Source organism: Lithobates pipiens, unplaced genomic scaffold, assembly GCF_037356315.1.
Source record: "Lithobates pipiens isolate NorthernLeopardFrog02 unplaced genomic scaffold, aLitPip1_a1.2 Scaffold_1, whole genome shotgun sequence".
In the NCBI taxonomy this organism is placed as follows: domain Eukaryota; kingdom Metazoa; phylum Chordata; class Amphibia; order Anura; family Ranidae; genus Lithobates; species Lithobates pipiens.
This window is the reverse complement of record NW_027507685.1, coordinates 68,166,358-68,238,446: the sequence shown is the minus strand read 5'-3', so window position 1 is coordinate 68,238,446 and position 72,089 is coordinate 68,166,358. Positions and strand designations below refer to the sequence as shown.

Below are 72,089 nucleotides of genomic sequence, written 5' to 3'. Positions count from 1 at the left end.
TTATATTTTTAGAGTGCTGGTTGCTCACATGCATTTTTTTAAACTTTATATTTTTTAGTTTTTTTTTTTGATTTTTTGAGTGCTGCTTAAGCTGGAACGAACCTATTTCTTTGGATTTTTTTTGCTTTCTCCTTAATAGCACATATCATATTATTGTATATTCGATGAAATGAAAATGTATTTTGAAAGCCAATTATCCTCCAGATATTAAGCAATCCTCTGTTTTCACATGACTTATGGTTCTTATCTAGGTTTCCTCATCAAGTCTGTGTACTCCTCTTGATGGATTTTGAATCATCATGTTGGCTTTTCAAATAGCAGAATATATAGCCCTCCAACTATGGAAATGCACACAAGATCAAGCTTGCAATGATCTAACTCCACATACTGGACTCCATATAAATTATACTTTAACCAATGCTGTCATTTCACACATCTTAGCTTGGATATCCAGCATGAAAAGCATGCATCAATCCCTCTCCTCGTTCTGGGTTCATAACACGCTGCATATCACTATTCATACCATGGCAATGTCTTGTTACATGACCCAATTTATTACATCTAAAACATCACATAGGGAAGATTTTAAATTACAAGCCACTTGCTTCCACAATTTCAGAAACATCAACAACAATGAGACTCCATCTGTTTCCTCTCTAAGGCTGCATTCACACCTGAGCGTAGCGTGTTTGAACGTTTTTACCGGCGTTTTGTCGCGCGACAATGAGCGTTTTGTCACACTACAACGCGCGACAACGAGCGTTTTTTAACTTCAGCGTTTTTTTTTCAGCCAATAGGAAAAATAGTTTTCATCTGCTTATTTTTTATTGAGCAGTTACAGCGTCAAAACGCCCGTAGAAACGCTCGTTGTTGCGCTAAACGCTCGAATCGAGCGTTTCCATTCGTTTCTATGGGAATGAAAACGCCCAAATCAGCCCAATTCGCGCGACAAGAAAGGGTCTGGAACTTGTTTGAGCTTCAGGCGTAGGGCTTCAGGCGACATGGAGTGGAGATGTGAACCATCTACATTGAGAATAATGGATTTTTTCCCCTCCAGCGTTTTGTAGCTTCAGGCGTAGGGCTACAAAACGTTCAGGTGTGAACGGGCTGTAAGAGCCCCATCTTACATAAGCTCATCTGTATCTGATTTCTGGAGGCCACTGGCCTACTTTTCTCTTTTTTATTACCTGATTTAACCTGAACTTCAACACTTGAGTTCATATTTATTCCTTTATAGCTTATGTAGGCATAAGATATGCCCCCATGCAAACCATAAAGAGTTAAAAAAATAATAATTGAGTGAATAAAATAAAATGATTAGTTAAATCCACAAGTGGAAATTTATTTTCCACTGATTTTCCTTTATACTGATTTCAAGAGTAAGGCTCCTTTCACACTACCGATCCGTTCAGGCCCGCCTGTCAGTTTTTCAGGCGGACATGGACGGATGCTCCATAGAGGTCTATGGAGTGTTGGATGTCAGCGGTGGCATGTCCGCTGACATCCGACCCGCTCCGATCCGAAAAAGTGTGATGGAGGAAAAAGCTATTTTTCCATCCGTCATCGTCCGTCGTCACCCGATCTCCCATAGGGGAAAGCGGCGCTGTGACAGGTCCATCCCTGCGCAGTGTGCAGAGACGGACCTGTCATCTTCCTGCTCAGCGGAGATCCCTGCTGAGCAGGCGGATATCCACGGGGCGGATCAGCACTGATCCGCCCCGCGTGAAAGGACCCTAATACATGCAATAATGTAGAAGCTAGATAAAAGATTTTGTGGTGCACTTGATAGTTTTGAAAGATGAATAATGGAATTTTATAGACATCTATATATAAATCAGACCAAAAAAGAGGGACAAATGTGGATGAACAAGGGGAGGAGGGATTTGGTGCCAAATGGGAAAGTCCCTTTAAATGTCATATCTCCAGGATCTCATTTACATGAAACGGCAATGTCATGTATCCTGTGTGTATTTGCAGGAGTACAGCCTCTTTTTAAGGACATTAGCTTTTTAGCCATGAGGACTGCACACCGCTCATCCAAATTTCCAGCCTACTCCCAAAGTCCCAGTATGCAAGATCTTTAGTGGTTTAATTTGCACTTCCAAATTTCTTGTTTTGCTGGAAGTGTCTCATACACACTACGATAGACACCCTAAAACCACTGCAAAACGACTCCTTTTTCCTCCTTTGAGTCTCAGTATGGAGGACATAAAGAAATGACTATAATTATGTTATTATCTGGAATTCAACGTAAAGGGGATGGTAAACCCTTGTTTTTTTGTTGTTGTTTTTTTTTTAAATAACAAACATATACTTACTTCCTCTGTGCAGTCAGTTTTGCACAGAGTGGCCCCAATCCTCATCTTCTGGGGTCCCCCAATGGCACTCGTGGCTCCTCCCCGCATCAGAAAAGGAGAAGCACTCTCCCTGGGGGTTATCTTGCGGGCGTGCTCCCGAATCCAGCATTTGCTTCCATAGACACAGAATGCCAGACTCGGCCCTGCCCCCCTATAATTGTATTTGATTGACAGCGGTGGGAGCCAATGGCTGCACTGCTATCAATCCAATCTATCCAATCAAGAGCTGAGACCCGCGGCCAGAGAGAGTTTGAGCATCTCCAGCAGGGAAACGAAGGAGCTCGGGTGAGTAAAATAGGGAGCTGGGGTCAGTGACAGAAGTTTTCACCTTAATGCATAGGGTGCAATAAAGTGAAAAACCAGAGGGTTTACAATCCCTTTAAAAGTGTATTTCCACTTTTGCAGCCAAATTTAAGCGGAGGGCTGTTTAAAAAAAAAAAAAAAAAAAAGTCAGCAGCTGCAAACACTGCAGCTGCTGACTTAATCAGCCCACTTACCTGTCCAGGGCGCCCGCGATGTCGGCCGCCCGAGGCCGACCCGTCCCTCTGCTCACGGGTCCCGGCGCCGCCATTCCTTGTAAGGGAAACAGGCAGGGGAGCCTTATGGCTTCACTGCCCGTTTCCTACTGCGCATGCGCGAGTCACGCAGCGCTTTGTGAATGGGACGCGCTGTGTTCTGGAACACACAGTTCCCAGAACACAGCGCGACCCATTACCCAGAAGATGCCGCACGGAGGAGAGAAGAAAGAAGATCTCCGCGGAGGAGGAAGAGGAAGATTAGGATTATGTGCCTAGCAACAGGCACTTCTGGTAAGTAAAAAAAAATAATTTTTTCATTTTTTTTTTTAGATTTTTTTGTAATTTTTAATATTTTTTTTTTTCAGGGTGGCCCTCCACTTTAAGATATCACCTATTGTATATCTGTTACGTATCCCCATTTACATAGCATAACCAAAAAAAAAAGATTAAAAAAAATGCATATTACTTTTTTTTAATGCTCTTTTCTGAAACTTACAGGAACGAAAAATCTTACTTAGTTCTCTTTGTTATGAGGGTGATGGGGAGCTGTGTCTTCTATAATGAATCCTGTCTTTATTGTGTAGGCAGAATTAATCTCGTCAGTTGTATTAGATTTAAGCACTATCTGTCCTAACAAATGGTTAAATGCAGTGGCGACTGGTGCTCAATCTCTTAGGGGGGGCGGCCCGCTGCCCCCCCAGCCAGCCAAGCACATACTCATACCCCCGATGCTCGCTCAATCGCCGTTCTCCCTGTCGCTCGATCAATCATCGCTCCCCCGATCGATCGACCGACAGCCCCCGCGCGTACCCAATCCAGGTGTCGTCTTCCACCCTCCCCCCTGTCTCCTCCTGAGTCTGGGCAGTCGCTTCTCCTTCCGGCCAATCGGGAGTTAGGACTCGCGACCAATCAGGTCTTAGGATGTCTGGCCAATTGGGACTCAGGACCCACTTCCAGATTGGCTGGGAGGAGAAACAGAAAGACATTAGCAAATATTATTTGCTAATGTCATACAACTGTGAGGGCTTGGATGCAGTGCTCTGCGCCACAAGCCCACCCTTTTTGACGCCAGTTAGAGCCTCCGGCCGTAATCATGTGCTTATAAAAAAAAAAACTGTGGAATCCAGTGCCCTGCATGTAGATTAGAGCTGGACGCATTCATGGGGGGGGGGCACCCTGCCCCTAATGGACGGGCCGCCACTGGTTAAACGTTTAGAAACAAAATTTCTCCATTGTATGTTAACGAGTACTGGATAAAGTCAGTCATCAGCCTTTCTATTTGGACATCAAACTGAACTAGTTTATTGCAGTCAGCCATGACACCTTCTCCTCAGAAACTTCTTAAAGATAAGAAATATATACAGTATATATATATATATATATATATTTTTTTTGGTATACTGTGTAAATAGGAACACATCAAACATATTGTGAGGTTAAATTTGACTGCAAAAGTGTAAATGTTCTTTAAAGGGGTTGTAAATGTGAAAGTTTTTTGCATTAAGGTGAAAAAACATCCGACAGTGCCGGCCCCCCATCCCCCTCGTGTTACTTACCTGACCCCTTGAAATTCCTGCGCTAGCCCCCGACATCCTCTTCTCCACTCACCCAGGCCGTTGATTGGCTAGAGTGGATGGATTGAAAGCAGCGCAGCCACTGGCTCATGCTGCTGTCAATCACATCCAATGACACGGCGTACCGGGGGGTGGGGCCAAGTGATACGGTGAGCGGCTATAGCCGCCGGCTGTATCACGGGAGCACGCCCCCAAGCACTCCACATCATGCGAGAGAGCTCGCATGAAGTTGTGGAGTCCTTGCGGGAGGGAGCCGAGACAGCCACTGAGGGACCCCAGAAGACCAGGTTCGGGGCCACTCTGTGCAAAACAAGCTGCACAGTGGAGGTAAGTATAGCATGTTTGTTATTTAAAAAAAAAAAAAAAAAATCCTTTAGTGACCCTTTAAGTTTTGTCCATGATGGATGCAGCTTGTGAGATGTGTGTATATTGTCAAACAGTTTGTAGGAAGCAGAAAGATGAACTTCACTATCTAATGCCAGTGGTGGTCAACTTTAAAATAACAGACAGCCTCTAGTGGAGTCTCCAGCATTTCTAGAGGACCACACAAAAGCAGTGTGCTTTTGTGTATTGAGGCATTACATCAAGCTAAGTAGTCCACACAAAATAGATGCAGTGTAATGCAACTCAACACCCTAAAATTTCAGTCCTGCTGTATTTTTTGCAGTAGACCACAACGCACACTGAAAAGAAAGGTAGAGTAAGAATCATTAGTGTCGGTGGCCATTGTCAAAACTCATAGTGTTGTTGTAAGTGGCTACTAATACAACACCCAGCATTGGAGTCAGCAGCTACAATAATAACTTTTAGCACTGGTGTCAGTAGCTACAATACTAACCCCTAGCATTGGTGTCAGAGGCCACAATAATAACTTACATCATTGGTGTCAGAGTTCACATTAATAATAACCCCAATGGTGTCACTAGGGTTGGTGTCACCTAGTGTGAAAAAACATATTGTCACCCCCCTTCCACCAACTATAGTCCCCCCTCCATTAGGTACAGACACTCCTCTATCAGTATTGACCCCCCCCCCCCACTAAGTACAGACCCACTTTCGGCAGTATAGCTTCTCCTCTTTCAGTACAGACCCCCCTACTACCTCCTCCTCCTTCCTCAGTATAGACCCCCCTCTAAGTACAGACTCCCTTTCGCAGTATAGACCCCTCTCCCTCAGTATAGACAGTACATTATCTAACAAAAGTGAGTACACCCCTCACATTTTGGTAAATATTTTATTATATCTTTTCATGGACAATACTGAAGAAATTACACTTTGCTACAATGTAAAGTAGTGAGCGTACAGCTTATACAACAGTGTAAATGTTCTGTCCCCTCGAAATAACTCAACACACAGCCATTAATGTCTAAACCGCTGGCAACAAAAGTGAGTACACCCCTAAATGAAAATGTCCAAATTGGGCCCAAAGTGTCAATATTTTGTGTGGCCACCATTATTTTCCAGCACTGTCTTAACTCTCTTGGGCATGGAGTTCACCAGAGCTTCACAGGTTGCCACTGGAGTCCTCTTCTATTCCTCCATGGTGACATCACGGAGCTGGTGGATGTTAGAGACTTTGCGCTCATCCACCTTCCATTTGATGATGCCCCACAGATGCTCAATAGGGTTTCGGTCTGGAGACATGCTTGGCCAGTCCATCAGCTTTACTCTCAGCTTCTTTAGCAAGGCAGTGGTCGTCTTGGAGGTGTGTTTTATCATGTTGTAATACTGCCCTGCGGCCCAGTCTCCTAAAAGGAGGGGATCATGCTCTGCTTCAGTATGTCACAGTACATGTTGGCATTCATGGTTCCCTCAATAAAACGGTAACTCCCCAGTGCCGGCAGCACTCATGTAACCCCACCATAACACTCCCACCACCATGCTTGACTGTAGGCAAGACACACTTAGTTTTGTACTCCTCACCTGGTTGCCACCACACACACACTTGACACCATCTGAACCAAATAAGTTTATCTTGGTCTCATCAGACCACAGGACATGGTTCCAGTAATCCATCTCCTTAGGCTGCTTGTCTTCAGCAAACAGTTTGCGGGCTTTCTTGTGCATCATCAAATTGGGCTTTCTTTGCTGTCGTCCCAGAAGGAAGAGGCTTCCTTCTGGGACGAAAGCCATGCAGACCAATTTGATGCAGAGTATAGTCTGAGCCCTGACAGGCTGACATCCCACCCCTTCAACCTCTGCAGCAACGTCTATTTCCTGAGATATGATGCTGAGAATGTTCACTCAACTTCTTTGGTCGACCATGGCGAGGCCTGTTCTGAGTGGAACCTGTCTTGTTAAACCGCTGTATGGGCTTGGCCACTCTGCTGCAGCTCAGTTTCAGGGTCTTGGCAATCTTCTTATAGCCTAGGACATCTTTATGTAGAGCAGCAATTCTTTTTTTCAGATCCTCAGAGAGTTCTTTGCCATGAGGTGCCATGTTGAACTTCCAGTGACCAGTATGAGAGAGTGAGAGCGTTAACACCAAATTTAACATACCTGCTCCCCATTCACATCTGAGACCTACACTAATGAGTCACATTACACCGGGAGGGAAAATGGCTAAATGGGCCTAATTTGGATATTTTCACTTAGGGGTGTACTCACTTTTGTTGCCAGTGGTTTAGACATTAATGGCTGTGTGTTGAGTTATTTTGAGGGAACAGCAAATGTACACTGTTATACAAACTGTACACTCACTAGTTTACATTGAAGCAAAGTGTAATTTCTTCAGTGTTGTCACATGAAAAGATATAATAAATATTTACAAAAATGTGAGGGGTGTACTCACTTTTGTGAGATACTGTATATCCAAGTGCAGTCCAGATATCCTTAGGACCTTCAAGAAGGAGTGCCCGGCTAAATTGTGGCAGATGGTGCCACCATATACAGTAGACTTAAAATGGAAGTAAACCCTTCCAAACAACTTTGACCTACAGGTAAGCCTAGATTAAGGCTTACCTGTAGGTCCAAGTAATATCTCCTAAACCTATATGGTTTAGGAGATATTTGCCCGAAAATGGGCACCGCTGTCTACGGCGCATGCGCCGTAGACAGCGGCGCGCAGGCGCACTAAATGCGGCAAGTCCAAGAATGGATTTGCCAAATTTGTCTACTCCCGTGCGCATGCGCGGGAGTGACGTCATCGCGGCTCCGGCGAATGGCAGCGTCGGAGCTCCGAGACGCGACTCCCGTGCGCATGCGCGGGAGTGACGTCATCGCGGCTTCTCCGCTGTCATTCGTCGGAGCTGCGAGAGACGCCACAACCAAGATGGATGCGGCGGACTACAGGTGACAGCGGCGACTTCGCTGGCTCCTGTGTCAGGTAAGTGACACATAATGAGCTACTATGCGATGCATAGTAGTCCATTATGCTTTACCTTTGCAGGGAAAAAAAGAGGAAGTAAACCCATCAGGGTTTACTTCCTCTTTAAATAAATATGCTCATCAGCATTAGAAAATGTGAGGTTTCTGAGCTTTGCATTACTCCTTTGTCAGCCAGCTGTTGCCTTATAAATGAGTCCTGTGAGGTTTAGAAGCTTTGCTTATTCTACATGTGAGCATTAAAGTGGTTGTAAACCCTTACAAACCACTTTGACCTACAGGTAAGCCTAGATTAAGGCTTACCTGTAGGTCCAAGAAATATCTCCTAAACCTACACGGTTTAGGAGATATTTGCCAAAACACAGGCACCGCTGTCTACGGCACATGCGGCGTAGACAGTGGCGCACAGGCGCACCGAGCGCGCCGCTGTCAACGGCGATATGCCGCGAGTGGTGGCTCCCGTGCGCATGCGCGGGAGTGACGTCATCGTAGCTTCGCCCAAATGACAGCGCCGGAGCACGGGACCCACCGAGAAGATGGAAGCTCCGTACACAAGGGGACAGCGGTGACTTCGCTGGCTCCTGTGTCAGGTAAGTGACACATAATGGACTACTATGCGATGCATAGTAGTCCATTATGCTTTACCTTTACAGGGAATCAAAGAGGAAGTAAACCCACCAGGGTTTACTTCCTCTTTAATGTTGCTTTTTGCAAATCAAGTTTTAGTATAAAACTTGTTTGATGTCAAACACAAATTAAATGCAGGAAAACACCCTTCTACTCTCCTTATTTATCTCTCACCTAGATATCTTTCCCATTACAACACCCTTCTACACAAGGCCTGCTCCATTTGTGGATGTAAGGTGTATGACATACACCCTAAAAAAACTTCATATAAGCACTCAGGTTGTAAGAAGTACGCCCTGCTCCTCTCCTCCTGCTCAGGTCCTTGGCCAGAAGTACCCCCAATGACAAAATGGCAGCGAGGACTTCCTCTATATCAGTTGTGTAATATGGCATCTGCAGTGTCTAAAAGAATTCTGATGTAGCAACTTTATTGTTTGTTATTCAAAAAATTATGTCTATGTATCATCCTTTACATTGGCTTAGGCCCTCATTGTACTCACATCCCTACTAGTCCCGCAAACATCTCTTTATTTAAACACATGGGACTTTTCCCTTAAAGACATGGAAAAAGGTACACCGTTTTCAATTCAATTTATTTTTTATCATAAAAAAATCATACCCCATATAAAAATGTAACAATGTTACATGGCTACAAATTTCACAATTCACCACGTTTGAGTAAATAGCATTTTCAAATATTACATAGCTCTTTCCTACAAGTGTAGGAACACTCTACGCATTTCATTAACAACGTTCTCTTGAACAATATCAGTTTATGCTATGTATATGTACAGAGCACCTTATACGTCAAAACATTACATTTGGATTATTGAGTGCTGGCCCAGACAGCTGAATAGAAGTCATATAGGATAATATTCAATGTAGATAGTCTAATGGATCTTGATCTGTTTAACTTAATAGCACCCTGGTATCGTTACTTATCTTCTGTGTGTCAGTTTCTTATTCATTGCCATAGATCTAAAACTGGGTATGTGGGCCTTATGCCGCGTACACACGAGCGGACTGTATGGCGTACTTAGTCCGTCGAAACACATTTCAGCGGACAATCCGCTCGTGTGTGGGCTTCAGTTGACTTTTTCAGCGTGCAGTCCGGCGTACTAAGAATTTCGGATTTTTCGAAATTCTGTCCGTCGTACTTTGGTTTCAGCGGACAATCCGCTGGTCAGTATGCTAGTTCGACGGACTAAGAATGGCGCATGCCCAGAAAGGATTTACACAGCGGAAGGGTGCTTTGCTGTGTCTTGGACTTCCTATTTCTAGTCCCGTCGTACGTGCTGTACACGTCATCGCGCAAGCTTTCGACGGACTGTTTGTGCATCCGTGTGTGGTCAAGTCCGTTCAGTCGAAAGTACGACGGACTGTCCGTCGGATTGTATGACGAACTAAGTACGCCATACAGTCCGCTCGTGTGTACGCGGCATTATGTGTATCTAGTCTTAACTAGAGGCCTATGAAGAAGGGGGTTCAGAGAACCTCAAATTTCAACGAAAGCAGCAGCCATCACCCCAAAGGCACCTCTCACTGATAATAAGTAATGTCCCTTGTGCTGATTTTTGTGTGGGTTTTTACCAATCTTGAAATAGAATTCCAGCATAACACTAACTAGTCTTTAAAAGGTTCCCTCCTGCCTATTGCCTAACCCAATGTTCCTCAATTCCAGCACTCAAGGCACACCAACAGGTCATGTTTTCAGGCTTTCCATTATTTTACACAGGCAGGTGATTTGATCAGTTTCATGTGAGGGAAATCCTGAAAACCTGACCCATTGGTGCACCTTGAGGACTGGAATTGAGAAACATTGGCCTGATTTGTGTGCAAAGGATTTGTATACTTATCTTGTTATTAGTCCCCTCCAGTTCGGTCATGTAATTCCGTGTTAGTGAACAGTGGCTATAGGGGAGAGGAGGAAGCACTCCACAATGGCTTAGAATTCCAGGAGCCGTGACATCATTTATAGGCTCCTATAGCCTAGCTGTTCTTGCCACTCCCTCTTCTCCCCTGCAACCGCCGCTGACTGACATAGGGGAAGCGGGCTAACAGATCATGTCAATAGGTAAGTATAGACATCATTTTACACAGGTTAGGCAGCTTACGTAGTGGGGGGGGGGGGGGGGGGTGTTGGTGGGAACATTTTTAAGGTTAGTTAGTGTTAGACTGGAATTCTACTTTAATCGCCTAATGACCGCCCGCTTGCATTGTGCTGTGCTGACGAATGGTCGTTGTAGGCAAAGTGATGTATTGTTACGTCGTTGCCTATTTCCAGGTTTAAGGGGCGCATAGGTGCCCCCCTCGGCTGGCTCCCACTGTGATTATTAACAGTGGGAGTCTGTCAGCAAGTCCCAGCCAATGATTTATGGCCGGGAGATGCTGATTGGCTGTGTTCAATCACAGCCGAGAGCTCTGTGTTGAAATTCAACACAGCGCTCTGTACACAAGGAACGATCTGTCAGTTTTAGAGATCATTAGTAAAAAGCAGCACACTTTAGACACAGTAAACATTGTTAGGCACATTATGGAATATGTGGTCTAGACTACCACCAAAAAAATAGGCACTTCATACCCTGTACATATTTGATTTGTAGAAAAGAAGAGAGGAGGATTTTTGCGATGCTTAGTATAGAATAGAATACATGAAAAAGTACTATATAAAATGTATTCATTTATTGAAAAACAGTTAAAAAGTTGTACATAGTACAATCACAAAGGAAATATACATAAACAGATGGAGGGGTCCTAAAGACAAGGCATAGGGTACTTGCAGCACTTTATCCCAACATGTTTCGCATTGGACCCCTCCATCAGTTTATGTATATTTCCTTTGTGATTGTACTATGTGCAACTTTTTAACTGTTTTTCAATAAATGAATACATTTTATATAGTACTTTTTCATGTAATCTATTCTATACTAAGCACCGCAAAAATCCCCCTCTCTTCCTTTCATTGTTAGGCACATAATTAAGCCCTTGTTCGCCCTAAATGTTCCTAGCCAGTGTCATTAGTACAGTGACAGTGTAAAGTATTATCACTGATCACTGTATTGTCACTGGTGATGTCAGTGATAGTTAGTCAGTTCCCCCAGTGTCAGTTTGTGTCAGATTGTCCACTGCAATATCACAGTCCCATTATAAGTAGTTGAATACATTTTGGCCAAAATTTATAAAAAATATAGATTTTATTAAAAATAATTATTGGATATGTTTTATAGCAGAAAGTAAAAAATATATTGTTTTTTTTTAAAAAGACTTCTTTGCTTTATATCGCAAAAAATGAAAAAAAAAACAAGTGAGGAACAAATACCACCAAAAGAAACCTCTATTTGTGTGAAAAAAATTATATAAATTTAATTTGGGTACAGTTTTGCATGACCGAGCAATCGGCAGTAAAAGTAGTGCCGTGCCGAATAGCTAAAAAATGGCCTGGTCACGAAGGAGATAAAATCTTCTGAAGCTGAAGTGGTTAAGCTGGCCAAACACATATTTCACCATCCACACAAGCAAGGTCGATGGAGGAATTCCCCTTTCCGTGACATTGTATTCTGACGGCTGCACCCACTGCTGTAAGAATACACAGATCAGTGGCTGCAGCTCATTGGCTACAGCCACTGATCGAGAGAAGTTTTCCAACATGCCCCTTCAAATACGGCCAGCCCCTGCTGAACCAGCCACATTTCCATCAGTAAATGAACAGCTTTTGGTCTTAAGCCCTGTCGTGGGGATGAGAACACACAGCATTTTTGAGAGGTTTTTTTTTTTTTTTGCTAAGCCACTTAAGGCTGGGTTCACACTATTGCAAATTGGATGCAGGTTTAGTCCATGGGGTTTAATATATAGTTGCAAAGGGTGGGCCAATTCAATAACAGCTTCAACTCTTCTGGGAAGGCTGTCCACAAGGTTTAGTAGTGTGTCTATGGGAATGTTTAACCATTCTTCAAGAAGGACATTTGTGAGGTCAGGCACTGATCTTGGATGAGAGGGCCTGGCTTGCAATATCTGCTCTAATTCATCCCAAAGGTATTTTATCAGGTTCAGGTCAGGAATCTGTGCAGGCCAGTCAAATTCCTCCACCCAAACTTGCTCATCCATGTCTTGCTTTGTGAACTGGTGCGCAGTCATGTTGGAACAGGATGGGACCATCCCCAAACTGTTCCCAAAAAGTTGGGAACATTAAATTATCCAAAATGTCTTGGTATGCTGACAGCCTGACACCTTAAGTGTTCCCTTCATTGGAACTAAGGGGCTAAGCCCAACCCCTGAAAAACAACCGCACACACCATAATCCCCCCTCCACCAAATGATTTGGATCAGTGCACAAAGCAAAGTCCATAAAGACATGGATGAGCGAGTTTTGGAGTGGAGGAACGTGACTGGCATGCACCTCAATCCAATAGAACACCTTTGGGATGAATTGGAGCAAAGACTGCGAGCCAGGCCTTCCTGTCCAATATCACTGGAAGAATTGTAAAACATTCCCATAGACACACTCCTATACCTTGTGGACAGCCTTCCCTGATGGGTTGAAGTTGTTATAGCTGCAAAGGGTGGGCCGACTCAATATTGAACCCAACGGACTAAAACTGCCATTAAAGTTCATGTGCGTGTAAAGGCAGGTGTCCCAATACTTTTCTCAATATAGTATATACAGCTGTGCTTCCTGATCACTGGTGCAGCCTTAGAGCAATGGTACCCCATGCGGACGGAACCCGTCCTGATGCGGGGGCCTCAGGAGATAGGGACTCATCAATAAAAGCCTTTAAAAAAGCAACATACCACAAAGTGAGTTCTCCTTTCTGGGTGGAGTGAAGCATGCTTAGATCCCAGAAGGAGCAATCCCCCCACAGTGCAGCTGCAACAGGATGATAACTAATCTGAAAGAGAGTCCACAAAAGGGCACAAAGGTTTCTCCTGTATTAAGTAATCATGTCTGGTAACATAAATAGCTCAACTGAAAAGCCAAGCTCTTCTTACAAGGATTTGAGAGAGTAGACCGCTGTCATCCAGTCCCACTCCACCCAATCAAGAGAAAAATACTGTTGATGGAGTGGCTCTTTATTCCCCCTGCTGATTTCTTAGAAGAAATTTCCAGGCTCAGAACGTCTGTCATCTTGTTGAGACATGAGTTGCAAGGTAACACGGTGTTGGATGCATCAGACCTCCTATCTCCCCTCTTAGAACACCAGCTACTCGTTTCCGTAGGTGTTTGGATAGCATGGGGTTGGCGGGATGGACCTCTAGGATATGTAGTGTGTAAGTGTCAGCACTGGAGGATGTAAAGCCACATTCCTCACATACGTAGATCTTGGAACGGCGCTGGCGGTAGGCATAACTCTGTAGCACCCCATGGATCTTGCGCAGATGAGATTCCAGCGAGCAGCGCTGAGTAAAGGACTTATCACAGGCTGGACACTTGTATGGTCTGATACCTGTATAGGGGAAGAAGCTGTCAGTTCTGAATACAAGAACTGTAGAAGTTCAGGCAGCCTGTGCATCGGATCCCACCATCAATAGCTTACCTGTGTGAGTCCTCATGTGACGTTTCAGATCAAATGTATCGTTAAACCCTTTAGCACAGCATGGGCAGCGGTGCCTCTTCTGCATGCTGTGACACTTCAGGTGACGGGTCAACATACGTTGCAGTGGAAAAGTCTTCCTACAAGCCCGGCAAGAATATGGGCCCTGGGGGAAAGAAGACGAATGATAGCAAAGAAGGTTTTTTTTTTTTTTTTAAATAGCCAAAGTTTTGCACATTCAAGTTTGACATTTGTTATTTCAAGCAGCCAGCTGTATTAGGGCCAGTGTACATGGGTGTTTTGTATTTGCAATGCATCCACATTGACTTGTTTGGAAGCACAGCCCAAGCTGCTTTTAAACTGCTTTTGATATTCAACACCAACTTTGCGTAGCTTTCTGGCGAGCATGCAATACACATTGAAATGCGCGGCCAGACACTGTGTGCATCGGTTTTCAGGTTGTGTCCATTTAAAGCTTATGGGCCTCCAACATGCATCCATGCAACAAACCAAACACGTGACCCTCTACGTAACATAACGCATGCACCCTTAAACACCTGCAGTACATGTGAAAAATGTTGTATGTTTCTGATGCATGGATGTGCATTGAGTACACATTGAAAATGCATAATCACGTGAAGCACTGCATGGTCTGCAATAGATGTGGAGGTATCAAGAAAGTCAGTACAACATTTGCTGCAATTCACATGCGTAGATATGAATGGAACTGTAAGGTGGACTTCTCATTGAAAAAGCTGTTTTCCTCCTCAAAATTGCAAAAAAAAAAATCACATGTAGCGGGATAAAGTTTAGTAAGAATATTCACCATTCCCCCAACTTCTGCCCTTGGGGGGGCAATGGTGATGTCACCCCCCCCCCCTTCAGGCAAGATAAGGGAAATGTAAAGTAGTTTAAACCTTATTGAGATAATGTGCTTCTCCATCTTATTGTGAGATTTGGGGCACTCGGCATTCCCCAGGATTTTGTTTAAGGATTATGATGCCACCCCCTGCACCACAGAAGCTGGGACAAGGGTGGGCAAGGTCCACTGTGCACCTTGAAGCCCATGAGCTGCCATTGCTGACCTATATTAAAGTCAGTGGCAGCTGGTGCAAACAAACTGAAAAATTCTGAAAAAATACCCATCAATTGCAGCCTCATTGTACCATCAATTGCCGCCACTGTGCCCATCAATTTTCGCCACTGTGCCCATCAAACGTAGCCACTGTGCCCATCAAACGTAGCCACTGTGCCCATCAAACGCAGCCACTGTGCCCATCAAACGCAGCCACTGCGACCCATCAATTGCTCCCAGTGTGCCCCATCAAATGCAGCCACAGTGCCATATCAAATGCTGCCAGTGTGCCCCCCGCCGGCCCCACCATCTGCACTTACCTGTCTCAGTGGGACAGCTCCCCGATGTCTTCTCCCATTCTCTGCTATGATTGGATGCCTGGCGTCCAATCACAGCGCCTGTTGTTTCAGCCAATCAGGTGCCAGCTAACAGATCTGAGCACCTGATTGGTGGAGAGGCGGTTTAGTGTTAGGAAAGTGAATATTCATTCGCTTTTCTAACACAGCTGAGTGACCTGCAAGCGCTCAGCATGGCGCTCCCAGGTCACCTTTTTTGATGCCTTTTAGAGGCTATGGCTCTAATCAGGTGCTTCAAACCTCACCCCCCCCCCCCCGCCACTGTAATTCAGACACCCTGTGCCCAAAAAGGGGCAGAGGTGCCTGAATATGGGGTGGCAGCGGAGGCCATAGATAGATTCATGCAATGCATGAATCTATCTAATGGTGCTAAAGGGGTGGCGCCCATGCACCCTTATGGATGCACTGCCACTGATTAAAGTGGTTCTAAAGCCTTGCATTAAGGTAAAAAATGTTTAAGTAGCATTATGCTCCCTTACCCCACTGTATACTTACCTTTGCCCATCTTTAGAGACGCTCTCCCTTCTCCCTGCTATCACAGACTTGCCTGAGACCAATGGGAGCCAATGGATCTCACTGCTGTCAGTGGAATCCTGTGATAAGGGAGCAGGGCTGAGCTGTCTATGGACACAGGCAGGGCAGCTTAGGATTGAGCCCACAGATGTGCCTGTGGAAGCACGGAGCAGGTAAATATAAACCTGTTTGTTATTTAGAAAATAAATTAAAGCTAGCAATTACAATCACTTTATGAGGGCACATTATTTTACAGGTTTGTTCCAGTGGCAATGAAAGATCTGTTCAATGGGCATTGGCGAGTGGAGCCTATTTCATTACGGTGTGCATCCCAGATCACAAACACACATGCGTGTATATGAGCAAAGCAGTGGATGGTGTCAGTAGAGCAGAGATTGGTGTCAGTAGGGCAATGGATGGTGTTAGTATTTTTTTTATTATTTTCTACAATTTGTTTAGGAGCCCTGTAGACGGTCTTTGGTGAAATATCAAGGGTCTAAACCAGTGATGGAGGACCTTGGCACCCCAGATGCTTTGGAACTACATTTCCCAAGATGCTGATGCACGCTGCAGTGTAGTGGAGCATCATGGGAAATGTAGTTCCAAAACATCTGGGGTATCAAGGTTCGCCATCACTGCCCTATAGAAAACCATAAGGGGAACTACTGACTTTCCAAATCAAAGACAATCTCACTATTAAAACTGTTACATCTGGGGTGCCAAAGTTCGCCATCACTAGTCTAAACAGACCCCTGATGTCTCCCTTTTGAGACAGAGAAAGGGACTGAAGATATTGATTCGCTAGCCCCTTTCTCTGCAGCCACAGCTACACTGGAGAGTGAATGAATGAGAAATGCTCTGTGCTGAGAGGCTTCCTGTTCTTTCAGAACCTTCAGCTAAGAATGATTGCTCGCTGTGTTCATTCAAAAATGGAAGAGGCCAGGAAATGAAATATTTACTAGCCCCTTCCCCTGTTCTCCATCCTGAAAAATCCCCCGCAGCAGCCGGCGGGAGAAGAGGGAAGCTGGCAGCACTGCAGGGGGAAAGGGAGGCTCCAGGAAGCAGGGGGAATCGTTCTAGCACAAGGTGATTATGGTGTGCACAGGAACACCTGGCACACCCTGTGCACATGCCTATGTCAGTGGGGTTCAGAACGCAATCAGTCATTTCAATTCTCACCTCAGCAGCTGTTGGAGCCTGTGTTCGACCTTCTGGTAAATAAGGCCAAAGTATGAAATCTGTTGAAATAAAAGGATAAATAAAAGAATAAAAAAAATATACATACTAAAGGAAATTTATCAAGCAAATTATATACAATTTTATACACATCTACTGCAAATCAGACTCTCATTTAGCAAACTATGCAACATGTTATTCTTTACTTGCAGCCCCTGCACCTGGAATCCTTGGCAGATGGCAGGGAAGGGTTTGCAAAGGTCAATGACAGATTGTTAGGCTGGATTCACACCTATGCATTTTTTATTGCTTTTTGCATTTTGCAGATTTGCACTATAGAACATGTTCCATAGGAAACCATGTTATATTGACTGTAGTGCAAATCTGCAAAAAGCACTAAAAATGCCTAGGTGTGAATCCAGCCTAAGGCTTGATTCACACCCATGCATTTTTTGTGCTTTTTGCATTTTGCAGATTTGCACTACGGAACGTTTTCCATTGAAAACCATGTTAAATGGACTGTAGTGCAAATCTGCAAAATGCAAAAAGTACAAAAAATGCATAGGTGTGAATCAAGCCTTACTCAGGACATACACAATTTCTCTGTCTTTAGAAAGGAATTAATGAATAAACCTGACATCTTATAAATCTATGTCATGAACACCATCAGCAACTTAACTGCTAAAAAACAACATTTCATACAGAACAGATTCTAAATATCATTTCCATAATGTCACTGACAACCCCTTCCGATTCATTTAAATGATTGTACCCTGTCCAATAAATCTAATAAATACAGCAGGCTCCCATTGTATTTATCTTACATTTGCATGGCTGAGCTAACCTGGTGGGTGGGGGGCACACCCGGCATGAAATCAGAACAGTGAGAGGTGGAAGGCAGACACAGATTGTCAATCTAAGTAAACATAAAATAATTGTGTGAATACATTGAATAGGTGCCTCTTTTGTTAAACAGTCCCCCAGCTGCAGAAAACAAACAGAGCCGTGCATGTATTGTACATGTGAATAGCTGGGATTTCAGCACATTTGGCTATAAATGATCCATGACTGTTCTGCAATGAATTCATAAAAGTTTTCTGAAAGACACATTGAAAAAACAGAAGCGGTTCACATTTATTCACCCGCAGTTAGTGTAATAAAATACAATGGATGGCTGACCATTATGGGTTGCATTCCCCAAAGCTGTGTTGTACAAGGGTAGAAAAAAAACTTGAAAATTTCATAAAGACCTAATATATATATATGTATATATATATATATATATATATATATATATATATATATATATATATATATATATATATATATTTTTTTTTTTTTTTTTTTTTTTTTTTTTTTAAATCTATAAGATGTACTATTTTGTAAAAAAAAAGTAACCTCTTCACCCCCGGAAGGATTTACCCCGTAATGGTAATGACCAGGCCATTTTTGCGATGCTGCACTTCATTGCCTTACATGACAATTGCGTTGTCGTGCAACATTGTACACAAACAAAATTGTGCTTTTTCCCCCCACAAATAGAGCTTTCTTTTGGTGGTATTTGATCACCTCTGTGGTTTTTATTTTGTGGGCTATAAACAAAAAAAGCATACATTTTGAAAAAAAAAACAATAATTGATACCTTTTGCTATAATAAATATCCAAACAAAAAAAAAGAATTTCTTCCTCAGTTTAGGCCAATATGTATTCTTATACATATTTTTGGTAAAATAATTTAAAAAAAAAATCTCGCAATAAGCTTATGTTGATTGGTTTGCGTAAAAGTTACGGCATCTACAAAGTAGGGGATATATTTATGGCATTTTTATTCTTAATTTCTTTGTTTTTACTAGTAATGGTGATCAGCGATTTTTAGCAGGACTTTGACATTGTGGCTGACAGATTGAACACTTTTAAACAAATTTGGGGACCATTGACATTTAGTCAGCGATCAGTGCTATAAATAGCCACTGATTACTGTATAAATGTCACTGGCAGGGAAGGGGGGTTAACACTAGGGGCAACTAGGGCTAAGTGTTCCCTAGGGATGGGGGGAGTGGACTGATAGGTAGTAGATAGAGATTGCTGTTCTGATCACTAGGAACAGCAGATCTCTCTCTACTTCCCTGACAGAATGAGATCTGTCTGTTTACATTGACCGATCCCCATTCTGGCTCTCTAAGGAGTGATTGCGGGTCGATGGCGGACATTGCGGCTACCGGCCATGCGCATCAGCTCCGGCATCGCGCCGCAGGCACATGCCCAACCCCCCCCCCCCCCATAGCTCTTAAAATGGCCGACATACACCTTCAGTGGTTTGCGCAGCCATGCCAGCCTGTCACAGTATAATGACGTAGGGCTAAAAAAATAAAGAGTAGCCATCTTTCTTTTATGCACACAGTAACTATGGGCAATCTACAGCACATTAGGTTAATGAGGAACTCTCAAAACCTTGCATGCCCTTCTAGCAACTGAAACAGAAGTTTCTGACACATTAGTAAAGGAAAGCTAGTCATTGATGATAGGACCTTGGCCACGGTGATAGTTAAATCTGACAGTCACAGGGAATCCCAGAAAGTCCTGATTTCATACAGTACACCATAGGCGTGCTCAGGTGGTGTTCCAGGTGGTGCTGATTCCCCCCAGTGCCCGGGATTTCACCCATGTTGCCCCCCCCCATAACGCCCCAGGCCTGCAGTGCTACTGGCTTCCCTTCTCTCCTCCCAGCAGCTGCAGGGGATGTTTCAATTTGATGAGCAGGGAAGGGACTAGTAAATATGTAATTTACTGGCCCCTTCCTTTTCTAAATGAACACAGTGAACGCACTTACTGTGCTTCCGTTTCATAACTGAAACATAGTGAACTGTGTTTACTATGCTTTTGTTTGTGAATGAACAGAAAGCTGCTTAGCACAGAGCACTTCCCATTCATTCACTGTCCTGTGCAGCTAAGGTTGCAAAGAAAGGCATGTGTGTTTGAGCTTTGGGATGCACGCCCTAATGCAATAGGCTGCGCACACCTATGCGCTACACTGATGCATTCCTCAAGGAATCTTACCAGTCATACTATCTGAATATCTGAGTGGATATTTATTGTAGCTCACACTAAGAAATGTAAGCCTGCAAACAATCTGCACATGCATAGCACTCTGCTGAATTTAGGACACAAAAATGTTCACATAATGATATTTCTCAATAGCTACAAAGAATATAAATGCATTGCGTGAGTACCAAATGCCTTTGCAAACCCAGATTATTCCTTGTAAAAGTAGCACAGACATCATCACTGTGCTGACCCTAGCCTGTGCAGAGTACAGAGCTGTGGGTGACCAGGGTGAGAGTCAACAGGTCCTCCAATTACAGCTTGCCTGTACAAAACTACAGGAAGGGGCAGACACAAGACCAGTCACTCTGCGCGAGGGGAGAGAACAGCAGTGACCAGTCTTATTGCAGGAAGCTCTTGCACAGAGCTGGAAGAAATACACACTCACATCAAGATTCAAGTTAAAATACACATGCCCTTACACATCAAGTATGAATACAGTGCATCCAGAAAGTATTCACAGAGCTTCACCTTTTCCACATTTTGTTATGTTACAGCCTTATTCTAAAATGAATTGAATTCATTATTTCTCCTCAAAATTCTACAAACAAAACCCCATAATGACAATGTGAAAGAAGTTGTTTGAAATCTTTGCAAAAGTATTAAAAGTAGAAAACAAAAAAAAATCCCATGTACATAAGTATTCATGGCCTTTGCTCAATATTTTTTTTTTTTTTAATACAAACTTTAATTGAGAGAGGTAAAAAAAATAGAACAGATCTGTTACAAAATGTATAAAAGAATCAATCTCTTAACACAATCTAATGTCCTTACATTCAAATTAGATTAATTAAGGCAGATCACAATGCTAGCTTGCCGTAAGGTGATATCATAGACAGATAGCAGCTCAATCCTTACACTAATATGGATCTCAAGAGAAGGATCTCAGGTAGAAAAAGACTGGAAACAACAGGAGTTATTTGTGTCCTATCGTGCTGCTCCGTGATCCTTAGGCTATCCCTGCTTATTTTAGAGAATATTTAGTCTGTGTATAAGTAAAGTAACAGAAAAAATAAAGACAAATAAGAATTCAACAACTAAAGAGTAGAACCAGACTGGTTACGGGATACAAGACAAAGATATGCTGTAGTTAGAGCTGCTCCCTATGGGATTCGGTATCTGCAGGCCTCATGGGTATGGAGGAAAATTAAGGGAGTCCACGACTTCCACTTCAGGTCGTATATGTGCATGGTATCCATGATAGTATGGAATATTTTCTCCTGCTCAATACTTTTTTGAAGCACCTTTGACACCAATTACAGCCTCAAGTCTTTGTTTGAGTATGATGCTACAAGCTTGGCACACCTATTTTTGGGCAATTTCTCCCATTCTTCTTTGTAGGACCTTTCAAGCTCCATCAGGTTGGATGGGGAGCATCAGTGCACAGCCATTTTTAGATCTCTCCAGAGATGTTCAAGTCTGGGCTGTGGCTGGGCCACTTAAGGACATTCCCATAGTTGTCCCGTAGCCACTCCTTTGTTATCTTGGCTGTGTGCTTAGGATCATTGTCCTGTTGGAAGATGAACCTTAACCCTAGTCTGAGGTCCAGAGTGCTCTGGAGCAGTAATGTTTGTCTGCCAGCTTACCTCTCCATGTGTTCAGCTTAAGAGGCCAGCCACTCTCACCTGGCTGCTTAAGTAATCTTTCCTCAAAGCATGGCTCTACCCCAGCCCCTATCTATATTAACCTGTGCACTGCGAGCCAGCTCTGCTGATGAACATTGTGCATTTGGCTTCCGTGTGCTCATTGCTCTGTGTCTGTGTTTTCCGACCTTGGCTTGTCCTTGACTATCCCTGTCTGCTTGTTGCCCCGACCTTTTGGCTCATCCCCTGTCTATCCTTTGTTGTCACAGTCTGCTGCTTCCTTCTCTACCTTCTCGTACTCTACTGTGAGCATGAGCTGGGAGACCCTGGAGGTTGTGACCTGGAGCCAGACTGCAGCGAAGGCCATCCCCACCATCAGGGGCCCTGGTGAACACTCGTTGGTTCTTAGATTCCACACCCTGGGAAATCTCCAGTGTTGGTGCTCCAAAGTGCCTGCTTTCCTGAACCATCCAGGGCTCCATCCACAGCAGTCAGCCGTAGGGTCCACTCCAGACCCCAACGGGGTGCATCTGTCACCTGGACTCAGGTGACCTGACAGCAAGTTTTCATCAAGGATGTCTCTGTACATTGCTGCATTCATCTTTACCTTGATCTTGATTAATCTCCCATCCCCACATGTGCTGTCACCACCATGCTTCAAGGTAGGGATGGTATTGGGTAGTGTGCTTTGTTTTCTCCAGACATGACACTTGCCATTCAGGCCAAAGAGTTCAATCTTTGTTTAATCAGACCAGAGAATTGTGTTTCTCATGGTCTGAGAATCCTTCAGGTGCCTTTTGGCAAACTCCAGGCAGGCTGTCATGTGCCTTTTACAGGGAAGTAGCTTCAGTCTGACCACTTTACCATACAGGCTTAATTGGCAGAGTGCTGCAGAGATGGTTGTTCCTCTGGAAGGTTCTCCTCTCTCCACAGAGAAACGCTGGAGCTCTGTCAGAGTGACCATTGGGTTATTGGTCATCTCTCTGACCAAGGCCCTTCTCCCCCGATCACTTAGTTTTGCCGGGCATCCCGCTCTAGGAAAAGTTCTGGTGGTTCCAAACTTCTTCCATTTATGGATGATGGAGGCAACTGTGCTCGTTGAGACCTTCAATGCTGCAGAAATTTTTCTGTACCCTTCCCCAGATCTGTGCCTCGATATAATCCTGTCTCGGAGGTCTACAGACAATTCCTTGGACTTCATATCTTGGTTTGTGCTCTGACATACACGGTTAACTGTGGGACCTTATATAGACAGGTATGTGCCTTTCCAAATCATGTCCAATCAACTAAATTTACCACAGGTGGACTCCAATCAAGTTGTAGAAACATCTCAAGAATGATCAGTGGAAACAGGATACACCTGAGCTCAATTTTGAGTGTCATGGCAGAGGCTGTGAATACTTATGTACATATGTAATTTTTTCAATTTTTTATTTTTAATAAATTTGCAAAGATTTCAAACTTCTTTCACGTTGTCATTATGGGGTATTGTTTTTAGAATTGTGAGGAAAATAATGAATTTAATACATTTTGGAATAAAGCTGTAACATAACAAAATATATAAAAAGTGAAGTGCTGTGAATACTTTCCAGATGCACTGTAGATGTCCACTTTAGACAATATTTGCTTATCCAGGAGTTGATTTAATTACGTATATTCATCTTACCTGGAATGTACAAGTCTCCTCGTTCTGCATCCACAAGATGCCCCCATCCAGTCACTCCCACAGCAGAGCGGTTTCTCCTTACCAAGAATGAGCGAGGCATAGCCCTGGTGTCAGTAATTATCAAGTGATGAAGTTTTGCAGAAATTTAACAAAAATAAATTAAATCCTAACTTTCCTTGTTCTCAATCTGGCCTGTGATAAACTTCAACAGATCTGTCAATTTACGATGATGAAAGAACTGCACAGATACATTCATCTTATGTAGATGCCAATCAACATTATGCAAATAACAACATGCATAAAGCCATATACACCTACCCATATGACAGTCATATAGTTTTTTTTACTTCATGTTAAGTATAAGCAGATTTGTCAGCCTCAAGCATTGGCAAAGTACATTTCTCTGAAAATATTAATCTATGGACACCTTTATGGCTTAGACAGACAGGTGCTGAACAGAGGCATTTGGCACTCAGTTCCAATGCCTACCAAGTGTCCCCCAAATGAATAGTCTGAAACAGGGGTCTCCAAACTTTGGCCCAAGAGCCAGAAGTGGCCCTTTGCTAGCCTTTATCAGGCCCTTGGGGCACAATTCCTTACACTGACACCAACAATGGAGCACTATATCTTCCACTGATACCAATGATAGGGTACTATTCCTCCTACTAATAGGAGAAATACTTCTCCTCCTATTGACCACCAATCCTGTGGCCATATTTATTTACATTGACACTGGCCCATAACATTTTCTGCCCCTGCTGGCCACAAATTACGGCCCTCTTTAAGTCTGAAGAACAATAAAGTGGCCCTTTGTTTGAAAAGTATTGAAACCCCTGGTCTGAAGCATCATGCTTAGCACACATGCCCATATTCATTCTGAGACCTGGTCATTGAAGTACATTGCTTTTCATAGCAGAAGGAGATGAAGTTGAGAGCTTGCAGAATGGCCCTGGCCCAGCTAACAGAAGTCCTGAAAGCTCTTCCGCTGTTGCAAATCAGAACAGGATGTGTGCATTTGAAGGAAAAATACATGATATTTTATATGCTACATGGATCATAAGCTGGAAGGAACACCTCTTATCTGTATAATGCTTGCTAAGTTTGTGTAGCTCTGAAAAGTCCAGCATATCTGAATATAGCAGCTCCTATACTGGTACCTGTAATTTGTTAGCAGCTAGTGAGTCACAGTATTGTAAGTTTGAAGGACGACTCAAAAACATATGCTTCCATAGATTGTTTCTAAATTGGACAGAGGACAATTGTTGCAGAAAATGAAAGACTTGAGCAGAACTGTATGGCTTCATTCACACTTGTATGACTCCAAAGTTTTTCAAATTTGACTTAACCTTGAATGGGTGCGACTTGAATGTGACTTGTTTTTCCCTCTGCAAAGTCAGACCCACTGTTGCACGTAAAATATTCAGGTATGATTTTCATGCAACTTTTTAGGGTTAACAAGTCTATGGCCCTCAAATTGCATGAAGGTCAGACTAAAGTAGTGCATGAACTACTTTGATGTTTTACTTACTACTTTTAGCCGCATATATATATATATATATATATATATATATATATATGGTTTTCACTGGAAAACATGGGGTACGACTTGTCATGCTACTTTGATGTCCAAAAGTTGTATGGCAAGTTGCACAAGTGTGACTAGCGTGTAAGAGTATATATAGGGGTACATAGGGTAGATAACAGATACCTTAGGAGCCCAGCTCCAAACACTTTAAAGTATTGAAATAAACACTGAGACCCTATATAGAAAACCATCAGGGGAACTACTGACTTTCCAAATCAAAGACAATCTCACAATTAAAACTGTTATCACAAAATAGTTAATAGTTTTCACAGAAGATACTGAACTGAAAATACATCTTTTTTTCACTGTGTAAATATTTGTGAAGATGGGATATATCACAATGCAGGTACACTGTGAATCCTCTGCAATGAGGGGCACCATAGAAGCAAAAATATATAGCTGTAGTTTTTCTGCTGCTTTGGGATATCCTGGCATTGTGAAAATATGTAATTTGTTCGCAGTTTTCACAGGCTAGAAGGGCATGTCTTTGGTTAATAGGTCCTGACATGTAGATGTGAAACTGATAATTGGATCCCAAACTTTTGTCTGAGACCACTATTAAATCACACATAGAGAGATTTACTAAAACTGGTGCAGCAGTGCATAGTAAACAATCAGATTCTTGGTTGTCAAAGCTTTAGTGAACAAACTGAAGTTATGCCTGAGTCACACCTATGCATTTTTAGTGCATTTTGCAGATTTGCACTACAGAACATGTTCCATAGGAAACCATGTTACATGGGCTGTAGTGCAAATCTGCAAAATGCACTAAAATGCATAGGTGTGACTCAGGCCTTAGAAGGCGATTGGTTACTATGCACAGCTGCACCAGATTCTGTATGCACCCGTTTTAGTAAATCTCCCCCATGCATCCTCCAAACTTCTGCAGCATTCATCATTTTCTGAACGTTTTGCCTTTACCTTAAAAAATTGCAGTATTATTCTTTAAATATTTCAGTCTTTTCCAGACAATTTTAAACATGCAAAATGTATACAGAAGCTTTCTAGCATGTTGGTATATACCTAGAACAGACTTCCTTAAACACACTGATACCCTTTCATTATCTATACATACAGTAGACTAGAATAAATGATTATAAGCAATATATTTATAGCACCTGTCAGTAATCTATAAGCAGTATAACTTACCTGGCTGAGTGGAATCAGTGTAGAGATGCTCTTAAGAATAGAGCCTATATACAGGGCGATGACAAAGTATTCAGGGTCCTTTATTTGTTCCGAATAATTTGAATGTCCCAACATTTTGCATATGAAGCTGAGCTCCTCTTCTCACATACAGAGAGAAAACGGCTCTTCCTCCCCATGCAAAACTAGCAGACGGACATACAAGAGGGTGAGAGGGGCGTTGTGATGGCACAGTTCATTCTGAAAAGCTGTTGGTTTTACTACATTGATAAGTCCCCCTTGACATGACTGTACCCAATTAGTTTTTTTTTTTCAAATTGAGAATGAGGGACATTAGCTGGTTGTGTACATACAGTCTTTGCATGTATTGTGTTCAACTCAATGCTGGAATTAACGGGATGTCATTAGTTGCTGCTCTGGATTCATTTGACTGTCCCGTTGGCCCTATGACTTATTTGATTAACAAATGTTGTTAGCTGAGATTTGCAGTGTGTTAACCTGTTATGGCTAGAAGCCTGTTATGCTGGCTATATACATGAACCCTTTTTACAAATCCAACAGATTTTGGTATTATTGGCCTTCTTGAATATAAATAAAAGGAGATGCAATAAAAGCCAGTTGTGCCGTGTAAAGAAAGCCAAAAGCTGAAAAAAGTCTTCTGCAATTACATAAAATCCTAATGGAAAATAATATTTAGACTAGAAATTAGATGAGTTGAATTAGGATTCCCATTTACATCATCAACTTTATACAAATATTATCAAATCCAGACATATAACTTATAATATATCCAACAATAAAACAATGAGGTTGATTTACTAAAGGCAAATCCACTTTGCACTACAAGTGCACTTGAAAGTTCATTTGGAAGTGCAGTCGCTGTAGATCTGAGGGGGAAATGCAAGGAAAATAAAAAACTGCATTTTTGCTTGTACATGATTAGATGATAAAATCAGCAGAGCTTCCCCTCATTTCAGATCTTCCTCTCAGATTTACAGCGACTGCACTTCCAAGTGCACTTCTGTCTGTGGTATTGAGAAAACATTTGTGTAATACATGGGGGGTATAATACCACCTTGTCAGAATTTTATAGTTGGTCTCCTGAATTTTTGTACAGATAGACAACTTCAATGAGAATCTAAAGCCTCATACACACGATAGGACTTTGTACAAACTTTCCCTTGGATTTTTGTACAAAGGGCGTTGGCTCTGAACTTGTATTGCATACACACAGCAGGACTTTTTCAGCCAACTTTCACCAAATCACGTGGTTTTTCTGCTCTTTACTGCCACCTTTGGTCAACTTCTGTATTGTTGTCTGATCTTTTGCATTGGTTCTGAGCATGCCTGTTTGTACTTTGTACAAAAGTCCTATGGTTTTCTGTACACACGATCAGACTTTGCTCCATCGGACTTTTGTTGCCAGAAAGTTTGTCCGTTCGCACAGCCAACAAAAGTCCGATGAAAACCAAAAAAGTTTGTCCGATGGAGCGTACACACGGTCGGATGTTGCTCCAAAACAGCTAATTTGCATGTTTGTTGTCAAAAAGTCTGATCGTGTGTATGGGCTTTTAGAATGTGTTGTTGGGTTGGTGAATGAACGATTTAACTCAGTTTCCCCTTTTTGCATAAATGGTAGGTGTGGTTGTTCAGAAGGAGTATTTAACAAAGTATGATGCCGCGTACACACGACCGTTTTTTCCGTTACAATAAACTCTGCCGGTCTTTCTGATGGAGTTCCGCTGAAATGGACTTGCCTACACATGATCACATCAAAGTCCGTTCGTTTAGAAAGCAATGGTGTACGACGGGACTAGAAAAAGGAAGTTCAATAGCTAGTAGCCAATAGCTGTCCTTGCGCCGTTTTTGGTCGGAATAGCATACAGACAAACGGTTTTCCCGATAGGAATTGCTTCTGTCGGAAAAATATAAAACATGTTGTATTTCTAGGCCATCAGAATTTTTGAAAAAAAAAGTTTGATGAAGCCCACACATGATTGGAATATCCGATGAAATGATTCCGTCTGATCTTTTCTGCCGGAAAATCCGAGCGTGTGTACACGGCGTAAGTCTTAGACAGTACTTGAGTCAAGGTCCCGTCATCTGAGCAATATTCTTCAAAGGATGTCAAACTATGGTTAAATCGCTGGGGGTTTGGAATGGAGTGGAGAAAATGGTGTAATTGTAGAGCATTACAAAAAGGAAGCTTAAAGGGGCCAGTGGCACTCATCAACGCCGTTATGCTCGATCCCAACCCAATTGGAGTAAGGTCTTAAATTCCGGGGATCCAAAACCAGGGGAGAATGTTGGGTTTTCTTAAAATTTGGAATGGGGGGGAGGCACAGGTAGAGAGGCAGCTGAAAAGATGGTTCTCAGACATATATACGGAGCGTGGCACCTAGCAAGGGGTGTGCTTTCAACACTGGTGGCAGATTATCAAAACACCACAGGGCACCTTTTAATGGGATATATATTTGAGCTTGTATTAATTGCGTCCAAAGTTTAGCATTATAGTGACGGTTCCAATCAATGAGTCTGCCAAGGTGGGTAGCATGGTAATATTTCTGGACATCCAAAAGTGCTAATGCACCATAGTGTTTGGGAAGTGAAAGTTGTTGTCTGGAGAGTTAAGATTTTTTTGGTGTGCCCAGATAAAATTTAATGAAGAGTGAGTGCACTTGCTTAAAGTAGTGAGAGGGTATCTATATTGATAGGGCTTGGAATAAGTATACATATTTTGGAAGGATACACATTTTTAAGAGGTTGCATCTGCCAAACAATGAGTGTAAACCTTTATTCCAACTCTAACAAAATAAGATTCCTAGTCAGCAAAGGTGGAAAATTAAGTTTGTAGGTATGTGCTAGATTGTTGGGGATATAAGTACCTAAGTATTTTAATGCAGAGTCTGACCTCTTAAACTTATTACTGAATTTCAAAGACGTCAAAAGGGCAGGAGATATTTTGATTCCCATGGTTGCCAATTTGTTAAAAAGTATTTTCAAATTGGAGAGTGCTCCATACAGCTCAAACTTCCGGAGAAGGTTGGGGAGTGACACTGCAGGATTTTTCAAAGAAAATAGAAGGTCGTCCGCATATGCAGAGATTTTATGTTGGGTGTTGTCGAATAATATGCCCGTAACATCTGGGTTCAATGGATTTTGCAGAGAAATGTTTCCAAGAATAAGGCAAACAGAAGGGGGGGAATAACAGGCATCCTTACTTTGTGCCATTTGTGATGGGGAAAGTGTTGGAAAGAACTCTGTTACCTTGACTTGGGCTGTTGGTTTGAAATAAAGTTTCAAAATCCATTGCATCATGTTGTCCCCTAACAACAGGGGTGAACAGCGGCGCTAGATATGGTGATAACATAAAATTATATAGCAACTGGAATATAGGTATACATAAAATGTGTGTGAATAAGCACACATAATATTAAAACATTTGTTAAAACATAATGTCCATAAATGATCCGAGATCTTGTATGATTAGCACCTGGAGGCAGCTCCCTTAGAGTGAAGCGATGAGCTCTGTGTAGAAATGGGAACAGAGGGGCGCCAGACTGAGTGCAGTATAAATCATATATTTAATAAAAACAAGTAGTAACTCACAGGTTAAATTAGATGAGTTCAGTATGTGGTGAAAATCGCCAGTCCTGGAGTCTCATAAAAGTCTTCCCTTTGCAGCCTGGGGCACTGGTGTGATCTTACAGGGATCCAGAGAATGCTGGGAACCAGGAGGCAGGAAACAAGAAGCAGCTGGTCGTGACTTCACAGGAACAGGAAATGTGATTATTCACAGTGGCAAGGAATGGTAATGCATTTCAAAGCTACAGCTTAAATTATAATGAATTAATATGATGAATTAATACATTTTCTTAATTCATTATAATGTATAATAATCAATTGATTTCCAAATTGCTAATAATTTTCTTAATTCATTTTTTAGTTAATTTACTTATAAAAATGTATTCATTTTAAATTTGAGGTATATTTATACATTTTATATTTATGTATTTAATCAATTAGTGAATTGATCGATTTCTGCAAACGTTATAAACTTATCTTCTACTATTAATCAGCAAGGTTCTTACTCATATTTACATTCACTTCGGTCTCCAGCCATCTACCTCTTTGAATCTGTGTATTTAATTGATGGGCTGGCCAGCCCATCAGATCTCTCTGTTTCTATTTCTTCTGTAATATAAGACTGCCAGGTTTGCCAGCCAATCATGGTCGGATGAAGAAGCTTTAGCTTCGAAATGCATTACCATTCCTTGCCACTGTGAATAATCACATTTCCTGTTCCTGTGAAGTCACGACCAGCTGCTTCTTGTTTCCTGCCTCCTGGTTCCCAGCATTCTCTGTATCTCTGTAAGATCACACCAGTGCCCCAGGCTGCAAAGGGAAGACTTTTATGAGACTCCAGGACTGGCGATTTTCACCACATACTGAACTCATCTAATTTAACCTGTGAGTTACTACTTGTTTTTATTAAATATATGATTTATACTGCACTCAGTCTGGCGCCCCTCTGTTCCCATTTCATGTTGTCCCCTAAGCCTATATGGCAGAGAACCGAGATCATGCATGACCAATAAACACTTTCTTAGCACCTGTGCTAAGAAAGACACTTGGGGTTTATTTACTACAGGCAAATCCACGTTGCACTACAAGTGCACTAGGAAGTGCAGTTGCTGTAGATTTGAGGGGGGACAAGCAAGGAAAATAAAAAACAGCATTTTTTCCTGTACATGATTGGATGATAAAATCAGCAGAGCTTCCCCTCATTTTAGATCTTCCCCTCAGATCTAAAGCGACTGCACTTCCAAGTGTAGTGGATTTACCTTTAGTAAATCAATCCTATGGTGCTTGAGTCATATGCTCTGTACACGAGTGGATTTTCCATCGGAAAAACTTGGATGGTTTTTCCAAAGGAATTCTGCTCAAGCTTGGCTTGCATACACACGGTCACACAAGTTTGCTGAACTTTCGAGCGTCAAGAATGTGGTGACGTACACTACGACGAGGAATTTTGTGTGTTGGAATTTGTACAATCAGAATTTCCGATCAGAACTTTTTCCAACTGAAAAATTGAGAACCTGCTCTTAATCTTTGGAACATACACACAATCGCATTTTCCAACCAAAAGCTCTCATTGGTCTTTTGCTGGCGGAATTTCCGATTGTTTGTACGGGGCAATAGGCTATATGAAGTAAGTTGAGCACCTTGGTTGCATTATTTCTAGCTTCCCAAGAGGGGATGAAGCCCAGTTGGTTAAGGTGAACTAAGGTTGTAACTGTTGTGCTAACCGGATTGCTAGGATTTTTGTGAATAGTTTGAGGTCGACGTTTAAGAGAGAAATAGGTCTGCAGTTACCACAACAGGTTGGGTCCTTTCCCTCTTTATGAATGACAGATATATGTGCCTTCAGAGTGTCTCTAGGGAGTTTGGTTTGTAATCCAATGGCATTAAAACAGTTTCACCGTGTAGGGTCCTAGGATCGGGAGAAGTGTCTTATATTTTAGAGTGAAGCCATTGGGACCCGGTTCCTTCCCGACTTCATTCCAACTGCTTGCTGAAGTTCTGCCAATGTTATGGGGACTCTAGTTCCTTCTGGACTTCAGAAGAAAGCTGAGGGAGCTGGGATGAGGAAATGTAGTCTTCAATTGAAGCCCGGGGGGGGGTGACCGATACGGTGGATTATAAAATTTTCGAACAGAAGTCCCCAAACTCCCGTGCTATCTGCTTGGGTAAGACTGCCTTGTGGCCGGTTGGGGACTTGACTTGAGGTATATACATAGTCAACTTATGGTTTCTGACTGATCTAGCCAGTGTCTTCCCACATTTATTGCCTGACTCATATCCTATTTTACGACTGAATTGCAGTGTTGCTTTGGCTTTATATTGTAATAAGTCCACAACTTGTTTGCGGAGGGACATGTCAAGTTCTAGAGATGGTGTAGGAGCAAGTTTATGTTGGGATTCTTTAATGTGGATTTTGTTGAGGAGCAGGGACAGCCGTTTATCCCTCTTTTTTAATTTGTGAGCCATGTTTAATTAGTACCCCTCTAAGCACTGTTTTATGAGCCTCCCATAGGCGTCCCGGGTCACAGTCTGAAAATAAAAATGTAATTGGTTATATCCTCCAGAACTTCTGGCATCTGTAAAAAGAATGTTGTAGTCCCACAAATATCTACCAACTGGGCTCTATAAATAGATTGGGAGAACCGTTTGTGGGAGCCCGAGGTGACAGAACGTGCCCGACGAGGTTTTCACTGAAGGGGGGAGGAGGGGGGGGCATAAACGTCTCCACCCAAAATCAACTGGCCTTCAGAAAACTCCAAAAGGTTGTCTAGAACCCGGTGAACAAAGATATTCTGATGATCGTTTGGTGCATATATAGTTGCCAAAATAACCTGCACTTCACCAATGGTACCTTTAATAAACATTAAAAATAAGGTAGTGGCACGCTAATATGTAAAAGATTTTGATTAGTGTACTATTGCAGCGCTATCGCACTTTTTTCATTTTCATACTGAAGCAGTTTTCAGGCATTTTAGCGCTAGAAATAGGCTTGCCATTAAGTGCAATGAGTGCTTTCACTCAGGCGGAGCACTTGGAACGTTAGAAAAAGTCCTGCAAGAAACATCTTTTGAGGCAGCTTGGAAGCGCTAGAAATAACACTCCCAAAACACTTCTGCCCATAGAAATGAATAGGCATCGCTTTTAACCACTTAACAACCGGCCCATAGGTGAATGACGGCTACAGGGCGGTTCGATAACTCTGGGAGAGCGTATATTGACGTCCTCCCAGAATCAGGGGCGCACACGAGAGAACCCATTACATCACAATAAATGATGGAGCAATCACATGTAAACAAACCGGCATGATATCCGGTTCCTCTCTCTGTCCAGTGTGAGTGGAAAGGGGAGAGATTGGATGCAGAAGCGCTGTGGGCTGGATGTGTAGTGCCCACAGCACTGCTCAGTGGCAGCCTCCGCCATACTCTGCATCCTGCCATCCCTCCAACATACTCTGCTATCCATCCCATCCACCCCCAACCGTACGCAGCCTCTGGAAGTCTCATACATGTGGTATCACCATACGCAGGAGAAGTAGGCAAATCTATTTTGGGGTGTCAATTTTGCTATGTACATGCTATGTTTTAGAAATATTGTATGAATGGAAAACTTTGTGTAAAAATAAATGCGTTTTCAATTTCCAAATTTTCCAAAAACATTTAGAAAAAAAAATGGACATATTCAAAAGACTCATTATGCCTCAAAGATTAGATTGGGGTGTTTTCTTTCCAAAAATGGGGTAATTTTTGGGGCGTTTCCATTGTCCTGGTGCTCCAGTGCCTTCAAAAGTGTAATAGGTAATCAGGAAATTGAATGTTTAATTTATGCTCCAGAACGCCTGAAGGGGCTCACTGGATGTTGGGCTTCTGAATGTGGCATCGCCCTACTCGGGAGTACTAGCAGAGTGTAATTTGTGGTATGTATATGCAGTTTGTGAGAAATAACCTGCTAATATGACAATTTTGTGGGGGAAAAAAATAAATAAAAATATTTGATTTTGCAAAGAATTGTGGGGAAAAAATTACAACTTCAAAATACTCACCCTCTTGCTAAATACCTTGGAATATTTACTTTCCAAAAAGAAGTCATTTGGGAGTATTTGCACATTCCTGGCATGTTAGGGTCTCAAGAAATAAGATCAGGCATGTGTTATAAATTTTCAGAGATGGGCACCATAGCGTGTGGACTCCAACTTTCACAAAGACCAAATAACATATACCGATTTGGGTTATCATTACCAAAGATATGTAGCAGTAAAAATTTTGAACAAAATTTATGAAGAAAAAATGACTAATTTGGAAGATTTTAGAACAGAAAAGAAAAATGCATTTTTTTTCTTTTACAGAATTCAGTCTTTTTTCTTTTAGAACGCAAAAAATAAAAACCCAGAGGTGAATAAATACCAAATGAAAGCTCTATTTGTGTGGTGGGGGGACGACAACAACATTTTCACATGGGCACAGTGTTGCATGACTGAGTAATTGTCAAATTGTGAGAGCATGGAAAGCTGAAAATTGGTCTAGTTAGGAAAGGGGTTTAAGTGTCCAGTGATCAAGTGATTAAAGTGCCTTAAAAGCGTCACAAAATGGGTTCTCTTTTTAAGGTCCCATTGTCACGAGGCCTAAAAAACGGCCCACTATCACCTGCAAAGTGCAGCCGAAATGTCGCTAAAGCACTGCAAAAACGGCTGGTGCTTTAGCGGTGCTGCAATGTGAAAGGGGTCTTAGAACAGCAATCAGCAAAATATCTTTTTGTTCATGAACAATTTAAGGCTAAAAAGGCACACCATTCAAAACCTCAAAATACACTGAATGCCTATCTTCCATCCCTACCCCAAACAAACATACAAAATAAACTGATTACAGAAACTTATATAATGCCATCAATTTAAACAGAGTTTATATATATTGTGCATTCACATCAGTCCCTGCCCTCAAGAAGCTTACAATCAAAGGCCCTTAACTCATTCATACATACACCTACTAGGGCCAATTTATACAGGATTCGGTTAACCTACCTGCGTGTCTTTGGAGTGTGGGAGGAAACCAGAGAAAGCCTACGCAGGCAGGTAGTGCCGTAGTTGAGATTCGAACCAGCTACCCTAGTGCTGCTAGACAGAAGTGCTCACCACTTAGCCACCGTGCTGGTCTTCATTAACCACTTGCCGACCGCCGCACGACGATGTACGTCGGCAGAATGGCACGGGCAGGCATAAAGGCTTACATGTACGTCCTTGCCTGCCCGCGGGTCGGGGGCCCGATCGGGCCCCCGCCCGGTGCCTGCGGCGGTCGGTATTCGTTCGGGAGCGATCCCGGACGAGGGGACGGCCATTCATTCATGGCCACCCCCTCGCGATCGCTCCCGACGAATGAAAATGTCCGGTGACATCACTTCCTCTCCTGTAATGTAAACACAGGAGAGGAAGTGATGTATTCTCTCCTCCGTGTCGGTATTTTTCGTTCCGGCACCGAGGAGAGAGCATCGGTGAGTTGCACAAGCACTACACTACACAGTAGAACATGCCAGGCACACTCACACCCCCCCTTTACCCCCCGATCACCCCCCAATTACCCCTGCCCCCCCAGTCACAGTGACACCAATTGCTTTTTTTTTTTTTTTTTTGCATTGGTGTCATTTGTGACTGTAATAACTGTTAGGGCAGTTAGGGTTAGCCCCCTTTAGTTCTAATGTGCCCCCTAACCCCCCCCCAATAAAGGTTTAACCCCGTAATCACCCCCCGTCGCCAGTGTCACTAAGGCTGGGTTCACATTGCAGCGGTTTATGAGAACGAATGTGATTCGCACCGCACTGCAGTGCAAATCACATCCGATCTCTGTGCGATTCGAGTTCAGCCATACAGATAGTATGGCTGAATTCGTGTCGCACCCGCCGCAAACTCGCACGGGACCCTTTTTTTGGCCCGCAGCAGAATCGGATCGCATGGGTGTTCACACCATGCGATCCGAGTTTGCAGATCGCACTGCGATATGCGAACTGATCTGGGGGTGTCATTAACATTTCACTGACACTCCCAGCAGTTCGCATAGGGCAGTGTGAACTGCCGCCGGGAGGCATGCGGGAACCCGCCACGGATTCGTGGCGTTCCCGCATCGCTCCAGTGTGAACCCAGCCTAATAAGCGATCATTTTTCTGATCGCTGTATTAGTGTCACAGGTGACGCTAGTTAGGCAGGTAGGTATTTAGGTTCGCCGCAGCTTTTTATAGCGCCAGGGACCCCCATATACTACCGCATAAAGCCCCCTGATTTCCCCCTAGTTAACCCTTTCACCAGTGATCACCATATAACTGTTACAGGTGACGCTGGTTGGTTAGTTATTTTTTTATAGTTTCAGGGCACCCGCCATTTATTACCTAATAAAGGTTTAACCCCCTGATCACCCGGCGGGTGTCATTTGTGACTGTAATAACTGTTAGGGCAGTTAGGGTTAGCCCCCTTTAGTTCTAAGGTACCCCCCTAACCCCCCCAATAAAGGTTTAACCCCGTGATCACCCCCCGTCACCAGTGTCACTAAGGCTGGGTTCACATTGCAGCGGTTTATGAGAACGGATGTGATTCGCACCGCACTGCAGTGCAAATCACATCCGATCTCTGTGCGATTCGAGTTCAGCCATACAGATAGTATGGCTGAATTCGTGTCGCACCCGCCGCAAACTCGCACGGGACCCTTTTTTTGGTCCGCAGCAGAATCGGATCGCATGGGTGTTCACACCATGCGATCCGAGTTTGCAGATCGCACTGCGATATGCGAACTGATCTGGGGGTGTCATTAACATTTCACTGACACTCCCAGCAGTTCGCATAGGGCAGTGTGAACTGCCGCCGGGAGGCATGTGATGCGGGAACCCGCCGCGCATTCATGGCGTTCCCACATCGCTCCAGTGTGAACCCAGCCTAATAAGCGATCGTTTTTCTGATCGCTGGATTAGTGTCACAGGTGACGCTAGTTAGGCAGGTAGGTATTTAGGTTCGCCGCAGCTTTTTATAGCGCTAGGGACCCCCATATACTACCGCATAAAGCCCCCTGATTGCCCCCTAGTTAACCCTTTCACCAGTGATCACCATATAACTGTTACAGGTGACGCTGGTTGGTTAGTTATTTTTTTTATAGTTTCAGGGCACCCGCCATTTATTACCTAGTCTCACTAGTGTACCCCTAAATTTAGGGGTGTCTACTTTCCAAAATGGGGTCATTTGGGGGGGGGGGGGGGGGTTTGTGCCATCTTGGCATTTTATGGCTTTCAAAACTGTAACGCCCTTAGAAATCCTGAAGGCAGTGCTTGGTTTTCGGGGCCCCGTACGCGGCTAGGCTCCCAAAAAGCCCCACATATGTGGTATCCCCGTACTCAGGAGAAGCAGCAGAATTTATTTTGGGGTGTCATTTCACATATGCCCATGGCATGCGTGAGCAATATATCATTTAGTGACAACTTTGTGAAAAAAAAAAAAAAAGTTTGTAATTTTCCCGCAACTTGTGGCAAAATATAAAATATTCCATGGACTCAACATGCCTCTCAGCAAATAGCTTGGGGTGTCTACTTTCTAAAATGGGGTCATTTGTGGGGGTTTTGTGCCATCTTGGCATTTTATGGCCTTCAAAACTGTAATAGGTAGTGAGGAGTGAAGTCAAATATTTACGCCCTTAGAAAACCTGAAGGCGGTTCTTGGTTTTCGGGGCCCCGTACGCGGCTAGGCTCCCAAAAAGTCCCACATATGTGGTATCACCGTACTCAGGAGAAGCAGCAGAATTTATTTTGGGGTGTCATTTCACATATGCCCATAGCATGTGTGAGCAATATATCATTTAGTGACAACTTTGTGTAAAAAAAAAAAAAAAAAAAATATTTTTTGTCATTATTCAATCGCTTGAGGCAAAAAAATAAAATATTCAATGGGCTCAACATGCCACTTATCAATTTCCTTAGGGTGTCTACTTTCCAAAATGGGGTCATTTGGGGGGGGTTTGTACTGCCCTGCCATTTTAGCACCTCAAGAAATGAGATAGGCAGTCGTAAACTAAAAGCTGCGTAAATTCCAGAAAACGTACCTTAGTTTGTAGATGTGACAACTTTTGCGCAAACCAATAAATATACAATTATTGACTTTTTTTTTTACCAAAGACATGTGGCTGAATACATTTTGGCCTAAATGTATGACTAAAATTGAGTTTATTGGATTTTTCTAATAACAAAAAGTAGAAAATATCATTTTTTTTCAAAATTTGCGGTCTTTTTACGTTTATATCGCAAAAAATAAAAATCGCAGAGGCAATCAAACACCATCAAAAGAAAGCTCTATTTGTGGGAAGAAAAGGACGCAAATTTTGTTTGGGTACAACATTGCATGACCGCGCAATTACCAGTTAAAACAGCGCAGTGCCAAATTGTAAAAAGACCTCTGGTCATTTACCAGCAAAATGGTCCGGTCTGAAAGTGGTTAAAGAGGATCTTCACCCTCAAAATAAAAATTTGCACCCAACCTATCCTCCTCCCCTTGAATAGCGCAGTTTTGTTTTTTTTAACAAACAATGTGCAGCCCCACCCACCACACGTTACTCGCTTAGGTGACTGACATACACAGTGCTCGCTGTGCATGTCACAGATCCCAGAAGACATAGCCTTTCATTCACAAGATGGGGAGGTGGGCGTGCCTAGCACCGCATCATCGGGAGGCACGCTGGCTGAACCCAGAAGAGCCAGCATCAAATATCATGGCAGGGAAGGAACGAGTGGTGACAGAAAAGAGGATCTCAGTAGGATAAGGCTGGCTCCTCTGTGTGGGTGGTAGGCACAACACACCACATGGTTACCAAGGGTAAAAATAAAAAGATCCACTTTAAAGAGAAAAATACCTCACACCCCAACTTTTCAGTAGGTTTACCAACAATAACGTCAAAGTCCTTCAGGGGGGTCCTTGGAAGTTTGTTATTTGAGATCATAGGAGGATGTGCTCCTGCGCAGTGCTGAAATATACCCTTGTAAAATTTGGGATTCTCAGCACACCCAGGATCCAAAAGAGAAGACCAAGTGACATCACTGCAGCTCATGTAAAGGTTCATATTTATGCGTGTTGCCTCCTCAGTGTCTGCTTCAATCTTGTAAATGCTGCACCATCAGGCTGCAAAACAGTGTAGCCCTACTTAAATGTCATATTTGACTGCAGTATTGCCCACCAAATACAACATGCTGGTTAACCACTTTCAGACCGGACCATTTTGCTGGTCAATGACCAGAGGTCTTTTTACAATTTGGCACTGCGCTGCTTTAACTGGTAATTGCGCGGTCATGCAATGTTGTACCCAAACAAAATTTGCGTCCTTTTCTTCCCACAAATAGAGCTTTCTTTTGATGGTATTTGATTGCCTCTGCGATTTTTATTTTTTGCGATATAAAACGTAAAAAGACCGCACATTTTGAAAAAAAAAATTATATTTTCTACTTTTTGTTTTTAGAAAAATCCAATAAACTCAATTTTAGTCATACATTTAGGCCAAAATGTATTCAGCCACATGTCTTTGGTAAAAAAAAAGTCAATAACTGTATATTTATTGGTTTGCGCAAAAGTTGTCACATCTACAAACTAAGGTACGTTTTCTGGAATTTACGCATCTTTTAGTTTACGACTGCCTATCTCATTTCTTGAGGTGCTAAAATGGCAGGGCAGTACAAAACCCCCCCCAAATGACCCCATTTTGGAAAGTAGACCCCCTAAGGAAATTGATAAGTGGCATGTTGAGCCCATTGAATATTTTATTTTTTTGCCTCAAGCGATTGAATAATGACAAAGAAAAATTTTTTTTTTTTTTTTTACACAAAGTTGTCACTAAATGATATATTGCTCACGCATGCCATGGGCATATGTGAAATGACACCCCAAAATAAATTCTGCTGCTTCTCCTGAGTACGGGGATACCACATATGTGGGACTTTTTGGGAGCCTAGCCGCGTACGGGGCCCCGAAAACCAAGCACCGCCTTCAGGCTTTCTAAGGGCGTAAATTTTTGATTTCACTTCTCACTACCTATTACAGTTTTGAAGGCCATAAAATGCCAAGATGGCACAAAACCCCCACAAATGACCCCATTTTAGAAAGTAGACACCCCAAGCTATTTGCTAAGAGGCATGTTGAGTCCATGGAATATTTTATATTTTGCCACAAGTTGCGGGAAAATTACAAACTTTTTTTTTTTTTCACAAAGTTGTCACTAAATGATATATTGCTCACGCATGCCATGGGCATATGTGAAATGGCACCCCAAAATAAATTCTGCTGCTTCTCCTGAGTACGGGGATACCACATATGTGGGACTTTTTGGGAGCCTAGCCGCGTACGGGGCCCCGAAAACCAAGCACCGCCTTCAAAACTGTAACGCCCTTAGAAAGCCTGAAGGCCATAAAATGCCAAGATGGCACAAACCCCCCCAAATGACCCCATTTTGGAAAGTAGACACCCCTAAATTTAGGGGTACACTAGTGAGACTAGGTAATAAATGGCGGGTGCCCTGAAACTATAAAAAAATAACTAACCAACCAGCGTCACCTGTAACAGTTATATGGTGATCACTGGTGAAAGGGTTAACTAGGGGGCAATCAGGGGGCTTTATGCGGTAGTATATGGGGGTCCCTGGCGCTATAAAAAGCTGCGGCGAACCTAAATACCTACCTGCCTAACTAGCATCACCTGTGACACTAATACAGCGATCAGAAAAACAATTGCTTATTAGGCTGGGTTCACACTGGAGCGATGCGGGAACGCCACGAATCCGCGGCGGGTTCCCGCATCGCATGCCTCCCGGCGGCAGTTCACACTGCCCTATGCGAACTGCTGGGAGTGTCAGTGAAATGTTAATGACACCCCCAGATCAGTTTGCATATCGCAGTGCGATCTGCAAACTCGGATCGCATGGTGTGAACACCCATGCGATCCGATTCTGCTGCGGACCAAAAAAAGGGTCCCGTGCGAGTTTGCGGCGGGTGCGACGCAAATTCAGCCATACTATCTGTATGGCTGAACTCGAATCGCACAGAGATCGGATGTGATTTGCACTGCAGTGCGAATCACATCCGTTCTCATAAACCGCTGCAATGTGAACCCAGCCTTAGTGACACTGGCGACGGGGGGTGATCACGGGGTTAAACCTTTATTGGGGGGGTTAGGGGGGTACCTTAGAACTAAGGGCCGGTTCACACAGCGAGGCGCGGCGAGGCGTCTCCGACTTACCTCGCCGCGACCTGCGGGGAGCTCAGCGGCGACTTGCAGAGGACTTCTGTATAGAAGTCAATGCAAGTCGCCCCCGAAGTCGCCCCGAAGTAGTACAGGAACCTTTTTTCTGAGTCGGAGCGACTCGAGTCGCTCCTCTCAGAACGGTTCCTAAAGGGGGCTAACCCTAACTGCCCTAACAGTTATTACAGTCACAAATGACACCCGCCGGGTGATCAGGGGGTTAAACCTTTATTAGGTAATAAATGGCGGGTGCCCTGAAACTATAAAAAAAATAACTAACCAACCAGCGTCACCTGTAACAGTTATATGGTGATCACTGGTGAAAGGGTTAACTAGGGGGCAATCAGGGGGCTTTATGCGGTAGTATATGGGGGTCCCTGGCGCTATAAAAAGCTGCGGCGAACCTAAATACCTACCTGCCAGACTAGCGTCACCTGTGACACTAATACAGCGATCAAAAAAATGATCTATTAGGCTGGGTTCACACTGGAGCGATGCGGGAACGCCACGAATCCGTGGCGGGTTCCCGCATGCCTCCCGGCGGCAGTTCACACTGCCCTATGCGAACTGCTGGGAGTGTCAGTGAAATGTTAATGACACCCCCAGATCAGTTCGCATATCGCAGTGCGATCTGCAAACTCGGATTCGCATGGTGTGAACACCCATGCGATCAGATTCTGCTGTGGACCAAAAAAAGGGTCCCGTGCGAATTTGCGGCGGGTGCGGCGCGAATTCAGCCATACTATCTGTATGGCTGAACTCGAATCGCACAGAGATCGGATGTGATTTGCACTGCAGTGCGAATCACATTCGTTCTCATAAACCGCTGCAATGTGAACCCAGCCTTAGTGACACTGGCGACGGGGGGTGATCACGGGGTTAAACCTTTATTGGGGGGGTTAGGGGGGTACCTTAGAACTAAAGGGGGCTAACCCTAACTGCCCTAACAGTTATTACAGTCACAAATGACACCAATGCAAAAAAAAAAAATGACATTGGTGTCACTGTGACTGGGGGGCAGGGGTAATCGGGGGGGGTGTGAGTGTGCCTGGCATGTTCTACTGTGTAGTGTCGTGTTGGTGCAACTCACCGATCCTCTCTCCTCGGTGTCGGAACGAAAAATACCGACACGGAGGAGGGATTACATCACTTCCTCTCCTGTGTTTACATTACAGGAGAGGAAGTGATGTCACGGAGCATTTTCATTCGTCGGGAGCGATCGCGAGGGGGTGGCCATGAATGAATGGCCGCCCCCTCATCCTGGATCGTTCCCGAACGAAGACCGACCGCCGCAGGCACCGGGGGGGGCCTGATCGGGCCCACCACCAGCGGGAAGGCAGGGACGTACAGGTACGCCCATATGCCTGCCCGTGCCATTCTGTCGACGTACATAGTCGTGCGGCGGTCGGCAAGTGGTTAATTTTTGCCATGGCACAAAGTATTGCAGCATGTGTACAACCTTGAGCAGCTGCATACCCTTTTTTTTAGACAATTGGGTGGCAGTAAAACCATGGCTCAACCACCTTTTACCACCCCCTGGCCCATGTATAAACAAACCCTTAGACTGTCATCTGCCAGAATGTGAAGCCATTAGTCTTTAACGCTAAATTGTTTTTAGGCCTTTACTATGCAATAGTACTGGGTTAGTTCCTAGCTCTGCCAGGTCCACTACTGAAGGCACTTTTGCAGTGATGCACTGTATTTAAACTCTCTTTACCACAGCAAAATGCAATATTTATTTGATTAACTAAATGTTGCTAGCAGACATTTGCAGGGTGTCACATGGCACCCATAAACAAAGACATGTAGCTTGGTGCATTGGGGAGAAATAAAGAAAAAAAAAAAGGGGGGGGGGAAGAAGTGTGGCATAAGGTCTCTTGCACATCAACACATTCATTTTGTATGTGGTACAAAAGTAAGCCTGTACAATGAACTAAAGTTGAAAATTACACAATTGTCAAGCCAATTTATTTTTACATTGGAACTTACACACATTCTCTTATCTGTAGAATGCTATCTAAAATGTAATAATTCAGCAAGCAGATGTTAACACTAGTTCTTGCTTCACCACCATTGCCAAGCTTTGGATTGGACATCCCATCAATCCTTTCAAGGAATGAGCACATTTCCTAATCTAAAAAGCATTACATATCCATTTTGAATGAACCCTAAAAATAGGATGCCAATTTTCCAGGAAGTGAAAGAACTCTCCTGAAAACATGAAATATCAAGCAACATTTCGCATAGGTTTGGAAACCCAATGCTACTATGGAAGCCTTAGGCTGCTGTTGTGGAGGCACTGAATGGAGCCAACATTAACTCAGTGCTGCAAGACCAGTCATGTCTCTAACAGTCCAGATCTAGAGGCCAACCACTTTTGTGCACTCAGTGTGAAAAGCAGAGCACTAGATAGGAGCAAGGAATAGGAGGCAGTAGAAAATGGAATGAGTGTGGAAAGAACAGAAGGCAAAAGCATGAATGGAGTAGTGCAGTGCCTTTAAAAAGATGCCAAGATTTGTTTTGTTTTTTTACATCAATTGTTCTAAATTATCAAGTATACTATGGCTCTCCTATTTTGTCATTTAAAGAGTCTTACCGTTTTCAGCCCTATTGTGTGCATGCGCCCTATCCTCCGATCTTGCATCCCACAGCTACTAGTGTAGAGTGAGTAGTGCCCAACCTTATTTCTGTTAATTGGTCTGCTTTATGCATTCATCTCTCAGTGCTGAATGTGTCTGCATAAATGTAGTCCATATTGCAGGCAAGCAGGAGAGGGTGGCTATGTTCACAAAAAAAAAAAAAAAAAAAATAAAAATAAAAAAAAAAGGTGGACATGAACAAAAAAAAGACCCGCTCTAGAACAGGAAGTCTAATAGCAGAAAAAAAAAAAAGCTTGATTTGAGAGATGAAACAAAACAAAAAGATACAGAAGACACGTTCTCATTATATTTAAACATACTGCACATTTTTTTTTTCTTGCATAAAGTGAGTTTAGTGGCACTTTAAGAATTAGGACACTAAATTTGCCAGGGCATGTAAAACCTGGCAACCAGTGATCATGACAAGTTACTGTTAGTCCATGTAAAAGAACAGACACTTGCCAAATTAAAACAAACTGTACATTTATTTAACAATAAAAACACATAAAGAAAACAAATCTTCGGGGAGGGAGGAGATCACTCAGTCCAGCGATGACCACAGTGTGGAGCCGTGCAGACATAATACAATCTCATGGCATCCTAAGAGATTTAAAGTTCAGTGTAAGTATATATTAAATAAAAAAATGCATGCACACCAATTTAGATTGCAACAGATATTACCAAAATGTTTTTCTTGATCAATGATCATGTACATTACATACAGAGAGGCGGAAAAAAATATTTATTTGATCCCCTGGTGATTTTGTATGTTTGCCCACTGACAAAAATGATTTGAAAGGTAGGTTTACTTTAAACAGTGAGACAGTAACAAATATCCAGAAAAATGCATTTCAAAAGTAGTTATAAATTGATTTGCATTTTTAATGAGTGAAAGTATTTGACCCCTTCACAAAACATAACTTAGTGGCAAAACCCTTGTTGGCAATCACAGAGGTCAGACGTTTCTTGTATTTGCCCACATCTCAGGAGGGATTTTGTCCTACTCTTTGCAGATCCTCTCCAAGTAATTAAGGTTTCGAGGCTGACGTTTGGCAACTCAAACCTTCAGATTGGCTAGGCCACTCCAGGACCTTAATGTGCTTCTTGAGCCATTCCTTTGTTGCCTTGGCCGTGTGTTTTGAGTCATTGTCATGCTGGAAAACCCATCCACGGCCTATTTTCAATGCCCTGGCTGAGGGAAGGTTCTCACGCAAGATTTGATGGGTACATGGCCCATCCATCGTCCCTTTGATGCAGTAAAGTTGTTCTGTCCCCTTAGCAGAAAACACCCCCAAAGCATAAGGTTTTCAACCCCAGTGTTTGAGAGTGGGGATGTGTCCTTGGGGGTTAATAGGCAGCATGCCGCCTCCTCCTGCAAACACGGTGAGTGGAGTTGATGCCAAAGAGCTCAAATTTGGTCTCATCTGACCACAACACTTTTACTCAGTTCTACTCTGAATTATTCCGAAGTTCATTAGTAAACTTCAGACAGGCCTGTACATGTGATTTCTTGAGCAGGGGGACCTTGTTGGTGCTGCAGGATTTCAGTCCTTCACGGCGTAGTGCTTTACCAATTGTTCTCTTGGCGACTATGGTCCCAGCTGCCTTGAGATTATTGGAAAGATTCTAGTGTGTAGTTCTGGATTGATTCCTCACCATTCTCATGATCACTGAAATTCCACAAGGTGAGATCTTGCATGGAGCCCCACACTGAGGGACATTTCGTTATTTAGGTTTCTTCTATTTGCAAATAATCGCACCAACCGTTGACACCCTCTCACCTAGTTGCTTGGCGATGGTCTTGTAGCCCATTCCGGTCTACAGTCTTGTCCCTGACATCCTTGGACAGCTCTTTGGTCTTGGCCATGGTGGAAAGATTGAATTTAGATTGCTTCTGTGGACAGGTGTCCTTTATACTGGCAACAAGCAGAGATTAGGAGCACTCCATTTAAGAGACATCTGGGAGCCAGAAATCTTGCTGATAGGGGATCAAATACTTACTTCACTCATTAAAATGCAAATCAGTTTATAACTTTTTTGAAATGCATTTTTCTGGGTATTTTTTGTTTTGTCTCACTGGTAAAATAAATCTACTATTAAAATTATAGACTGATCATTTCTTTATTAGTGGGCAAACGTGCAAAATCAGCAGGGGATCAAATACTCCTCTCTTCCCCCCCCCCCCCCCCACTGTATTTTCAGAGGCAAGATTAGGTAAAATAGTTTTACAGACATGTATAAAGATGCAGGCATTTCTGAACGATTAGCAGAAAAGATACCTGAAATAGTCGATATTGTGGAAGCGAAATCCCTAATGTACTGGGGCCGATTTACTAAGGGAGCAGAGCTTAGCTTTTTAAATGAGGTGAAGCTTTAATATAAATCATCCAACCACGAGCAACGATGCGCAAACAAGCTTTTTCTTCTATTTAAAGTTTCTCCTGCATCTGAGTATTTAAAGTGAACACAGCTTCACCTCATTTACTAAGAAATGATGATTAGGGCAAATAACATGCGTGATAGCTTTGTGAATTGAGCCTTATAGGTGGCTTTGTTTAGTTTTTTTTAACATGACATTTTACACAAAGTAATAAGCTGCAAAGTAATGGATATTGGTTAAAACTGTCTCTAAAAAGGCCCCACATTAAAATTGTTGTAATTTATGGGCATTATTGCAGCAAAGGGCCAAGTTGTGTGAGATATGTGCATATACAACCAGAAACATAACAGCTACAAAACCAGAATATATGATTTCATTATCCCTGGGCCAGAATCTTGGTATAGGAAGTAGATGCTGTTGCAATATCTGAACAAAAAAAGAAAAAAAAAAAAAAAAAACACCTTTTTATGTGAAGAAAGTTTATCAAGGTCCGAAAGTACAGTGATCCCCCACAGAAGTAATAAATGTGGCAACTAAAACCCAAGTAAACTTCATTAAAAAAAAAAAAAAAATAGAACTAGGCTTTAGGCAAAATGTGCTTCTTGGCAAGTGGTATGTGATGGGGGAATCAACTGTGTACAGCTAAAAATGATGGTATTGAAAGACGCAGGGCGTGATATGATACCTCAGCTTTTGCACTGTGAGACTGGAAGAATACGGCCTCTTTATGTCCACATCTGTAAGAGAGACATTCATTACACACTATACTGGATGAAAGGCAGACAGGAGATGTGAGCTCTGCTGAGTAAGATCACTTACTTTGAACAGGGATGATCCTCTGTACGGGGCAGTGTGGGGTCCTGAGATACATCAGCAATGATCTGAGTCAGTTCACTGGAAATGAAAAAAAAATTAAAAATATATATGCTGCATTATAACTAGAAGATGTATAATCATAGTGATGGACACTGGGGATGACAGGAGCAATGTGCCGGAGAGGAATTCAGAGGGTATGAGATCAGTGTGTAGTAGGGGTGCTGAAATTAATCGTTGCATCAGGATTCGGCTGTCCCCGATATGGCATGGATGCATACGGACCGGAAAATCGATTGCGGGTGATGTCATAACTTGCCCCACCCCTCCTAGGAAAGCACTCAGAGCATATTTTTAAAAACTGAAGTTAGTTCTTACCGGTAACTCCTTTTCCGGTGGTCTTCCAGGACAGCCCTTGAGAGATGGAGCTCCTCCCATCGACCCAGGAAACACATTGCCACAGTTCAAAAGGCGGTCCCTCAGGTCCCTGGTCAGTCATTCACCAAGAACCGAAGGATGGAACTGAAAAACAAACCATAACAGGTAATAACATTAGTACATCACTATAATCAAATAAAGGGTGGGATTGTGCTGTCCTGGAAGACCACCGGAAAAGGAGTTACCGGTAAGTACTAACTCCAGTTTTCCCAAGTGTTCTTCCAGGACAGCCCTTGAGAGGATCCCCAAGTACTTACCAGATTAGGGGGGGACCACGGCCTGGAGGACTTTCCTCCCAAAGGCCTGATCCTGACTAGACATTAGGTCCAGTCGGTAATGCCTTGTAAAGGTGGAAAAGCTTGACCATGTGGCTGCTTTACATACCTGCTCCGGGGTGGCACCAGCTCTTTCTGCCCAGGATGCAGACAACGCTCTTGTTGAGTGAGCTTTAACACCCTCAGGAGGATCTCTATTCAAGGCCTTATACCCCTCTGCTATAGCTAGCCTAATCCATCTAGCTATGGTTACTTTTGAAGCTTTTTGCCCCCTACGCTGCCCGGAAAAAAAAGGACAAAAAGGGAGTCAGAGATTCTGAAAGGATTTGTCACTAAGATATTCTAGAATACACCTCCTCACATCCAATAAATGAAAACGTTCTTCTTTCTCATTTGCTGCATTTTGACAAAATGAGGGGAGGACAATATCTTGGGACCTATGGAAGCTAGAAGCTACTTTTGGTAAGAACACAGGGTCTGTTTTTAGTATGACTGTCTTCTAGGATCTGTAGAAAAGGTTCCCTGATGGAAAGGGCTTGGATTTCACTGACCCTACGGAATGAAGTGATTGCTACCAGGAGTACTGTCTTAAATGTAATAAGCCTTAGGGAGGCCTCTGAGATAGGCTCAAAGGGTGACCCCAAGAAAGCTTTTAGTACAACTGCTAAATCCCAGGATGGGACTTTGCCGACTCTGACCGGCTTACGTCTAGCGATTGCCTTACAGAACCTAGCGACAAAAGGATTTTCCTGTAAGCGTTCATCTAGGTACACACTTAAGGCAGCTATCTGAACCTTAATAGTACTTAGGGTTAATCCTTTGTTTACACCTTCCTGTAAAAACTGTAGAATATTAGCCGTATTTATGTCACGGCTATTCAGCCAGCTATTAAATTTTTTTCAGACTTTTTTGTAAATAGCCCTCGTGACTGGTTTGCGACTCTGTAGTAAGGTCGCAATTACCTCATCTGTCAGGCCCTTACTCCTTAAGATTTCCGCCTCAGTAACCACGCTGAAAGCTTCAGTGTGGCCACCTGTGGATGATAAAGAGGTCCCTGCGACAGGAGGTCCTGTCTGCAGGGAAGCCTTAGAGGCGGACAGTCTGTTAATTGTAGCAACGTTGTGAACCATGGTCTCCTGGGCCAGAATGGTGCCACTAGACTCAAACAGGTTTTTTCCGTGAAGAATCTTGCTAGGACCCTCGGAATGAGATGAAGAGGGGGAAATGCATACGCCAGACTGAAAGTCCATGGAGTTTGCAAGGCATCTACAGCCAGGGGCTGATCTCCTGGGTTTAGCGAGCAAAAATTGGGAACCTTTGCATTCTCTTTGCTCGCAAAAAGGTCTACTTCTGGTTTTCCCCAGTGAGTTGTTATGAGATTGAATACCTCTGGGTGTAAGGACCACTCTTGGTTCGAAACTTTTTGTCGACTCAAGAAGTCCGCCGTGCTGTTCAGCTCCCCTTTCAGGTGAACTGCAGAAATGGATTCCAGATTGGCTTCTGCCCACTGAAAAATGCGTCTGGCTACCAACATCAAACGAGGACTTCTGGTACCTCTTTGTTTGTTTATGTATGCTACAGCCGTCATATTGTCTGAACGGACTTGTAGATGGTGACCCTGTATTGTGGGGTGAAAGGCTAAAACAGCTCTTAGGATCGCTGTTAGCTCCTTCCAATTGGAAGAGAAACATTTCTCTTCCGGGGTCCACTTGTCCTGGACCCAGCTTGAGCCGAGGTGGGCTCCCCAGCCCCAGCTGCTCGCATCCGTTGTCAGTGTTGAAGTGATAGGAAGGACCCAATGAACCCCTTTGTTTAGGTTCTCCCTGTCCTTCCACCACCAGAGGGAGCGTTTTATCTTTGAGGGGATCGATACCTCCTCCTCCAGATCTCTGCCCTTTAATTGTTCCAACAGAAATCCCTGAAGGTCTCTTTGGTGGAACCTGGCCCATTGTACGGCTGGAATGGCTGCCGTCATAAGACCTAAGACCGACATTACTTCCCTCACCGTACATTTGGGGCTGCATTGAAGAAAAGATGTTCTCTGCCACAGATTCAAAATCTATTCTTCCGGCAGTATAATTTTCTGATCTACAGACTTGATCCAGTAACCCAAATACAGGATCTCCTGTGTTGGGGTTGTCTTGGATTTCTCCTGACTGACAATCCACCCTAACCGACTCAGGCTGAGTTGAGTCAACTCCAGATCCTGAGAAAGACGACTCTCCGAGTGTGCTGTTAGGAGCAGGTCGTCTAGATAGGGAATAATTGAGACTGATTGAAGCCTCAGTGGAACTAAAGCCTCTCCGAGAACCTTGGAAAAGATTCTTGGGGAGGATGACAGACCGAAGGGGAGCGCTCTGCACTGAAAGTGGTAAACTTTTGTGTCTATCTGCACTGCCATCCGAAGGAATTTCTGGCATTCCTCCCTTATTGGAATATGCAGATAAGCATCCCTTAGATCCAGGGTGGCCATAAATATCTCTTTCTGGTGAAGGTTCTTTATGGAATAAATGGACTCCATCCTAAATCTCTTGTAAAGGATGGAGCGATTCAGTGGTCGGAGGTTCATAATTAGTCTGAAGCTCCCTGGCGGCTTTTTTACCACGAAAATGTGCGAGTAAAAACCGTCTCCTTGTTCCTGAATAGGGACTGGTGTCAATACCTCTTGATCCACCATTTCCCCTATCAGTAAAGGTAAGGCCCTGGCCTTTTCTGAGTGACTTGGAAGCTTTGTCACCAAACACTTTGAGGGAGGGCTGCTGTGGAATTCCAGCGCATGACCCCTTTTTATTATATTTAAGACAAACTCTTTCGAGGTTGTCTCTTCCCATTGTGGAAGAAATTAGCTTAATCTTCCCCCCACAGGAACCCTGACGTCACTGGGGTTTGGGATCCCGATTGGGGCGGCTAAACAGTATGCCCCCTTTCCCTTTATGTCCCGACCAATGTTTTTTGGGGGTTGAAGTCTTCTCTGATTTAGAGGGTTCCTTAAAGAGGAAGTAAACCCTGATGGGTTTACTTCCTCTTTTTTTCCCTGCAAAGGTAAAGCATAATGGACTACTATGCATCGCATAGTAGCTCATTATGTGTCACTTACCTGACACAGGAGCCAGCGAAGTCGCCGCTGATCCCTGTAGTCCGCCGCGTCCATCTTGCTGGTGGCGTCTCGCAGCTCCGACCAATGACAGCGGCGAAGCCGCGATGACGTCACTCCCGCGCATGCGCACGGGAATCGCGTCTCGCAGCTCCGACGCTGCCATTCGGCGAAGCCGCGATGATGTCACTCCCGCGCATGCGCACGGGAGTCGACAAATTAGGCAAATCCATTCTTGGACTTGCCGCATTTAGTGCGCCTGCGCTCCGCTGTCTACGGCGCATGCGCCGTAGACAGCTGTGCCCATTTTCGGGCAAATATCTCCTAAACCATATAGGTTTAGGAGATATTGCTTGGACCTACAGGTAAGCCTTAATCTAGGCTTACCTGGAGGTCAAAGTGGTTTGAAGGGGTTTACTTCCTCTTTAAAAGGACGAAAAAAATTTCTTTGGAAATTTTTATTTTTTGCGGGAAAGGTTTTCTTTTTATCCGCCGTCCTTTCTAAGGCGGAATCTAATTCAGGCCCGAAGACTAAGTCTCCTGTAAAAGGGATGCTGCACAGGTGGGTTTTGGACGCCGTGTCTCCCCCCCCCCCCAAGTTTTCATCCATACTGACCTCCTTGCTGCCACTGAAAGTGCTGCTGACTTAGCTGTAAATTTTACGGAGTCCGTGGAGGCGTCAGAGATGAAACTGGTGGCCTTAAAAAGCATAGGGAAGGATTTCAGAAGCTCCCCCCTAGGAGTGCCTGCTTTTAAATGTTCCTGTAGTTGCGACAACCAGAACTCCAGGTTTCTAGCTACACAAGAAGTGGCTAGAGCAGGTTTTACGCCTGCCATAGAGGCATCCCAGGCCCTCTTTAAGACAATGTCTGTTCTCCTGTCCATGGGATCTTTCAGGTGGCCCATATCCTCAAAGGCCAGATCAGTCTGCTTTGAAACTTTGGACAGAGGGGCGTCTAGTTTAGGATTTTTATTCCAGACCGCCTCTGGGCTCTCATCAAAAGGGAACCTTCTCTTAAGGGATTTAGGAAAGAAAACCTTTTTATCTGGTTCAGACCACTCCTTAAGGACAAGGTCAGAAAGCACCTTATGTATAGGGAAAACCTTTGCTTTCTTTTTCCCCAGAGCCTCATACATCTTATGTCTGGATAACTGAGTTTCTTCCTCAATTTCCAGTGTATCATAGATAGCACCCATTAGCTCATCTACTTCAAGAGACAATCTATACTTTGAGGCTTTAGATGTTGCTTGATCCTCTTCCTGATCAGAGTCTGTGTCAGAGGAATCGGGGCTAATCAACGTGGGGCTAGGCTCCCTGACCATACGGGGCTCCCCTGAGATGGGTGTTGTAAGGCATGGTGAGGAGGAGATTGCAGTTGTTTTACTCGTGGAGGCAGCTGACCCTACGTCAGTGATTAACTCCCGGAGGGATTTAAAGGTCGACGCCATTTCCTCTTTAAAGGAGCCCAAAAATTTTGCTAAGGGGGAATCTGCCTCAGATTTAAGCAAGCTTGCAATGCATTACTTGCATAGGGCTTTGTTAGAGCCAGAGGCCTGCCTCGTCTTCCTTTGGTAGCTCTTTAGCCTGAAAATAAGAAGACAAAGAATTTTTTAGCGTCAGCTCCATGTCCCTCCTTAGAATCACCACCAACTGCATACATCCTTAACTGTGAGTTAACCACCACCGTGGGGCACTACAGAACCCAGCCTACAAACACCACCACTCCACCAGAGTAATAGCATGCCCAGCAGCCTACCTGGGATTGGCTGGTGCCTGTCTCCGCCGGAGTGTCCTGGGGAATAACCTCCATGGTCCCCCTCTGCTGCTCCGGATCCCGCCGCTAGTCCGGTATTGCTGGACGCTGGTCGGGACTGTACAGGCACAGCGCTGGCTCTCCCTCTCCTTGTACCCTAGAGACCCGGAACCGGAAGTCTCGGCACACAGTGATGACGCGGTTCCGCCGGAAATGACGCTCGGCGTCTCCGACCCCACCGCAACAAGGAGCAGAGATGGAAGGTTCCACTCACTGCTCCTGGGGGAAACCGGCGTCATTCTGCCCCTGGTCACCTCGGCACTGGAAGGAGGAGGGTAACGGGTCTGCTCCGATTCAGCTGGACGGTACCCGAGCCACAAGAAAAAAGGTATGGACCCAACTGCAGCCAAAAAACAGGACCCAGTCCCTTATGGCTTACAGGTTCTCAGGCAGCCCCTGAGAGGGGCCTCCAGGTTCCTGGCAACATGTTCCTCCGACGGAGGAAACACAAATGACTGACCAGGGACCTGAGGGACCGCCTTTTGAACTGTGGCAATGTGTTTCCTGGGTCGATGGGAGGAGCTCCATCTCTCAAGGGCTGTCCTGGAAGAACACTTGGGAAATTATTTTTTTTATAAATTCCACGTTACAGTGAATGATGCGCCACGGTGTATGTGCTTTTTAAAAAAATGTGTCACTTCATACCGAATTTCACAATAAATACATCCCGATCATGTGCCGTGCCAAGCCCGGCCCGCCTCTCATGTCTCTCGAGTCCTGACGTCAGTGGGGAATTCTTATCCCCACCCGCCTCTCTTCTGATATAACTATAGTCAGCGGGCAGGGCTGAGAATTCCCCGCTGACGTCAGGACTCGAGCGACGTGAGAGGCGAGAGGCGGGCCGGGCTCGGCATGGCATATGATCGGGATGCATTTACTGTGAAATGCGGTATGAAGTGACATTTTAAAAAAAGCACATACATTGAATGATGTGCCCCACTGCATTTATTAAAAAAAGTAACAGTAAGTAGAGTACAAATGGGTTTGCGCTCTACTTACACCTCACGCTGGCTGCGTTTGACAGGGGAGGTTCAGTATTTTTCAGTTTGTTTGCTCCCACCCAAAAATTTTGAGCACCAGCCACCAATGGTCAGCACAGAGATAGTACAGGGAATGTCACAGAGCTGTGGATTGTTATCCCTCCTGACCTCCCAGCAGCCTGTGTGAATATCTGTACCTTGTAGTGCACTTTAAGGGAGTGAGGTTATTTTTAATTCAAAGCGGAGTTCCAGTCAATTTTTTGTTTATTAAAAGTCAGCAGCTACAAAAAAAAGTACTTTCTGACTTTTAATAAAAATACACTAGGCGGCCCAAGCGGAAGTGGGAGCTCATCGGTAATCGTGATGCATCGCGGAATCGAATTGTTGACCAGATAATCGTAATCAAATCTTGAGACCAGTGAAGATGCGCACCCCTAGTGTGTAGTGCAGCGATGTGACAGCATTGCTAGAATTCTGCTGTGTTTGTTTCTAAAACCTCCATCATTGCTCAAGAAACAAGCACCGCAGAATTCCTTGCCAAACATACCTGCTTTGCACATTACAGTGGCAGGATAGTGTCCCTGTGTTAACTGCTGGCCAGTCAGACTGCTGCAAAGATTCAGAAAAAAAAAAATGGGGGAAAATGCAGGTTAGGTGAGGGAGAGTGTGGGGCCAAATTGGAGATTGTTCTGGTGGAAAAGGAGCAGCAGGAAAAGGCATTTTTTGGCATGGCATGCAAGTGCAGCAGAGAGGGGCAAGTGCTGGGGAGTGTAGACTTGCCATAATTGGGGAATAGAAGGGAAGGGGTATTGAGTGAGATAATCTAATAAATAAAAGTAAGACAGTTTTAGCATTAGGTTAAATGCAGAGGTTTTTGTTGCAAACATCTTGTGACACCGCACCAAGACACCTTTGCAAAAGGTAGTACTAGTCCCCAACTCAAATCTACAGTTCCCGATCTAGGTAATATACATTATATAAAGAAATGACTAAACAGAGCAGGTATACCTCGAAGATAGCCCAGGGTGCTGATAAAGTGACTGCCACTACCTATGCCACTGCAGTCACCTCACAATTAAAAGATGCAAGAAATCATCACTTTCTTATTGCAGTGCTTGACATGCTTATATGCCATGTATTTTATGAATAACTGACACTAATAATCTTCCACCTTCAAATACTTTCCGGAGTGTCAGACTTACACAATTAGTTTCCACTGCTCTTTTCCGCCTTCTGGCCCTGATATTACCAGCTTGTGGCTGCTGCCTGTTAAGCCTGCAACACTAACGACAGTGGTGCATGATCAGATTGAAACAGTAGACTCTACTCACCACTGTCACTGGCACTGTACATTCTCTATATTAAGTCCTAAACACAGCTCAAAGCGTTTTCTTACTCAGTGTGACAGGAGGCAGAAGCAGATAGCTTCCAGTCAGCACACTCCTAGACACAAGAGCCTAGAGGTTGTAACTATGACAATTGTGCAGTCATGCACCACTGTACCCATATGGAATTTTTTTTTCACACAAATATAGCTTTCTTTTGGTGGAAATTAATCACCACCGGGGTTTTTTTTATTTTTTGCCAACAGAAACGGAGGACTGAAATAAAGAAAATTTTCTCTTTTTTTATATATAAAGTTTGGTAAATAAGTAATTTTTATTCTTCACTGGTGTGTACCATGGAGGCTGCACTGATGATCAGTTCCCTATTTATCTGTGTAAATGTCCCTTCACACTCAGCGGTTACTGGCTCTACCCTCCTCACACTGACAGCACGCGAGAAAAGGAAAGCCGATAACCGGCAAGTTTGTTTACATGTGATCAAACACAGCTGATCACATGGTAAAGGGTCACTGTGCTTGGCCCTTTTCTCAGATCTGTGATCAGCTGTGTCCAAAGGACACCGCGATCACAGAGTGCGCCCTAGGGGGCACGCCACAAGCGAGAGAGCTGCGCTATAGTCATCTTTTGGCTATAGTGTGGATATGAAGTGTTTAAACGCAACATTTTCAGGTTTGATTAAAGGTGATTAAAGCTGAACCTATAAAAACTTCTTTCCAGTTGACTGTAGACAGATTATACATGGAGCACAACAGAGTAATATAAAACAACAAAGAGGATACTCACTCTACTTCATGTGTGATTTTATTGACGTAAATGCAGCAGTTATCAGCCTCCTGCTGGTAGTCACAGTTTCGACACTGCAAAGGGAAGAAAATGGAGAAGCAGTTGAGGGGGAAAAAAATAAAAAATAAAAAATAAAAAAAAGAAAGACACAAATGTAAAGGGTAATTTTGTATTAACCAAGCCAGAAGATAAAAGTGGTTAGATAATTGTCCCTAAATTAAACAAATTCCATCTCCATTTCGTAGACTAGGCAAATTATGCCGACTTTGAAAAAGGTTCCTGCACTAATTTGGGCCGACTTCAGCCCATTCAATATTACTGAAGATAGATCAATGTCGGATCATCATCTTAAAGCCCCATACACACTATTCGATTTTCTGAAGATTTTTGTCTTCAGATTTACCAAGACTATGTAGTGCAAGGACCTGCCTAATTGCATGCAAATTGAAATTCTTAAGGTTTGACCTCCTATTATATGGTTTTGGTAAATCTGAAGACAAAAATCTGCAGAAAATTGAATAGTGTGTATGGGGTCTTAGTGATCTGACTTTGGCATGCGACTCATGCTCTAAAGGATCTTGAAAATAAATAAATAAAATAAGATGGTGTGGGGCGTATACCTGACTGTTGACATTGATGAACAGTTTATGCTTCATGTACTTCTTGCTTATATTCTTACCAAATATTTCACTTAATAAAAACAGATACAACCAGAAAATGGACCTGGCTTTATATATCTAATGCCGCGTACACACGTATCAGACTATCCAGCGGACTTAGTCTGGCGGACAAACCGCCGGACTTTCCGAACGAGCTACCTGTCCAGACACGGCACTTTTGCGGCGGACTAGGTCCGCCGTACTTTTGAAATGAACAGACTCGCCCACACACGCGGAGTAAAGACCGTTCATTTTGAGCGCGGCTCCAGGCAGCCGGAACCAGCTAAGGAGGCGTCGCTGGACCCGTCACCTGGTATGGACTTAAAGGGGAATTGCCTACGCCCCGCCTATTATGATGTCACAGTTCCAGAGGATGCTGGGGCTGTGACATCATAATGGGCGGGGACATCATCCGGCGATGTCCCTATATAAGTCGCCGCTCGCCACGTCTCTGTCATTGTGACCAGAGACAGCGATGAGGTAACAGCTCAAGAAGAGAAGAACAGAAGGCCAGAAGACAGCAGCAACAGAAGACCGGGCCACTGCTTGTAAAAGAGCTAGAAGGTGCAGTGGCATGGCAAGAAGAACTGAAGAGGGGGACAAGACCCCCGAAGAGGGGGACAAGACCCCCGAAGAGGGGGACAAGACCCCCGAAGTCGGAAGAAGGCTCCTCCACTAGTAAAAGAGCAGAAGATAGCGGAGGAGTCCGGCGAGAAGACCCCCGAAGACTGAAGAAGACCCCCCGGAGCTGTGCAATAAACTATTTTAACCCTTGTGTGTTGTGATTTTTTACATTTTTTTCCACAGGTGAATGGGTAGGGATACATTGTACCCCATACTCATTCACATAGGGTGGGGGGCCGGGATCCGGGGGCGCGCTTATTAAAGGGGCTCACGGATTCCGATAAGCCCCCCGCCCGCAGACCCCGACAACCAATGGCCAGGGTTGTCGGGAAGAGGCCCTTGTCCTCATCAACATGGGAACAAGGTGCTTTGGGGTGGGGGGGCCGCGCGGCCCCCCCTTCCCCAAGGCACCCCCCCATGTTGAGGGCACGCGGGCTGGTACGGCTCAGGAGGCAGGGGGGTGCTCGCTCCTCCCCACCCCCTTTCCTGGCCGGCCGGGTAGCATGTTCAGATAAGGGTCTGATATGGACCTAGGGGGGGACCCCCACGCTGTTTTTTCGGTGTACGGAATTCCCCTTTAAGTCCATACCAGGTGATGGGGCCAGCGATGCTCAAAATGAGCGGACTTTTCTCTGGGCGGGAAAAGTCCATTCATTTCAAAAGTACGGCGGACTAGCACACACACGTATTGTCCGCCGAAATGAGAGTCCGGCGGACAGATTGATGTGCAAAACTCCAACCTTCGTCCGCTGGACTTTTGGGTAAAAAAAAAAAAGTCTGCCGGAGCCTACACACGGGTGGATTGTCCAGCGGATCATGTGTAAGCGGCATAAGTCACCCATCTGTAATATGGTGAAAATGAAAGGTGGAAAAAAGTCAGAATTCCCAATCTTTACTTTTTCCAGGACAGCAATTCAGAGCATTGAAGCCAAAGCATCAACGAGATAGCCAGGCAATCTGTAGTCTCAGAAAGGAGAGAAGAAACAGAAACCAACATTTACTTTTGGGATCCAGACCAGAAATGAGCAACATGTTGCCTCCATTTCAAAATGCTAGTAGTCTGCCCTTCATGTTCCTCCTCTCCCTTCAATGCTAAAAGCCATGGCCCCAGAAAAAGCATGCAAACAGCTAAGAACTCGTTATTTTTAGTGTTAATCTGACATTGTGCATAATGTGCATGCACCCAGAGAAGTGCTAAAGTAGAACTAAAGGCAAAACTTTCTTAACTTTTCACAAAGGGAGTTTTCAACTCATCAGTTTTTTCTTTTGACATTTGTGTTACATTGGAGAACATTTCCCTTCCCGTCTCATAGCCAACAGGAAGCGAGAAAAGTGAGGAAATCCCTGGTTGTCACCAGGGTCTCTAGAACTGGTGTGCCTATTGGAAGATTTCCTGCTATTCCTGTTCTGTTTAGGTTTTTCTTTCACTCTCAGTGATAATAGTGATCAGGACACAGAGGGTGAATCTCCCTAACAGGGACACAAACAGTAAATACTTAACAGGCATTCACCCCATCTAAAAATTAAAACACACACGCTTTGCCTTTAGTTATACTTCATGCATACCTTTTGATAGGCCCATCATCGTATTGGGTGGCCTGATTGACAAAAATTTGTGGAAGGGGTCAACCTCTCTCAAGAAGTGTCCAAGTTTACCAATAGAAATCGGTCGCAGATCAGGGGGTCCAAAGGCACAAGTAAAAAAAAAATCAAAAAAAAAAATCAAAAAAAAAAAAATCATAGAGGCACATTTAGGTCGCTGCACTTTATGGATAACATATGCTACATGTTAATGGCAGGTGTTCATGACCATGGTTCCTGGGATCCCTCCAGTGCTAATCACATGACTAATTGTCAGTGGTCACAACATCACATGCACACCACACTTTCTCTCCCCCCCCCCTCCTCCCCTCGGGGTATAATCTGGTTAAATATCTCTGGAAATTGTCTTACCGCATAGAGCAGGATACGATTTTCTTTGTCTTCTTTAGGATACAACATGTTGTTGCTGGAAAAAAAACAGAAAAACCGTTTACATTTTATAGAGAACACAAAGGGATATATAAGCAGTGAATAGGACTTCAAAACATTCACTGCTGGTAAATCTTGCTGATGTATGAGTTTTAAATGACACTGATAGATTCACCACCAGGAAATGTTTACTGAGGGGCATTTTTAATAGAAAAAATATTTTTAGCATTCAGTTAGGTTCAAGCCCTACACGTCTCCTATAATGACTTGCAGCCCTCCTGAGAAAATACGCCATTACTTTGACGTTTAATACAAGGATGATGATGGCATAACCCCAGTAAATTGCTTTCCCCCAGGAGCCAGTCTCATAAAAGTGGTGCAAAAAGCAGATTTGTCACTGGGTCACTTTTAGAAGTGGCCCCCCTACCGCCACTTTCCATTGGTTTTCGTTTTTACCTGGTGTATCTAGTGCTGGCTGGGCACAGGAAATATGGAAGGAAAGATGGCCTCTGGTCATCTTCACTCCCCAAGAGGACCAGAGCAATGTCATCACAGTTCCAGCCACATGTAAACAAGGCTTTTTAATTTTTTTTTGCATTTGCTTTTAGGGGTAGGGGAGAGATTTTAGACCCCAGTTCTCTCCATAAAGAGGACTTGTCATACTGTATTATCGCAAGAGATGTTTACATTCCTTGCAATAGCAGCAAGCAAAAAACATTATTTTCAAAGGGACAGAGAAAAAAAAAAAAACTTTTTTTTTAAAGCTGCCCTGTCCCCGCATACGTAGGTCACAACCACATATGTAAATAGTGTTCATACCACATGTACGGTATCGCTGCGAACGTCTGAACGAGAGCAACAATGCTAGCAGAGGACCTTCTCTAACTCTAAACTGGTAACCTGTAGAAATTTTTAAAGCTTTGCCTATGTACCGCAATTTAGTGCCATTCTGCGAGTGCGCGCAATTTCAAAGCATGACGTTAGGTATCCATTTACGTGCCATAACAATGTTTCATATTACACAAAAAAAAATAGATTTTTTTTTTTTTATTCGGCAAGGTGTATTTTGTATTTGAAAGGTTTTTTGTTGAAAAACTCTAGCCAAAGATAACAGGATTAAAAAAAAAAAAAAAAAAAAGGCCCATAAATAGCCCATTCAAGCCAAACTCTGGGCAACAGATGAACCTCCCTCCCATCCCTCACTTCCATTCTAATTGGATCGTTGGCATGAAAAGGGGGGGGGGGGGGGTGATAAGCAATCAATTTTACTTACCTAAAGCCACATTTACATGACGCTCCAGTCCCAAGTCTACTGTTTACATGAGGCTTGTCCACATCACTGCCTGTAGAGCACGAACATTTCTTATTAGCTGTCCAGCAGGAAGGCCTCTCAATAGCCAGGAGAGAGGTTGGTGTGTGAGGACCAATTGGCAGTAGTGATGCACCGAAATTTCGGCTGCCGAAACATATCGGCCGAAAATGCCCTTTTCGGCAATTTGCCGAAAGAGAAAAACGGCCGATAATGGAGCCGAAAATGGGGCGTGGCCTGGGTGGGGGCTGGGCTCCGCCACCCCGCCCCTGGTGACGCCCATCATGGAGGGTGTATAGCGCAGGAGAGCCGCCTCCGCCTGTTTGATCACAGCGCGGGGAACATCACAGCTTTCATTTCAATAGCTGTGTGTTCCCGGCCGCGTGCCGTCACACGCAGCCCCTCCCCCTTGTCCGGGCACTTTGATAGACAGATCATCCGTCCAATCCTGCGGATGATCTGTCTAAGTGCCCGGACAAGGGGGAGGGGCTGCGTGTGACGGCACGCGGCCGGGAACACACAGCTATTGAAATGAAAGCTGTGATGTTCCCCGCGCTGTGATCAAACAGGCGGAGGCGGCTCTCCTGCGCTATACACCCTCCATGATGGGCGTCACCAGGGGCGGGGTGGCGGAGCCCAGCCCCCACCCAGGCCACGCCCCATTTTCGGCTCCATTATCGGCCGTTTTTCTCTTTCGGCAAATTGCCGAAAAGGGCATTTTCGGCCGATATGTTTCGGCAGCCGAAATTTCGGTGCATCACTACTGCCAATTGGTCCTCACACACCAACCTCTCTCCTGGCTATTGAGAGGCCTTCCTGCTGGACAGCTAATAAGAAATGTTCGAAAGCTGTGATGTTCCCGGCGCTGTTATCAAACAGGCGGCGGAGGCGGCTCTCTTCCCTGCACAGTGCACAGGCTGGCTGCAAAATGGCACACTGGCTGCAATGGGGCACACTGGCTGCAATGGGGCACTGGCTGCAATGGGGCACACTGGCTGCAATGGGGCACACTGGCTGCAATGGGGGATGCCTCCTGTACCACGTCCTCTGTCTCTGACCATCTCCTGTACCGTGTCCCCAGTCTGACCATCTCCTGTACCGTGTCCCCAGTCTCTGACCATCTCCTGTACCGTGTCCCCAGTCTCTGACCATCTCCTGTACCGTGTCCCCAGTCTCTGACCATCTCCTGTACCGTGTCCCCAGTCTCTGACCACCTCCTGTACCGTGTCCCCAGTCTCTGACCACCTCCTGTACCGTGTCCCCAGTCTCTGACCACCTCCTGTACCGTGTCCCCAGTCTCTGACCACCTCCTGTACCGTGTCCCCAGTCTCTGACCACCTCCTGTACCGTGTCCCCAGTCTCTGACCACCTCCTGTACCATGCATGCAGTCTCTGACCACCTCCTGTACCATGCATGCAGTCTCTGACCACCTCCTGTACCATGCATGCAGTCTCTGACCACCTCCTGTACCATGCATGCAGTCTCTGACCACCTCCTGTACCATGCATGCAGTCTCTGACCACCTCCTGTACCATGTCCCCAGTCTCTGACCACCTCCTGTACCATGCATGCAGTCTCTGACCACCTCCTGTACCATGCATGCAGTCTCTGACCACCTCCTGTACCATGCATGCAGTCTCTGACCACCTCCTGTACCATGTCCCCAGTCTCTGACCACCTCCTGTACCATGTCCCCAGTCTCTGACCACCTCCTGTACCATGTCCCCAGTCTCTGACCACCTCCTGTACCATGTCCCCAGTCTCTGACCACCTCCTGTACCATGTCCCCAGTCTCTGACCACCTCCTGTACCATGTCCCCAGTCTCTGACCACCTCCTGTACCATGTCCCCAGTCTCTGACCACCTCCTGTACCATGTCCCCAGTCTCTGACCACCTCCTGTACCATGTCCCCAGTCTCTGACCACCTCCTGTACCATGTCCCCAGTCTCTGACCACCTCCTGTACCATGTCCCCAGTCTCTGACCACCTCCTGTACCATGTCCCCAGTCTCTGACCACCTCCTGTACCATGTCCCCAGTCTCTGACCACCTCCTGTACCATGTCCCCAGTCTCTGACCACCTCCTGTACCATGTCCCCAGTCTCTGACCACCTCCTGTACCATGTCCCCAGTCTCTGACCACCTCCTGTACCATGTCCCCAGTCTCTGACCACCTCCTGTACCATGTCCCCAGTCTCTGACCACCTCCTGTACCATGTCCCCAGTCTCTGACCACCTCCTGTACCATGTCCCCAGTCTCTGACCACCTCCTGTACCATGTCCCCAGTCTCTGACCACCTCCTGTACCATGTCCCCAGTCTCTGACCACCTCCTGTACCATGTCCCCAGTCTCTGACCACCTCCTGTACCATGTCCCCAGTCTCTGACCACCTCCTGTACCATGTCCCCAGTCTCTGACCACCTCCTGTACCATGCCCCCAGTCTCTGACCACCTCCTGTACCATGTCCCCAGTCTGACCACCTCCTGTATAAAAATATTTTTTAAAAACAGTCATTTTCGGTATCGGTGCTGTTTCGGTATCGGTTTCGGCCTAGTGTATTTTTCATTTTCAGTATCGGCACCAAAAAACCCATTCGGTGCATCCCTAATTGGCAGGGGTACATATACAGATGGGTTAGTGGTCCCCAGACCATAAGTGAAAGCCAAAGGGACTCGTATGGTGGGCAAAGGAAAGTATGCCCGGTTTTGAAAGGTAAAAGATGAAAAAAAAAAAAACACAACCTACACAGGCCAGACAGATTGGGAGCAGCTCATAACAGGTTCATATTTTGCCCAGAGTTGGGATTTAAATGATTTCACACCAAAACCAGCTTTTGCTCCTATAGTCAGCTTCACACCAGAGATTTCCCCACTGTACTTCTTTCCCTGAGCATCATTCAACCCACTTCCTGTGACTGGACAGTGACAGGAGAAGCAGCACAGTGATAAGCGCATCTCTCGGTCACGCCACGCTCTCTCCTCCCCTCAGCAGAACATGAGCCGATTGCCTAATTTTGAGGCTTTTAAAGTGGCATCAAAGTTTTTTTTAATAGCAAACATACTTCTGTGTAAAACCATTGCACAGAGCAGAGATCAGCTCCGATCCTCTTCTTTTTGGGTCCCACGACAGCACTCCTGGCTCCTCCCCCTGGAGCAGTGTCCCCAGAGAAAGCCACTTGCTCTGGGGACACCACTACATGCTCATTCCCTATGTGCAATTAGTGATGTCCAGTTCATGAACGAATCGTTCTTTTGAATCGGTTCTTTTTAGTGAACTGATTCGTTTGAAACAGTTCACTCTGCACTCAGTACATAGCAGAGCAGCAGAGCTGGCAGGGGTAATATGATCCTAGAGTGAGAGAGCTCGGCCCCTCCCTGCAACCAATCAGCTGACTCAAAGCACAGTGACACTCAGGAACTGGATACAAACTTAAAACAAGAGCCAGGAGTACACAGTACACTGAGTTAAAGAATCATACAAGTTACCGAGTTAAAGAATCTTATCAGTTTTTAGAACCCAGTACACTGAAAGAACCATGAGTCACCACCAGTAAAACAATACACCAATCCAATGATCAGGTAGCAGCAGTGATCAGGTGGTACGGACAGCCTAAGGCCCTTTCACACTCATGCGACTTGTCCTGCGACTTGAGACTGCAAAGTCACACGACAAGTCACACGACAAGTCACACGACAAGTCACACGACAAGTCACACGACAAGTCACACGACAAGTCACACGACAAGTCACACCCCATGATTTCCAACGAGTTCAGTTCATATCTGTGCGACTTCAAAGTAGTTTTTGTACTACTTTTGTCTGACTTTGATGCGACTTGTGGCAGAGACCTCAAGATTACACAAACATTGCTTCAAGTCATGGCAAAAATCATGGCAAAAGCACTTGACTTTCAAGTCGCACAAGTGTGAAAATAGCCTTAACGATTGGATTTTACTACCAGGGGTACTTCACCCATGGTAGTGGTAGTAAAATCTGATCATCATTCCTGCGCATGCGCTGTAAAGGCTACGGACAAATCTGATGGCTAGCAATGTTACCTGTGAAGTTGGCCCATCAGAATGCAGTTCACATGCACAAAAACCCACTTTTCATTTAGGCTCCATTTCCACTTGTGCAACTTGTCCTGCGACTTTGTACTCTATGATTTCCAATGAGTATTATTGGTATCTGTGCGACTTCAAAGTAGTCCCTGCACTACTTTGGTCCCACTTTGATGCAACTTGAGATCCATAGACCTCTGGAATACACAGGCATTTCTTTAAAGTCGCATCAAAATTGCGGCAGAATTGTGCAACTTTCAGGCTGCGTTAGCCTGAAAAGCCAGAAAGTTGCACGATTCTGCCGCGACTTGAAGCCATGCCTGTGTATTCTGGAGGTTTATGGACCTCAAGTCACATTACAATGGGACCAAAGTAGTGCAGGGACTACTTTGAAGTCGCTGTGACTTGAAGTCGCACAGATATGAATGGCACTCATTGGAAATCGGGTACTTCTTGTCATGCAACTTTGCAGTCCCAAGTCGCAGGACAAGTTGCACAAGTGGAAACAGAGCCTAAATGAAAAGCGGGGTTTGTGTGCATGTGACCTGCATTCTGGGGCAACTTCACAGGTAACATTGCTATCCATCAAATTTGCGGAAACCTAGGCTCAGGGCCGGTTCACACTGCAGCATAGTGCAAAATCACATGAGATTTGCACTGCAGTGCAAATCACAGGCGATGTCCGTGCAATGCAATTTCAGCCATACAGATAGTATGGTTGAAATCGTATCGCATTCGGACTAAACTCGCACAGGACCCTTTTTTTGGTCCGCACCAGAATCGGATCGCATAGCACTCATGCGATCCGATTCATGTCCAAACTGACACTTCGCAGTGCGACATGCGAACTGAAATGGGGGTGCCATTAACATTGTATGACACTCCCCAGCAGTTCGCATATGTCGTTGTGAACTGTCGTGCGAGTCGGGTGCGATGCAGGAACCCGTCGTGGAATCGCAGGGTTCCCGCATCGCACAAGTGTGAACCCAGCCTAACACAGCTGTTTGTGTATCACCAAAATGCATGACACTGCGCTAATCTGACAACAATGGAATAATTGTCAATTGACAACAATTGTGCTCTGCGCCGATGAACTAAATCAAAGTAAACATTACCAGGACCTGCCAACCTTCTGTGTGAATCACTCTTCTGATTCTACTCATTTAAGAAGGTTGAATCAGAGCTTCGGTTCACTTGCTTGTCAGTAGACTCAGCAAGTGAACCCAAGAACCGAAGAATCGATTCATTGAATCGGTTCATTTCAGTGAGCAGTTCGAAATGAACCGATTCACTTTAAAGATCCGAACTTCCCATCACTATGTGCAATTGTGCAAAATCCGCCCCGCACCCCACTTTCCCCTCATTGGCTGTGATTAACAGCAGCAGCCAATTGGCTCCCACTGCTCGTTCAGCCAATTAGGAGGGAGGGTCCTGGACTTTAGAACCACTTTAACCTTTACCTACTGTACCCACAGCTACAGGGACAGTTTACTTTTACACACACACACTTTAAAGATCTTTATTCCCACTATCCAACTGTTATCCAACTCCTGTATACAGTGTATACTCGAGTACACCAGGTACATAACACTAGTACCATATATTTATAGACATATGTGGTTAAAGCAGTGTGCTGGGGGGTGAGGATGCTGGGATATGTAGTCCCCCATCCCCAGAACCCGCGCCGCTCACCATTCCTGACAAAAGCGGATCCCTACGAAGCCCTGTTGGTACGTTCCGTCCGGCTCCATCCCTTGCTCCGGAAATGATTCTGAAAACATGATGACCCGGAAATCACGTGTCACACAAACGGAGGAAAACGAGCCAGAAGCCCTACAGACTGGTTGGTGATATAGGAGAAGAGGCGGGGAAGTGGGCGGTGCTTACTTGACTGCCGTACATGGAGTGTTCAGCGCTTGTGCCGCATCCTATGTCACCATTGTGATCAATACAGCGGAGGATCCCCGATCACAGCCCTGCCCGTGTGGGAGTACACAGGAGAGTCCTGCTTGTGCAGTCCTGCTGCTAAATTCACCTGCGATTAAATCATGAAGAGTCTGGGGGGCTTCTCTTTCCACAGGGGTCTATTTATCAATGTTTGAACCCCTAGAGTCACACATTTCTCTGATATAGTAATCCACAAACTGCGGTGCAAGGACGAATGGCCCTTGCCATTAACCACCCCTTGCAGCAATATACTTAACTGACCATGACTATAGGGCACTAGTCCTCTCACTGACACCAACAACAGGGCTCTATTCCTCTCACCGACACCAACAATAGGGCTGTATTTCTCTCACCGACACCAACAATAGGGCTCTATTCCTCTCACCGACACCAACTATAGGGCTCTATTCCTCTCACCAACAATAGGGCACCATTCCTCTCACCGACACCAACTATAGGGCACTATTCCTCTAACGACACCAACTATAGGGCACTATTCCTCTAACGACACCAACTATAGGGCACTATTCCTCCCACGACACCAACTATAGGGCACTATTACTCTCACCGACACCAACTATAGGGCACTATTCCTCTCACCGACACCAACTATAGGGCACTATTCCTCTCACCGACACCAACTATAGGGCACTATTCCTCTCACTGACACCAACTGTAGCGCTGGCTCCTGATGAGCAAGCGCTATGGTTTTTTCAAAGTTAATTTTCCTGATACCAGTTTGGTTTTGGGGCTAATTCTCTCACCGACCACAACTATAGGGCACTATTCCTCTCACCGACACCAACTGTAGGGCTCTATTCCTCTCACCGACACCAACTGTAGGGCTCTATTCCTCTCACCGACACCAACTGTAGGGCTCTATTCCTCTCACTGACACCAACTATAGGGCACTATTCCTCTCACCGACATCAACTATAGGGCTCTATTCCTCTCACCGACACCAACTATAGGGCACTATTCCTCTCACCGACACCAACTATAGGGCACTATTCCTCTCACCGACATCAACTATAGGGCTCTATTCCTCTCACCAACACCAACTATACGGCACTATTCCTCTCACCGACACCAACTATAGGGCACTATTCCTCTCATCGACACCAACTATAGGGCACTATTCCTCTCACCGACACCAACTATAGGGCACTATTCCTCTCACCGACATCAACTATAGGGCTCTATTCCTCTCACCGACACCAACTATACGGCACTATTCCTCTCACCGACACCAACTATACGGCACTATTCCTCTCACCGACATCAACTATAGGGCTCTATTCCTCTCACCAACACCAACTATAGGGCACTATTCCTCTCACCGACACCAACTATAGGGCACTATTCCTCTCACCGACATCAACTATAGGGCTCTATTCCTCTCACCGACACCAACTATAGGGCACTATTCCTCTCACCGACACCAACAATAGGGCTCTATTCCTCTCACCAACACCAACTATACGGCACTATTCCTCTCACCGACACCAACTATACGGCACTATTCCTCTCACCAACACCAACTATAGGGCACTATTCCTCTCACCGACATCAACTATACGGCTCTATTCCTCTCACCGACACCAACTATACGGCACTATTCCTCTCACCGACACCAACTATACGGCACTATTCCTCTCACCGACACCAACTATAGGGCACTATTCCTCTCACTGACACCAACTGTAGCGCTGGCTCCTGACGAGCAAGCGCTATGGTTTTTTCAAAGTTAATTTTCCTGATACCACAGTTTGGTTTTGGGACTAATTCTCTCACGAACCACAACTATAGGGCACTATTCCTCTCACCAACCACAAGTATAGGGCACTATTCCTCTCACCGACACCAACAATAGGGCACTATTCCTCTCACTGACCACAACTATAGCTCCCACTGATATCAACAATGAGGAACAATTATTTTTCTACTGATTCAAATGGTGAGGCACTCATTTGGAGTTCTGTTCCTCTCAGTGACACCAACAATAGACCCCAATAATAGTGCATATTCCTCCCAGTGATTTCAACAGTGAGGCATTTTTCCTCCCACTAACCTGAACTATTGGGTACTATTCTTTTCACTGACATGCATGGTGAGGAATTTTTCCTTCCAATGACACCAATGATGGGGTGCCATTCCTTCCACTGTCTCCAATGATGGGTCACTAATTCTCCCACTGACCCCATTGGTAGGACTCTTTTCCGCCCACTGATCCAAACAATGAGGCACTATTCCTTTCACTGACCCCAACAACAAGGCATCATTCCTAACACTAGCACCAATTAATTGGCACTATTCCTTCCACTGACCCCAACAGTAGGCTTCAACAAGGAAGAACCATTGCTTCCACCAACTTTAAAGTTGAGGCACTATTCCTTCCACTGACCCAATGATAGGGCACTATTCTTTCCACTGACACTAATAATGAGGCACTATTCCTCTCAACGACATTAATGATGAGGCAACATTTCTTCCACTGACTGCAACAACAGAACAATACTATTCTTTCCACTGACCCCAATGACAGGGTAATTTTCTTTCCACTGACCCAAACTATAGGGCACTTGTTACGTACCTGGTGGTGGAGCCTGATGTGCAGTGGTAGGTTTCTCTTACAGCTCTGGCTCAGGAGCCCTGGCAATGTAACAGGGAGTGCCAGAGCTCAGAGTGGGCAGGACAGCACTATTTCCCCTACTGACCCCAATGATGGGGCAATAACCCTCTTATTACTAACCACAGATGCTAAATACATTATTTTAGTTCCACTGACCAATTAGCCTGAGGTACTGTATACTCCCACTAATGAGAAGGGCATTTTCTATTCCCGCTGGCACAGTCTGGCTCCCCCTAAGATCTGAAGGACAGTGAAGTGACCCTTAAGATCAAGGACCCTAGTTCTAATCTGAGTCTTGGGTAATAGTGCACATTATGGCAGTCTTAGCCTGTGTACACACGGTCGGACATTCCAATGGACAATGTCCGATAGGACTGTGTTGTCGGATAATCCGACAGTGTGTGGGCTCCATCGGACTGTTTCCGTCGGAGTAACTGACGGGCCAAGTTTTCCAGCTGGGCTATAAAATTTTCCGACAACATGATCCGATCAGACTTAAGTATGATTGGATTTTATGACAACTTTGTCCGACTGTGTGTATGCAACAGTTTCGGACAAAATCAGACGGATTTGGTTGTCGGAATGTCCGACCGTGTGTACAAGGGCTTAGTGTGCCCTGCTCCACTGCTGATAGGGTCATTCCTCACTGCCACCACCTTCACCTTTCTTTTTCTGAATCCAGTGTCTTCTTCAGCCATTGAGTGGCAAGTAACAATGAACATCCCACTCGCCCACACCAAAGTTATATTATCCTGTCACCGTGCTTCACAGATCTTAATGTATAAAGGTGAAAACATAATTTAGGGCTTAGGTGATAGCTCAGAAAAACAGTATTTGTTTAGAAGTCATCATGTAGAAGAGTTCAGTTGTAAATTCCAATTTGGATAAACCAAAATTCTATGTCGGGTAATGTGTTTGGGCAACCCCAGATCCTGAGGGTCAAGTACCCCTCTTTAGTCAGCATTGATGTAGAACATGCTTACATCTTACTGAATCAGAAATGCTCCTATTTTTTTTTAAATGTTTTTATTAAGTGCAACATTTGTGTTGTGTGTGTTTTTTAACTGTGTATGTTAAAATATAATAAAATTGCACTCACAAAAGTCTTATAAAACAGGCATATAAAAGCTTCATGTGAAGCTGCCAGTGTAGAGACTGCTAAGATGACTGGAGCACAGTGGAAGCATTTCGTCATCAGAGGCTGACAAGGAGGTGCAGTTTGGCCTCTGAAACACGTTCCCGATTGGCTACAGAGTCTGTGATATCCAACAGCTCCTTTTTCGAGTCTCCCGTGGTGGTTCTCTGGCAGTTTGCCTGAATCCCTGGCTTCCACAGTGTTTCAGTCATCTCAGCAGTCTCTGTCAGGACTGGACTCTGCACTGATGGCTCCACAAGGAGCTTCGTGTATGCCTGTTTTAAGCAGCTTTTGTGAATGCAATTTTATTGTTTTTTAACATACACAGTTGAGTAAATCCCGCTACACTATTGGCGACTTGGCGCTCCTTTCTCCCCCTACTCTTCTTCTATTGCAGCTTTTGGGTTCACAGCCCACTCACAGAGGCAGCCTAACTCCAGCTAGCTGTCTCAGCAAGAGACTATCCACTGATGATAGCCCAGACCTCCAGGGTATATAGGTCTATATATACATGCATGTATCTTTTTTATTTTATATCATTAATTATCAGCATTATTTGATCTGTACCTACTCTCATCTGATGACAACATAGTTCCTCAAACACTATTCAATCTGATTGCTTAAGATCATCTCTTGATTGTAACAAGTGTAGTGCTGAGTGTTGGTAGTTTTTCTCTTTAGAGCGAGACTGAAATAGGAAGGCTTCTAAGTGTGATGCTGATCATTTGGCCTCAATAAGTCCTAAGTCAATGTAACATGACAAATATGCAGATAAATGAACTCCATATGCACTTAGAACTTCTGATCTACATACTTTGTTTGGGTCAACAACTTACAAATTATTAGAGCAAGAGTGTCAGCATAGCAGCCAGTTAGCTTACATTTTCAGGTGCAGGTCAGCAATGGCAGTTTCCATATTTGTCTCAATCTTCTTGAATAAATAAACAGACACTATGGGGGTTATTTACGAAAGGGGACATGCAAGCAAAATAAAAAAAGAGCATTTTAGCTTGCACATGATTGGATAATAAAATCAGCAGAGCTTCCCCTCATTTCAGATCTACCCTTCAGATTTGCAGCGACTGCACTTCCAAGTGCATGTTGCACTTGTAGTGCAAAGTGGATTTGCCTTTAGTAAATAACCCCCTATAATCATTACTGAACATGAAAAGCATAAGGGGTACACAGCCTACTTTCTCAAGGTTTCAGTTTATCTTCCTGGTCTAGTGTATTAGTCCACTGAATGTGAACCCCAGTCAAAGATGTTTTCGAAGTTTGGATGGAGTCGGAACCTCGATTAAGATTTAAAAAGGAGTTGTAAAGGCACAAGGTTTTTTTTTTTTTATCATATATATATATATATATATGTGTGCACCCCCCCAAAAAAAAAATACCTACCTGTGCTCCTCTCTCTCCAGCAATGTCCATGATCCCCTCAGCCATCCAGTACAATCCTCCTGATTGGCTTAGACAAAGCAGTGGCGCTATTGGCTCCCATTGCTGTCAAGGTCAGCCAATCAGGGGAGAGAGGGGGCAGGGCAAGGTCAGGGCTCTGTGTCTGAATGGATACATAGAGCTTCCGACTCAGCTTGGGTGACCCCTGTAGCAAGCTGTTGGCTGAGGGGCACTCAAAGGAGGGAGGGACTAGGAGCAGCAAAGAGGGACCCAAGAAGAGGAGGATCCAGGGTGCCCTGTACAAAAACCAACTGCACAGAGGAGGCAAGTAAGGATGATTTTTTTTTTTTTTATATATATATAAATAACAAAGCTCCTTTACAATCACTTTAATTGCAGTTTGTGTTCTGCGCTGGGGAAATTTCTACCTACTTTGTATAATGAAGACACAGCAAGAAGTGATTGGAAAGTTTCCCAAAGCGAAGGGAAATTCCACCTTTAGAGACTATTCTTTTTCTGGTGACAACTCAAAAAACTAAAGCTGAAAACTAAAGGTTCAGTAACATTAGTTACTTCTCACAAAGTATATCCCACATCCTGCTGATTATGCCTTATGCCGCGTACACACGATCGGAATTCCGGCCAGAAAAAGACAGATGAGAGCTTTTCATCGGAAAATGTGACCGTGTGTATGCTCCATCGGAATTTAGCTGTCCAAATTTCCACCAGCCAAAAATTGATAGCATGTTCTCAATTTTCCCGATGGGAAAACTTTCTATCAGAAATTCCAATCAGGTGTATGCAATTCCGACACGTTAAAAAATCACACATGCTCAGA

The 72,089-nt window shown here is 44.3% G+C and overlaps 2 protein-coding genes across 2 annotated transcripts; both read right to left on the bottom strand.

Annotated features, from left to right (window-relative positions):
- Positions 1–12,939: 12,939 nt before the first annotated feature.
- OVOL3 (ovo like zinc finger 3) lies at positions 12,940–32,181 on the bottom strand. The gene is made up of 4 exons (XM_077485812.1): positions 31,983–32,181; positions 17,052–17,110; positions 13,932–14,094; positions 12,940–13,841 (listed from the first exon to the last, which is right to left on the bottom strand). Exons 1-4 carry the CDS (start codon positions 32,179–32,181, stop codon positions 13,519–13,521), a joined length of 744 nt encoding a protein of 247 aa, XP_077341938.1. The 3' UTR covers positions 12,940–13,518.
- Positions 32,182–44,059: 11,878 nt separating this feature from the next.
- POLR2I (RNA polymerase II subunit I) lies at positions 44,060–65,974 on the bottom strand. Its single transcript, XM_077453394.1, has 6 exons — positions 65,835–65,974; positions 58,753–58,807; positions 55,517–55,590; positions 46,793–46,867; positions 46,659–46,710; positions 44,060–44,193 (listed from the first exon to the last, which is right to left on the bottom strand). The coding sequence occupies exons 1-6, from the start codon at positions 65,921–65,923 to the stop codon at positions 44,131–44,133; spliced, it is 408 nt and encodes a 135-aa protein (XP_077309520.1). The 5' UTR covers positions 65,924–65,974; the 3' UTR covers positions 44,060–44,130.
- Positions 65,975–72,089: the final 6,115 nt, after the last annotated feature.

Coding starts and splice junctions, on each gene's coding strand:
- OVOL3 (XM_077485812.1), bottom strand. CDS start 32,181: ATGGCTCACAAATTAAAAAAGAGGGATAAACGGCTGTCCCTGCTCCTC. Junction 14,095..17,051: donor AGGCTCCAACAGCTGCTGAG/GTGAGAATTGAA, acceptor TCTTTCCCCCAG/GGCCCATATTCTTGCCGGGC. Junction 13,842..13,931: donor TCACATGAGGACTCACACAG/GTAAGCTATTGA, acceptor TCCCCTATACAG/GTATCAGACCATACAAGTGT.
- POLR2I (XM_077453394.1), bottom strand. CDS start 65,923: ATGTTTTCAGAATCATTTCCGGAGCAAGGGATGGAGCCGGACGGAACG. Junction 58,808..65,834: donor ATCCGCTTTTGTCAGGAATG/GTGAGCGGCGCG, acceptor TTTTTTTTCCAG/CAACAACATGTTGTATCCTA. Junction 46,711..46,792: donor GAGGATCATCCCTGTTCAAA/GTAAGTGATCTT, acceptor TCTCTCTTACAG/ATGTGGACATAAAGAGGCCG.